Below are 72,089 nucleotides of genomic sequence, written 5' to 3'. Positions count from 1 at the left end.
CATTTCTTTTGATCCTTTTTTCTTTTTTCCTCTCTGCTTCATTTATTTCCACCATTTTATCTTCTATCTCACTTATCCTATCTTCTGCCTCCGTTATTCTACTCTTGGTTCCCTCCAAAGTGTTTTTGATCTCATTCATTGCATTATTCATTTTTAATTGACTCTTTTTTATTTCTTCTAGGTCTTTATTACAATTCTTGTATCTTTTCAATCTTTGTTTCCAAGCTATTTATCTGTAACTCCATTTTGTTTTCAAGATTTTGGATCATTTTTATTATCATTATTCTAAATTCTTTTTCAGGTAGATTCCCTATCTCCTCCTCTTTTGTTTGACTTGGTGGGCATTTTTCTTTTTCCTTTACCTGTTGGGTATTTCTTTGCCTTTTCATCTTGTTTAGATTGCTGTGTCTGGAGTGGACTTTCTGTATTCTGGAGGTCTGTGGTTCCTTTTTATTGTGGAGGATTTACCCAGTGGGTGGGGTTGGACGTTTGGCTTGTCAAGGTTTCCTGGTTAGGGAAGCTTGCGTCAGTGTACTGGTGCGTGGAACTTGATTTCTTCTCTTTGGAGAGCAATGGAGTGCCCAGTAATGAGTTTTGAGTTGGGTCTATGTGTTAGGTGTGACCTTGGGTAGCCTGTATGTTGACATTCAGGGCTATGTTCCTGTGTTGCTGGAGAATTTGCGTGGTATGTCTTGCTCTAAAACTTATTGGCTCTTGGGTGGTGGTTGGTTTCAGTGTAGGTATGGAGGCTTTTGGACGGTCACTTATCACTTAAAGTTCCATGTAGTCAGGAGTTTTCTGGTGTTCTCAGGTTTTGGGCTTAAGTTTCCTGCCTCTGGATTTCAGTTTTATTCTTCCTGTAGTCTCAGGACTTCTCCAACTATACAGCTCTGATAATTAAACTTCTAGGTTAATGGCGAAAAGATTCTCCCCCGTTAGGGACACCCAGAGAGGTTCACAGAGTTACATGAACAGGAGAAAAGGGAGGAGGGAGATAGAGATGAGTAGGAGGAGAAAAAGGGGGACTCAAGAGGAGAGAGACAGATCTACGCAGCTGTCTGTTCCCAGAGTGTTCTCGTATCTCAGACACCTACAAGGATTCACAGAATTGGATGGGGAAGAGAAGGGGAAAAGAGGAAATAGAGGTGTTCTGAGGTAGAAAACAGAGAGTCAAGATTGGGAGGGAATAATCTTCGGTTTTAAGATAGGGCTTCTCTTTTTTTTTTGTAAGGTTATAGTGTAGTGAAGATGAAAATGAAGAGTAGTAGAGGAGTACTAGAGGACTTTAAAAGAAATAAGAGAAAAAGAAAAATAGAAAATAGAAGAGAAAAAGGAAAGAAAAAAAAAAGAAGAAAAAGGAGAAGAAAAAAAAAGAAAAAGAAAAAAAAGAAAAAAAAATTTTTTTTTCCCCTAATTAAAAAAATCGTAAAAATCTATGAAAATGAAAGTTAAGGAGTAATGGGGGAGTAATAGGGAATTTTAAAGGAAAATAAAAGAGAAAAAATAAAAAAGAAAAATATAAAAAGAAAAAAAAATTTTTTTTTTTCCTTACTTAGAAAAAACAGAAAAATAAAAAAAAAAGTAAAAATATGTCTAGGAATTTCTCTGGAGCTGTTGCGGTCAGTGTGGGTTCGGCTCAGTTTCAGATAGCTCCTCGTTCCAGCTTGCACTTCTCGATATCTACAGGGCCCTTCCGGTGAAGTCGGTGTTTTCTTCAGGGATTTTAATCTGTTGCACCAGTCCCTTCTGAAGCGGTTCCCTTTGTTTATTTGGCTTCTGTTTGCCGGTCTCTTCAGAGGCTCATTTCCGCCCTGACACAGGCGGCCGGAGGCGGACTCTTATTCAGGTAGCTAGTTCCGTTGCGCTGCTGGGAGGGGCTGACGCTGCGGGGCGGGGCTGGCGCTGCGGGGCGGGGCTGGCCCTGCGGGGGCGGGCTGGCGCTGCCGGAAGGGGCTGACGCTGCTTTCTCCGTCTGCGCTGCTCAGGCTCCCGGCTGTTCTATATGGAGCGCGCCCCGCGCTGCGCGAGGTTCCAGCCCTCGGGTGTTACACAAAAGCGCGGAAGGAAAAGCTGCGCCTGCTCTCTGTGCCTTCCCCGTCAGAGCGGTCCAGGCAGCCAGGGGCTTGGTGGGCGCGCTATCCCCAGGTGTGGCGCACCCACTCCCTTCCGCGGACCCAGTCTCAGTTTCCGCTGGCGCCAGGCGGGTGCGCGCGCCTTCCGCCCTCCGCGTCCCCAGCCCCAGTCCCCGCCCCGCGCCGGTCGGGTGCCTGCGCCCTGTGTCTCGCCGCGACCTTCCCCTCCCCCCTGCCTCCTGCCTCCGGCGGGGCTGGGCCGGTCCGCAGCCTGCGAGCTCTTCTCGGGACTTTCCCCGTCCCTTTGTTCTGCGAACGGCCGGCAGTGTGTTCCGGCCGGTTAATTTTCTCTCTCTCCTTTGGTCTCCCACAGTTCAAGTTGGCACCTCACAGAAGCTCCCCCCGATTGTCCTCAGGGCACTCAGGCCCGGACCCTAGCCCAAGCAAGGCCGCCTAAGACTCCCTTCCCGGGACGGGTCTCCGTCCTTAGCTCTTTTGTCTCACTTTTTATCTTTTATATTTTGTCCTACCTCCTTTCGAAGACAATGGTCTGCTTTTCTGGGCGCCTGATGACCTCAGCTAGCGATCCGAAGTTGTTTTGTGAAGTTTGCTCTGCATTCGGTTATTCTTTTGATGAATTTGTAGGAGAGAAAGTGGTCTCCTGGTCCTACTCCTCCGCCATCTTGGCTCCTCCGCCCAACCAAGTGTTCTTGGGGAGATTCTATGTCAAACAACTCTGGATGTGTGAATACAATCTGTGTTTTCCAAGATAGCCATTAAAATTAATACAGTCATATTATGTTGCTGTCAAAATCTTGTCATCAGATTTATTACCCCAAACCAAGACTAATGATAGTTCTTCTGTGTATAAAACTGCTCTTATCAAAGTTCCCAATGACTTAACTAAATGTGGTCAGAGCTGATGAATGTGTATTGGTGACTCAGCCAGGTTTTGCATTTGAATTAGGAGCTGATCATTGTTCAGTCACTAAGTCATGTCTGACTCTTTTTGATCCCATGGATTGCAGCACACCAGGCTTCTCTGCCCTCCACCATCTCCCAGAGTTTGCTCAAATTTGTGTCCATTGAGTTAGTGATGCTATCCAACCATCTCATCCTCTGCTGCCCCTTTCTCCTTTTACCTTCAATCTTTCCCAGCATCGGAGGCTTTTCCAATAAGTCAGCACTTTGCATCAAGTGGCCAAAGTATTGAAGCTTCAGCTTCAGCATCAGTCCTTGCAATGAATTGTCAGAGTTGATTTCCTTTAGGAATGACTGGTTTGATCTCCAAGCAGTCCAAAGGACTCTTAAGAGTCTTCTCCAGCACACACAATTTGAAAGCTAATATATTCTTGAGTAAAAACTGTAGTGTGAATAGTAAGGGTTGTGAGTCCTATCTTCTGTTCATTAAGAATGTTTTTATCTATAAGTGTTAATCATTACCCATTTGCCATAGAGCTTAATGAGCTTTAGTTAGAAAAGAGCACTTAATTAATTCAAAATAAACTTTAAATATCCTCAGGGGATTAACAATCAAACATAGTCATATAATTAAGCTTACTATTAAGCAATATACATTATAAATTGACACTTATTTTATTTGAAAATTATTGCATTTACTTTTTTAAATGTACAGTTCAGTAGTTTTTAGTATAGTAACATAGTTGTGCAATTATCACTACTAATTCCAGAATATTTTCATCATCACCAAACCCTATACCCATTAGTAGCCAGTAGTTACTTATGCCTTCTCCGGATCCCTAGGAAATATTGATATAGTTTCTGCCTCTATTGATTTACCTATTTTCATTTCATAATAATTGATTCGTATGTGGCCTTTTGTATCTGACTTCTTTCATTTAGCATAATATTTTCAAGGTTCGTCCACATGATAGCATATTTTACTACTCCATTCTCCATTCAGCCTTGTTATAAACATCTTTATAGTGATACAATTCACACAGTTAAAGTATAACATTCAGTGACTTTTAGCATATTCACAGAGATGGATATCATCACCAAATAAATTTCAGAATATTTTCATTGTCCCATAGGAAACCTTGCTCCCCTTAGCCATAATCTCACAATCTCCCATCACCTCTACCACCAGCCACAGATGACCACTAATATACTTTTTGTCCCTTTAGAAAGCTTTCTATCTGAAAATTTCACATGAAGAAATCACATGGTAACTTGTGGTCTTTTGTGACTGGTTTCCTTCATTTAGCATAATGTTCTCAAGGTTCATCAATTTTATAGCAGTATCAGTGATCATTTTTTTTATTACCAAATAAAATTCCATTTTCTGGATACACCACATTCTGTTTATTAGTTCACCAGTTGATGGACATTTAAGTTGTTTTCACTTTTTGGCTATTGTGAATAATGCTGCTATGAACATTCATGTATACATTTTTATGGGGATGTATGTTTTCATCTCCCTTGGGTGTATATCTAGTAATGGATTTTCTGTATCATGTCGTAACTGTTTGATGTTGACTATGTTTAACTGTTTGATGAACTGACAAACTTTTACAAAATGCCTGAGCATTTTATTTTTCCATAAGAATGAATAAGTGTTCCAATTTTTCTCACATACTTTTCAATACTTGTTATTGTCTGTCTTTTTGGTTTTAGTCAACCTAGTGGTTGTGAATTAGTACCTTATTGTAGTTTTAATACACATTTCCCCAATGATATTGAGGGCTTCCCTGATGACTCAGCGGGTGAAGAATCTGTCTGCAAAACAGGAGAAGCAGCAGATGTGGATTTGATCCCTGGGTCGGGAAGATCCCTTGGAGGAGGAAATGGCAACCAACTTCAGGATTCTTGCCTGAAAAATCCCATGGTCAGAGGAGCCTGTGGGCTACAGTCCAAAGGTTCGTAAAGAGTCAGACGTTACTGAGCATGCACGTTGGCTTAATGTTATTGAGTATCATTTTATATGCTTATTAGTCATGCATACATCTTATTTGGAGAAATGTCTATCCAAACACTATGCTCCTTTTAAGTGTTTTTATTATTGAGTTTATGTGTTCTTTATATATTCTGAACATCAGATATATGGTTTTAAAATATTTTATCCCATTTTGTGGGTTGTCTTTTTATTTTCTGGATACTGTCTTTTGACACATTTGTGTTTTTGTTTCATTTTAATTTTGATGAAATTCATTTTATCCCTTTTATTTTGGTCAGTTGTTTGTGCTTTTGGTGTCATATTTGAGAAATCACTGCCTAATCCAAGGTTGTAAAGATTCACACCTATGTTTTCCTTTAAGAATTAAATAGTTTTAGCTCTTATATTTAGATCTTTAATTCTGTTTGTTTATTTATTTTTTTTAGTTTATTTTTATATAAAGTGTCAGGTAAAGGTAATCCAACTTCATTCTTTTGCATGTGGATATTCAGTTGTCTCAGTATTATTTTTTCACTATTATTTCTCCATTTAATTAACTAAGCATCTTGGTTGAAGTCAATTGACCATAAATATATGCCTCTATTTATCTGCACTCTCTGTTCTATTCCATTCACCTGTATGTCTGCCCTTTTACAAGTTGCACACTGTCTTGATTGCTGTAACTTTGTAGTAAGCTTTGAAAATGAGAAATGTGCATCCTACAACAAGTTCTTCTTTTACAATATTGTTTACACTATTCTCTGTCTTTTAAATTTTCATATGCATTTTAGGATCAGCTCAATTTCTGCAAAAATAAAAAGTCAGCTAGGATTTTGACAGGAATTACATTGAATCTGTAAATAAGTTTGGGAGGTATTGTTGTTGTTCAGTCACTAAGTGATGTCTGACTCTTTTATGACTCCATGGACTGTAGCCTACCAGGCTCCTCTGTCCACGGGATTTCCCAGGCAAGAATACTGAAGTGGGTGCTATTTCCTTCTCCAAGAGATCTCAGCCTAAGAATCAAACCAGCATCTCCTGCAATGCAGGCGGATTCTTTACAACTGAGCCACCAGGGAAACCACTGGAAAGTATTACCATCTCAAAAATATCAAATCTTCCAATCCATGAACAGGAGAGCCTTTCCATTTTTTTAAGGTCTTCTTTAACTTCTTTAAACAATGTTTTGTACTTTTCAGAGTACACATTTTGAACTAGGTTGGTCAAGTTTGTGCCTAAATATTTTATTGCTTTGGATAGTATTAAAAATAAAATTGTTTCTTAATTCAATTTTCAGATTTTTATTGCTAGTGTATAGAGTACAGTTGTTTTGCATATTGACATTGTATCCTGCAACCTTACTGAACTTGCTTATTAACTCCAATAGTTTTTAGTTCCTTTGTGGGGATTCCTTAGGTTTTTTTTATATAGAAGATTATGTCATCTGTAAACTTGGATGAATTTATTTCCTCTTTTCAATCTGGATATGTGTGTGTGTGTCTGTGTCAAGAATCTATAGTGTTAAATAGAAATGGCAGTAAGGAACATTCTTGTCATGTTCCTGATCTGAAAGAAAAGCTTTCAGTTTTTCACAATTAAATATAATCAATACTGGCTGTGGGTTTTCATATATGCTCTGCATCAGATTGAAGTCCTCTTTTATCTCTAGGTTGTTGTTTACAGGTGGTTATCATAACCACTGTGATTGACTTTTCATCACTCTGAATTAATTTTACATATTTGGAACAAATCCTACATGGACATGTTGTCTAATTCTTTCTTTGTAATACTAGTATTTTGTGGAGGATTTTTGTGTCTGCATTCATAAGAGATATTATTCTTCAGGATTTATTTCCTTGTGAGGTCTTTATCTGGTTAAAGTATCAGGGTAATATTGACCTCATAAAATAAACTGTACTTTCTCTCCCCCTATTTTTAAAAAAATCTTTTAAAGTACTATTAATTCTTCATTAAATATTTGGTAGAATTCACCAGTGAAGTCATCTGGTCCTTGTGGTAGGTTTTTGATTGGTAGTTCAATTTCTTGTTGTAGGTCTAGTCAGATTTTCCATTTTTTCCTTGAGTCAGCTTTTAATAGTTTGCATCTTTCTAGCAATTTGTCCATTTAATCTAGATTATCAAAGTTGTTTTCATATAATATTCATAATATTTCCTTATAATCTTTTTTTCTGTATGATTGATAGTAATGTTTCCTCTTTCATTCCTGACTTTAGCAATTTGAACTTTCTTTCTTCCCCTCTTTGTCAATCTTACTAAGGTTTGTAAACTTTGTTGACATTTGTGAAGAGCCAGCATTTGGTTTTGTTGATTTTCTCTATTGTTTTCAATTCTGTATTTTTCTCACACGGTGATACTTATTCTGTCCTTCTGCTTGCTTTGAGTTTAATTTGCTCTTCATTTTTTACTTTCTTAAATAGAAAGTTACTGGTTTGAAACTACCTATAGTTTTAATAAAGGTATTTGCTAATATAAATTTCCATTTAAGCACTGCTTTTATCCCATCTCATAAATTTGGTATGTTGTGTCTTCATTCTTATTCACCTCAAAATATTTTCTAATTTCCTTTGAGAGCTCGTCTTTGATCCATTGGTTATTTGGCAGTATGTTGTTAATTTCCAATTATTTGTGAATTTCCCAAATTTCCTTCTTTTATTGAATTCTAATTTTATTTCAGTTTGGTCAAAGTGCACACTTTGTATGATTTCAATCCTGTCAACAGTTTATTGACACTTATTTTTATCTTCAAACATACAATACATTATGAAGAATGGTCCATGTGCATTTGAGTAGGATGTGTGGCCTATATTGTGGAGCAGTGTTCTACAGATGTCTGTTAATTCTAGCTGGATAACAGTGCTATTTAAATCTTCTACTTCCTTGTTGATCTTCTGCCTGGTTGTTCTATCCATTATGAAATGTGGGGCATCGAAGTCTAAAACTTTTATTGTTTAATTGTCTATTTCTCCCTTCAAGTCTGACAGTTTTACTTCATATATATTAGGGCTCATTTGTTAGTTGTGTATATTTTTATAATTGTTATATCTTCTTCATGAATTTGCCCTTTCAGCATTATAAAATATCCTTCTTTGAGTCTAATAACAATTTTTGTCTTAAAGTCTGTTTTGTCTAATAATAGTATAGCATTCCAGCTTTCTTTCTTCTCTTCTTTTTTTTTTTTTTTGCTATTTATGTGGTATAACTTTTTCCATGCTTTTTCTTTCAGACTGATTCTCCTGAATGTAGTTGTTAATGATGTGTCTGTTATAACAAAAAATATTTTCTAATAATAAACTACATATGCATCACAAAAAGGATACATTTTTAGTATAAATTATGAACCATATCTTAATAATATATGTCATATGATTTTAGATTGTTTTAGCAAAGCCTATCACAAAGATGGTAAACTTCTGAGGCAACTAGAGTGCATCAGCTTATCCTGGATTCAGCTGTATGTAATCTCATGGCACAGACAATAGCCGTCAAAAAAGCCGTTTATGTGCCCCCAACAAAAGTAAAAGGAGGGTACCCATTTTAAGTAAAGCCTCCTGAGCATGTCCAAGACAAGCAAAAAGTAGGTTTTTAAAGTAGCAGAGGCTGTTTGCCAATGGAAATCCATCCCTAAATGAAAAACACAATAGTCATATGTTGAAGCTCTTAGACGTATCTGTGAGCACAGCTGTGTTTAGTTTGAAGAGTCACATTAAAATAGGAAGGCCGAACATCAACAATTACAGGAGGATTCTAATAGTCAAATATTCTGAGCAGCAGCAGTTCTTATGTTTGAGATTTCAAGTAATATTCTGGGAATTTTATTTTATAGACTTATGAAAAACACAAGGTTGGTCAAAAGGATAATCCTATATTATAAACATTTTTCAGTACTCATATTTGAGAATGTTATTTGGAACTGAGCTATTCATTTTATCACTGCAGGATACTTGAGCCATCTAGTATTTTATCTAATTTAGATCTTACATAAATGTGAACTAACAGTGATTGGTATATTTTGTTGTTTGAAAAGCCTCCAAAACAATGCAGTTAGATCAATATTTAATAGAAGTTTCCCTGGAAATCAGTCTAGTTTGCCAGTGGGAAAATGTTGAATAAATCATTTTACTTTGTTTCATTCTGAAATACACATGTGGGAATGCGTATACAATTATATGACTTATATGTAAAGTCTAAATATTTATGCAGTGTCTTGCAGTTAACTACAATGATTACAATTATAATGCTGCTGCTGCTTGATGCCCAAGTTATACAAAATAGATGACGGGGAGTCCTTCAGGGTATCTCCTATGTCTTTTTAAATGTCCAATTAATTTTTGAAAACAAACTAAAGATACACCCATCTGAATGCAGAGTCCCAAAGAATAGCAAGGAGAGATAAGAAAGCCTTCTTAAGTGAACAATGCAAAGAAATAGAAGAAAACAATAGAATGGGAAAGACTAGAGATCTCTTCAAATAATTAGAGATATCGAGGGACATTTCATGCAAAGATGGGAGCAATAAAGGACAGAAACAGTAAGGACCTAACAGAAGCAGAAGATATTAAGAAGAGGTGGCGAGAATACATAGAAGAACTGTACAAATATGGTCTTAATGATCCGGATAACCCCGATTGTGTAGTGACTGACCTAGAGCCAGACATCATGGAGTGTGAAGTCAAGTGGGCCTTAGGAAGCATTACACGAGCTACTGGAGGTGATGGAATTCCAGCTGAGCTATTTCAAATCCTAAAAGATGATGCTGTTAAAGTACTGCACTCAATATTCCAGCACATTCGGAAAATTCAACAGTGGCCACAGGATTGGTAAAGGTCAGTTTTCATTCCAATCCCAAAGAAGGGCAGTGCCAAAGAATGTTCAAACTACAGTACAGTTGTACTCATTTCACGTGCTAATAAGGTTATACTCAAAATTCTTCAATCTAGGTTTGAGCAAAGAACTTCCAGATGTACAAACTGGATTTATAAAAGGCAGGGGAATCAGATTAAATTGCCCATATCCATTGAATCATAGAAAAAGCAAGTATATTCCAGAAAAACATCTACTTCTGCTCCACTGGAAACACTAAAGCCTTTGACTGTGTGGATTACAACAAACTGGAAAATTCTTAAAGAGATGGGAATACCAGACCTCTTTACCTGCCTCCTGAGAAACCTTTATGCAGGTCAAGAAGCAACAGTTTGACCAGACATGGAACAATGGACTGGTTCCAAATTGGGAAAGGATTATGTCAAGGCTGTATATTGTCACGTACTTATTTAACTTATATGAAGACTATATCATGTGAAATTCCAGGTTGGATGCAACATAAGCTGTAGTCAAGATTGGAGAAGAAATATCAACAGCCTCAAATATGCAGATAACATTACCCTAATGGCAGGAAATGAAGAGGAATTAAAGATCCTCTTGATGAAGTTGAGAGAGGAAAGTGAAAAAGTTGGCTTAAAACTCAACACTCAAAAAACAAAGATCATGGCATCTGGTCCCATAGCTTCATGGCAAGTAGATGGGGAAACAATGGAAACAGGGACAGAGTTTATTTTCTTGGGCTCCAAAATCACTGCAGACAGTGATTGCAGCCATGAAATTTAAAAAAAGCACTTGCTCCTTGGAAGTAAAGCTATGACAAACCTAGACAGCATATTAAAAAGTGGAAACATCACTTTGCCAACAAAGATCTGAATACTTAAAGCTATGGTATTTCCAGTAGTCATGTATGGATATGGGAGTTGAACCATAAAGAAGGCTGAGTGCTAAAGAATTGATGCTTTCGAATTCTGGTGCTGGAGAAGACTCTTCAGAGTCCCTTGGACAAGAAGGAGATCAAGCCAGTCAATACTAAGGGAAATCAACCCTTAATATTCATTGGAAGGACTGATGCTGAAGCTGAAGCTCCCATACTTTGGCCACCTGATGCAAATTTCTGATTCATTTGAAAAGACCCTGATGCTGGGAAAGTTTGAAGGCAGGAGAAAAGGGCAACGGAGGATGAGATGGTTGGATGGCATCATTGACTCAATGGACATGAGTTTGAGCGAACTCTGGGAGAAAATTAAGAACAGGGAAGCCAAGCGTGCTGCAGTCCATGGGGTTGCAAGATATCCAGACTCACCTTATATTTTCCCGGCCTCAAGCATGGACTCTGACGGTTTTTAGTGAAGAGTGAAATGTAGAAAGCAGATAACAAACAGTGCTAGTTTTACCCATTGCCCCTCTCTGAGGGGCATTTTCACTCTCTGAAATGTTCAGTAAACTGAGCTAGAAGTACACCAATATACACATACATATTTCAGAATCATGAGTTAGTTATGATATTTTCAATTCAGTTTTAACAGTTTATGTTTATATTTTTTCTTCCCTGAATAATACTGTTTCTAGTGGCATTAACTAATTTGTTCATTTGCTTTATCCTATAACACAGGATTTTCAGGCATTAAAAATGGTTTTTAAAATTACAGTATCATTATTTCTATCAACAGTAACAGTACTAAGTGGAATTTTGAATATCTTTGCACTTCTTTTTTATCATTAGATAATTTTTAGTCCTTTTAATGTGTTTGTTTTTTACTGTGTGGAATAGCTACATGATTCAGAAGCTAAAATTATTTAAAGAGGGTATGCCCCATTTTTCACTTCAATCACCCATACTGTGAACTCCCTACTCTCACTTTTTAAAAATAAAATTGTAATATTAAATTAGCTTTAAATATATGGGAAAAAAATCCCCCAAATAGTAGAGTTCTTATGTATCTTAAAACTAATAATCCTTACTATTAATGTCTTACGTTAGTATGATACATTTATTCCAACTAATATGTTGTGCTCCGTTGCTTCAGTCATGTCCAAATTTGTGACCCTATGGAAGCCCGCCAAGCTTCTCTATCCATGGGATTCTCCAGGCAAGAATACTGGAGTGGGTTGCCACTTCCTTTTTCAGGGGATCTTCCTGATCCAGGGATGGAACCTAGGTCTCCTGCATTGTAGATGGATTCTTTACCTCTGAGCTGCTGGGGAAGCCCAACTAATATATTACTACTAACTAAAGTCCATAGTTGTTTTCAGATATCCTTAGGTATTTACTTAATTTCCTTTTTTTGTCCCAGGATCCTATCCAGGATGCTACATTATATTTAGTCGTTATGTATCCTTAGGCTCCTCTTGACTGAGACAGTTTTCCAGACTTTCCATGCTTTTGATGACCTTGACAATTTTGAGGAATACTGTTCAGATGTGTTACAGAGTGTTCTGCAATTTGGATTTGTCTCTAATTCATTTTGAGTTTGTTTTTTAATATGGTGTGAGGAAAATGTTCTAATTTTGTTCCTTTACATGTAGATGTCCAGTTTTTCCAACATCACTTATTGAAGAGACTGTCTCTTCCCCATTGTATATTCTTTCCCCTTTGTCATGGATTATTTGACCATGTAAGTATGTGTTCATTTTGGGGTTTTCTATTCTGTTCCATTGATATATGTGTCTGTTTTTGTGTCAGTATCATACTACTTTGACTACTGTAACTTTGTAGTGAAGTTTGAAATGAGGGAGCATGATACCTTCACTTTTATTTGCTCTCCAGATTGTTTTGGATATTTGAGGTCTTTTGAGTTTCCATACAATATTTTAATTCTAATTCTATGAAAAATACCATTTGCATTTTGTTAGGGGTTACATTGAATCTGTAGATTGTTTTATCCTGTATTGTCATTTCAGCAATATTAATTCTTCCAATCCATATGCCTTAGTATATCTTTTGATCTGTTTGAGTCGTCTTCAGTTTTCTTTCATTAGTGTCTTACTGTTTACTGAATATAAGTTTTTACCTTCTTAGGTAGGTTAATTTTAAGTATTTTGTTCTTTATGATGTGATTGCAAATGGGATTATTTACTTAATTTCTTTTTGATAGTTCACTGTTACTCTATAGAAATGCAATAAATTTCTTTGTATTAGTTCTGTGTCCTGCAGCTTTACTGAATTCACTGATGGTTTCTACTCATTTTTTAATGGTGTCTCTTGAATTTTCTATATATGTATCATGTCATCTGCAAACAGTCCCGATTTTACTTCTACCTTTCCTATTTGGATTCCTTTTATTTCTTTTTCTTGTCTGATTACTGTGCCTTGGACTTCCGATTTCATGTGAATAAAAGTAATGAGTTTGGGTATCCATGTCATATTCCTGATCTCAGAGGAAATGCTTTCAGCCTTTCACTATTGAGCATGATGTTAGTTGTGGGATTATCATATATTGGCCTTTACTATATTGAAATATGTTTCCTTTATACCCATTTTGTAGGGAGTTTATATGATAAATGAATGTTGAACTTTGTTAAAAGGTTTTCCTGCATCTGTTGAGATGATTATATAATTTTTATTCTTTAATTTGTTAATGTGGTGTTTCACATTGATTGATTTGTAAATATTAAACTGTACTTGCATCCTTGAGAGAAATTTCACTTGAACATAGTATACAAACTTTTCATATTTGTTGAATTTTTTTTTCTAATATTTTGTGGAGGACATTTGTGTCTCTCTTCCTCAGTGATACTGGTCTGTAATTTTACTTCTTTGTGATCTTTGCTGATCTTGGACTTTTTGTTTTCTGGGAGCTTTTTTTTAAACTAATGCAATTTAGTTACTGGTAATCAGTCTGTTCATAGCTTTTATTTCTTCCTCATTCAATCTTGAGAAATTGTACATTTCTAGGAATGTGTTCATTTCCTGTCAGTTACTCATTTTATTGGTATATTATTGTTCCTGCTGTGCTGTGCTTAGCTGCTCAGTCATATCTGACTCTTTGCAGCTCCAGGCTCCAGGCTCCTGGATCCTCCAGGCAAGAATTCTGGAGGGATTGCCATGCCTTTCTCCAGGGGATCTTCCCAGCCCTGGGATCGAACCCAGGCCTCCTACACTGCAGGCAGATTCTATACCATCTGAGCCACCAGGGAAGCCCATCATTGTTCATAGTAATCTCATGATCTTTTGTGTTTTTGTGGGATCAATTGTAACTTCTTCATTCTCTTTTATTTATTTGTGCCCTCACTTTCTTTTTCTTGACACAGTATGGCTAAAAGTGTATCTATTTTGTTTACCTTATCAGAAAACTATCTCAGTTTCACTGATATTCTTTATTGTCTCTGTTTCATTTATTTTTGTTCTCATTTTATGATTTCGTTGTTTCTACTAACATTGGGTTTTGCCTGTTCTGCTTTTCCTAGTTTCTGGTCGGTGAGTCGGAGTCATGGGCTCTCTGGTGGGTGGAGCCGTGTGCAGAGGCTCCTAGAGGCTCAGTGGGTTCTGAGGCAGCCAGCCTGCTAGTGGGCAGATGGATCCAGTCCTGGCACTAATAAGCTTTGGAAGTTTCCAAAATGGTATTTACCAACATTAGTGTCCTCTTGGCTGCATGAACTCCCCAAAATAGCTGCTGTCAGTGTCTTGTCCTCAGGGTGTGCTCCAGTTGCCTCCTGCCTCTCTGAGAGGCTCTCCAAGATCAGCAGGTAGGTCCTACCCAGGTTCCTTTCAAATTACTGCCTCTGCCCTGGCTCTCAGAGTGTGTGAGACTTTGTGTGGATCATTTATGAATGGAGTCTTATTTCCTATAGCCCTCTGACTCTCCTGAAAATAAGCCCCACTGGTCCTCAAAACCAGATTTTCCAGGGGCTTATCTTCCCAGTTCATGAACCTCCAGGCTGGGGAGCCCAATGTGGGCTCAGATCCCTTGAGAAGTTTACAGGAAGAACCTCTGAGATTGTATCAATAATTATCTTCCCATTTGTGGATAACTCACCCTAGGGGGATGGGTCTTGACAAACTTATATCATTGCCCCTCCTACCTATCTTGTACTTTCTCCTTTATACCTTTAGTTGTAGAAGATCTTTTCTGCTAGTCTTCAGGTCTTTCTTATCCATAGTTGCTTTACAAATAATTGTGACTTTGGTTTGCCCATGGGAGGAGGTGAGCTCAGGATTTTCCTACTTTGCCATCATGGTCACTCCTCTACATTACAATATTTTTTTTACATTGCAGTTTGTGCACATTACAGTGCATTTACATGTTTATTTAAAGTCCCGTAGGATGATATTTGGATTTACAATGGGATGAGTGGCTTTTTAATTAATTTTATTTTAACTCTCATTCAAAGGAGATTACATCTATATAGTGTCATCCTGACTAAAGCAGAGACTTTACTTTGCCAACAAAGGTCCGTCTAGTCTAAGCTATGGTTTTTCCAGTAGTCATGTAGAGATGTGAGAGTTGGACTCTAAAGAAAGCTGAGTGCTGAAGAATAGATGCTTTTGAACTGTGGTGTTGGAGAAGACTCACGAGAGTCCCTTGGACTGCAAGGAGATCCAACCAGTCCATCCTAAAGGAAATCAGTCCTGAATATTCATTGGGAGGACTGATGCTGAAGCTGAAACTCCAATACTTTGGCCACCTGATGCGAAGAGCTGACTCATTGGAAAAGACCCTGATGCTGGGAAAGATTGAGGGCAGGAGGAGAAGGGGACAACAGAGGATGAGATGTTTGGATGGCATCACCAACTCAATGGACATGAGTTTGAGTAAACTCTGGGTGTTGGTGATAGACAGGGAGGCCTGGAGTGCTGCAGTCCGTGGGGTTGCAGAGAGCCAGACACGACTGAGCAACTGAACTGATTGACTGACTAATATTTAGGATTCCTGAAGAGCAGCTATTCATTTATTCTAGAGATAGCATTTGAATTCAAATCTACCACTGGGTCACTACCAAAAAAAAAAAAAAAAACCTTGCAAAATATAACTATGGCTTACATATTGTCTTCTTTACAATGAGGAATAATGGGACAGCTGAAAATTGTCTCAGCCTCATGACAAAGTTGGGAGAATTACTTTATGGTTTATAATTATACTAGCTAGAAGAGACGTGAATTGTCCCTGAAATATTCTAGTTTCTGCAGAGCTTTTGCTTGCATTTTTAAACACATTTCCATTGTGGTTGAATAGTTAAGTGCACTTCATTTTGCATTTTGTTTCCTGTGATATTTCCATGACAATGGCAAAGTAAGATACAACCAGAATAGCACAGTGATGTCCTAAATATCAGTTGATTTTAAAAGAACAAGTGCCATATAATTAAAGAAGGCAATAACATTGGTGATTGATCCCCTTTCAACCCTTTTCATCCTGTTCCTTTATCACTTGACCTTTGGAAATGGCCAAAGGAGGGCGTAGACAGACAGAGGGCAGAAAGAGGAAAGTTCTGTGTCCCTCAGGCTGCCTCTTACCAATTAACAGTAGCTGTGCTCTCCATCTACGCCCATAGCTCCTGCTAGGCAGCCCCGCTGTTACACTGCAGCTCTCAGGTCCTGGCAACCCCTCGCCAGCTTCCCTTCAAGCCTTGACGCTATAGTAGCTTTCCATGTGCAAGTGTTTGTGTAGATATATGTCTATGCTTCTCCTGGGTACCTAAGAGTAGACATGCTGGGTCATATGGTAATTCTAATGTTTAACATTTTAAGGAACTTTGCTAAGAATATTCAATAATAAATTTGGTTGCAAGTCTATTGGTGACAATTACTATCACATCAGTAAGTCTGTAAGACAAAGTTTTATGAAGATCATAAGTATTTTGTCTGTAAAATTAATCAAGAGATATTATAATTTCGTGACCTCAGAGCAGTATTTCCGGAGTGATTTTCCTTCCTCTGTAAAATAAAGCACAGGAAAGGAGGAATGTGTAAAAGTGGAAAAGTGGGTGTGTTTTAAAAATATTGTAATAACCTCTCAGCTTCTCATGTAATTTAGAATGAAACCACACAGGATGAAGGATTTGGTATTTGTCACTCATCTCCCTCTGCCCACCTTTGCTCTATATACTTGATGAAAAGCACCACCACAAACAGAAGAGAAAAAGCAAGATAGGTGAAAACAACTTTTCTACTTGAGGTCAGAAATGAAGAAATGAATGTTTGGCCAGTAAAGAGTTACACGTTCAGGCAGTAAATGAGAAATGAATATTTCACTGGGCTATTGTTTAGAACAATGCATTTTCTATTTGATATTTCTCTTCTTAAACAATGAGCATTGCTTTTAAAGAGAAAAAAAGATATAATTTTGTTAAAAATTAGATTTTCTATTCCAAACATATTCAAAGAAGTTATAAAGAGAAAACTAGAAAAAATAATTTATGTATTTTGAACCAATTCAGTTTAGATTATGGTCTAGGCTGAATGACTATTGGAAATGTTTTGAGCTTGAGTTCCAGAGCATTATAGATCTTAGAAATCATTATTTCAGATTTTTAAATTTTACATTAGAGGAAAAAGTAGTTATTGTTCAAATATGACAGCATTAGGGGTGAAAGTTGGGTTTTGCATTAATAAAACCCAAATAAATAAAACCCAAATAATAAAACCCATCTTTTTTTATTATCATATTATAGCCATATGATACTATATTGTATGTTTATTTTTGTTTGTTTGGGTTTTTTTGCTCAGAATGAATATCCATCTCTCCACATGGTTGGGAGTACACAAAGATTTTTCAGTAAAGCCTGGGATTCTCAGGTGATGCAGTTGGTAAAGAATCTGCCTGCCAACACAAGAGACACAGGAGACAGTTTCGATCATTGGGTGGGGAAGATCCCTTAGAGGAGGAAGTGGCAACCTGCTCCAGTATTATTGCCTGGGAAATTCCACGGACAGAGGAGCCTGGCAGGATAAAGTCCCTGGGGTTGGAAAGAATCAGACATGACTGAGCATATGTGTGCACGTGTGCACACATGCACACACACACCTGTTTGGTGTTAGATAAAATACTATGTATACATAGTGAAGGCTTCCCTGATAGCTCAGTTGGTAAAAAATCCACCTGCAATGTAGGATACCCTGGTTCGATTCCTGGGTTGGGAAGATCCTTTGGAGAAGACATAGGCTACCCACTCCAGTATTCTGTCCTGCAGGATTCCGTGAATTGTATAGTCCATGGGGTCGCAAAGAGTTGGACACAACTGAGCGACTTTTACTTCACATACATAGTGGACTAACCTCTTAACAATGATAAAATAATATATGATGATTTTTAAATTGTATGTGAAAATTTTAGTTTATGCCTATGTAAAAAGTGTATGTTCAATGTAGTAGTATCTATATTTTAATCACCATAAGTTCTTTTAAACATTTAGTTAATTAATTTTTTAGTAAGTTATGCTACAAAGATATTATTATATTTATGTTTTAGGTAGAAACCAAATACTCAGAATGGTAATTGATTTTTTTGAAAGTCAGATGGTAGGTAGCTGTAATTTTAATCCCCTCTCCTAATTCTGTATCCAGATTTTTATATCACAGCTACAAAGATTTGAAGATATAAAGGAAATTAACTTTCTGGATTAATTACTCATAACAGGTTACTTTCAGTGAACTGTGACTATTTCATGAGAGTATTATTTAAGTCTTATTACACTGCTACAGGCTGCCTTGGAGGAACTTCGGTGAGACGTGATGTTTCTAAGAGATACCTGCTAGGAGCATGGAATGTATTTTAGACCTTCAGAACTGGGTTTCCCTGGTGGCTCAGATGGTAAGAATCCACCTGCAGTGTGGGAGACCTGGGTCCAATCCTGGGTTGGGAAGATCCCGTGGAGAAGGGCATGGCAACCTACTCCAGTGTTCATGCCTGGAAAATCCCTATGGACAGAGGAGCCTGGCGGGCCATACTCCACAGGGTCGCAAAGAGTCAGACACGACCGAGTGACCAAGCACTGCACAGCCAGGGGTTCCTAGGACTCACTTTCGTTTATTGCAGCCTTAGCTGAAAGGTACATAATTTGTCTTAAAAATGCTTTTAATCAAAACAGTCTTGTATTGTGTCACAGCTATATTTATTCAATGATATTTTCTAAAGAGGTACTGACATTTAATACTGACATTTTCATGTCAAATTCTCTCAGACCAGTAGGACTCATCCAAATTTTTTTTCTTTTTAACAAACAATATCAACAAAAGACCTTAGAAGTGATGACTTCTAAGGTCTATACTGCCGGTCTTACAAATTCAGTAAATTCTGGACTCTCTGTAGGTAATAATCAATATTATTTTTCTCTTACTATTTTATTTCTTAGTCTTTGTGTTAACTACTTTGTTCACCCTTGCAATATTCCTTCCTTTGTATTTTTTTAAATTCATATTGTCAACTTCTCTTGTGTGCCTACAGATTCTTGATTTTCTATTTATATTTAAGAATAATGCAGTTGAAAAGTTTATGGGGGCTTTGGTTTGCACAAATGGACATTGTTAATTGGAAGGACTAACTAAGGGAGAAGTAGACAAACTATCTCATTAGTTGGGGAAATTTTAAATGACCTGAGCTGGGGCACCAATGTCCACAGTAGTTGAGCTGCTTCATCAAATGGTATGGTTAGTTATTGCTGTGTATTCTTATCTTAGGAAGAAGATAAAATAAGCTCTATGCTGAAACCACATCTAGGAACAATTTATTTAATGCTTATTAACATTATTTTAGGCTCCCCTGGTGGCTCAGCGGTAAAGAATCCACCTACCAATGCAGGAGACATGAGTTCAATCCCTGGGTCAGGAAGATCCCCTGGAGAAGAAAATGGCAACCCACTCCAGTATTCTTGCCTGAGAAATCCCATGGACAGAGGAGTCTGGTAGGCTACTAGTCCACGGGGTCTCAAAGAGTTAGATACAACTTAGTGACTAAAGAAAAACAACATTATTTTGGGAATTGCTGGGTTCAAAGGATATAATTATAAAAGTTGAATTTGGTCTAAAATGAGCCAATATTATTTTCTTATTGTTAAATGGAAGCTTATTTTATTACTGAAACCAGCTTGTTCTCTGGTTTGTAATACTGTTTCCATCAGTGGCCCTCCTGCTCTCCATGTGTCCCATATTCAAACTCTTGGAGTTGTCCTTGTCCTCATCTTTCTTCTAGAATTGAATTTAGGGATTTATCTTGTATCTTTTCCTCCCTTCTATTTCTCCTGGAGCCACCTTTTGCCTGGATTTTTGTAAAGTTCTTTTAATAAATAAATCATACTCATCATGAATGTGTCCACACTTGAGGGAAGATAGTGTATACACTCTAGATCCAGGTAGAATTCAAAACCTGGTTTTGTCACTTATCATCTTCATGAAGTAAGAAACTTATCTTCTCTAAGCTGCTGTTTCCACTTTCATGAAGCTGAGATAATCATGATTTCTACCACAAAGGGTTTTGGAAAAGATTAAAATGAGATAAAAAATATAAAATACTTCACTCAGTGTCTGACATATAGCAAGCACTAAAAATGTTATGAATGGTAATTTTTATTTTATTATCTGTTAAAATTTAAATATTATATTTAATCCAACATTCTTGACACATAAACTAAAAATTATTGTTATATCTTTCAAGTATTTTGAATAGCAAACTGCTTCTAGATTTTTAATGACAAATCAATGGTTCTTAGCTTTTTTTTAAAACCACTTACAATCTATACCCTACTTGCAATGTAAAAAATCATAGATTCCTATAATGACTTGTTACACGTCAACCTTGTACTGAGAAATCCTAATTCTAATTTTTTGAACTGCCTGGATAATAGAACTAAGATGTGTTATCTGTTTTCCCATCTGGTCTCTACCTGCTTTTGATAACCTGTTATTTATTTTTTATTTTCCCTTAAACAAATATTTATTCAGAATCTGTTAGGTGTTAAGTACTGTTTCAATCTCAGAAACAGGAGATTTCGACAGTAAAAACAACAACAGCAATGCCCTGTTCCCACAGAGCTCACATTTTAGAGGTAGGAGAGGGAGAATTAAACAACAGCAGGGGCACCAGCAAAGCTTTGGTGGTGGTCTGTGCAAAGAATATAATTAGAGAAAGGGGCCATGGACATGAACTTTGACAAACTCTAGGAGACAGTGAAGGGCAGGGAGGCCTGATGTGCTACAGCCCATGGGGTCAAAAAGAGTCCGACAAACTCAGCAACTAAACAACAGCAACAACAAGAGAAAGGAGAATGAAGACCAAAGAGGGTGGGTGCTATTTCATACAGGGTGGTCAGAGTTCTCTGATACCCTGTTATTTCTGTATAAGAATGATTTATTCATTCCAGCAAAATTCATCTGTTTATTCTATGCAAATATACTGTATGCTGTATATTCCTATCCTTTTTTTTTTCTGATAAAATGATCTAAATTAATGCTGAGTTCACAATTCCATTTTCAATTATTACTTTAAGTCTGAAATTTTGTGGTCCTTAGTTTCTGCATAATAGTTTTTTTTCACATCTATGACTTGCTACGTGGTATTTTTGTTCATCTTCTTTTTTACAAACATGACAAGACTCTCAACAAAGTCAGGCACCAGATGTAGTTTGCCATTATCAGTAAGTATAAAATAAATATGGTTTTTGTTGTTGTTCAGTTGCTAAGCCATGTCCAACACTTTGAAACCCCATGGACTGCAGCACGCCAGGCTTTTCTGTCCTTCATTATCTCCTGGAGTTTGCTCAGATTCATGTCCATAGAGTCAAAGAAAGAAAGTGAAGTCACTCAGTCATGTCTGACTCTTTGTGACCCCATGGACTGTAGCCTGCCAGTCTCCTCCATCCATGGGATTTTCCAGGCAAGAATACTGGAGTGGACTTCCATTTCCTTCTCCAGGGGATCTTCCCAACCCAGGGATTGAACCCGGGTCTCCCGCATTGTAGGCAGACACTTTACTGTCTGAGCCACCAGGGAAGTCCTTCCATTGAATCAGTGATGCCTCATATCCTGACTGTCTCATCCTCTGTCCCCCGCTTCTCCTCCTGCCCTCGATCTTTCCCAGCATCAGGATCTTTTCCCATGAGTCGGCTCTTCACATCAGGTGGCCAAAGTGTGGGAGCTTCACCTTCAGCATCGGTCCTTCCAATGAGTATTCAGGGTTGATTTCCTTTAGGATTGACTGGTTTGATCTCCTTGATGTCCAAGGGACTCTCAAGAGTCTTCTCCAGTACCACAATTCGAAAGCATCAATTCTTGGGTATTTAGCCTTCTTTATGGTCCAACTCTCACATCCATACATGATTACTGGAAAAAACATACAGACCTTTGTTGGCAAAGCAATGTCCTCCTTTTTAATATCTTGTCTAGTTTGTCATAGCTTTCTTTCCACGGAGAAAGTGTCTTTTAATTTCATGGTGGCGGTCACTGTCTGCAGTGCTTTTGGAGCTCAAGAAAATAGCATCTGTCATGGCTTTCACTTTTTCCCCATCTATTTGTCATTTGTCTATTTAGACTTCCCTTGTGGCTCAGCTTGTAAAGAATCTGCCTGCAGTGAGGGAGACCTGGGTTTGATTCCTGGGTTGGAAAGATCCCCTGGAGAAGGGAAAGGCTACCCACTCCAATATTCTGGCCTAGAGAATTCCATGGACTGTATAGTCCATAGGGTCACAAAGAGTTGGACATGACTGAGTGACTTTCACTTCACTTCATTTGTCATGAAGTGATGTGACTAGATACCATGATATTTATTTCTTGAATGTTGAGTTTTGAGCCAACTTTTTTATTCTCTTTCACTTTCATCAAAAGGCTGTTAGTTCCTCTTCACTTTCTGCCATTAGTGTGGTATCATCTGCATATCTGAAGTTGTTGATATTTCTCCTGGCAATCTTGATTCCAGCTTGTAATTCATACAGCCTGACATTTTCCATGATGTACTCTGCATAGAAGTTAAATAAACGGGGTGACAGTATACAGCCTTGTCATATTCCTTTCCCAATTTTGAACCCATCCATTGTCCCATGTCTGGTTCTAACTGTTGCTTCTTGACCTGCATACAGGTTTTGCATCAGACAGGAAAGGTGGTCTGGTAGTCCCATCTCTTGAAGAATTTTTCATAGTTTGTTGTGATCCACAAAATCAAAGGTTTTAGTGTATTCAATAAAGCAGATGTTTTTCTGGAATTCCCTTGCTTTCTCCATGATTCAGTGAATGTTGGTGATTTGATCTCTGGTTCCTCTGCCTCTTCAAAACCTAGTTTGTACATCTGGAAGTTCTTAGTTCACATACTGCTAAAGCCTAGATTGAAGGGTTTTAAGCATAATCTTACGAGCGTGTGAAATGATTCCAATTATACAGTAGTCTGAACATCCTTTGGCATTGATCTTTTTTGGCATTGGAATGAAAACATACTTTTTCCAGTTCTGTGGCCACTGCTGAGTTTTTCAAATTTGCTGGCATATTGAGTGCAGCACTTTAACAGCACCATCTTTTGGGATTTTAAATAGCTCAGCTGGAATTCTGTCACCTCCACTACTTTTTTTTTTTTTTTGTTGTCTAGTAAGCTTTATCCTAAAGCCCACTTCACACTCCAGGATGTCTGGCTCTGGATGAGTGACCACACTATTGTGGTTATCCAGGTTATTAAGAGCTTTCTTGTATGGGCTTCCCATACAAAAAGTTGAGTGGTAAAGAATCCACCTGCGCTGCAGGAGATGCAGCAGGAGATTTTGGTTTGGTTCCTGGGTCAGGAAGATCTCCTGGTAGAGGAATGCCAACCATTCCCAGTCTTCTTGCCTTGGAAACCCCATGGAGAGAGGAGCCTGTTGTGCTACAGTCCATGGGGTCACAAAGAGTTGGACAGGACTGAGCAAATAACCATACACACGAGACCTTTCTTGTGTAGTTTTTCTATGTATTCTTGCCGCCTCTGCTTAATCTCTTGTTTCTATTAGGTCCTTATCATTTCTGTCCTTTATCATGCCCATCCTTGCATAAAATATTCCCTGATATCTCCAATTTTCTTCAAGAGTCTAGTCTTTCCTATTCTATTGTTTTCCTCTATTTCTTTGCATTGTTCATTTAAGAAGGCCTTCTTATCTCGCCTTACTATTCTCTGGAACTGTACATTCAGTTGGGTTTATCTTTCCCTTTCTCCCTTACCTTTTGCTTCTCATTAAGAAAATTGGAACCTCCTCAGACAACCACTTTGCCGTCTTGCATTTCTTTTTCTTTGGAATGATTTTGGTTATTGCCTCCTGTGCGGTGTTTCAAACTTCCACCCGTAGTTCTTCAGACACTCTCTACCAGATCTAATCCCTTGAATCTATTCATCACCTCCACTGAGGGATTTGATTTAAGTCATACATGAACAGTCTAGTAGTTTTCCCTATTTTCTTCAACTGAAGCCTGAATTTTGCAATAAGGAGCTGATGATCTGAGCTACAGCCAGCTTCATGTCTTGTTTTTATTGACTACCTAGAACTTCTCCATCTTTGGTTGTAAAGAATATAATCAACCCGATTTCTGTATTGACCATCTGGTGATGTACATGTGTAGAGATGTCTCTTGTGTTGCTGTAAAAGGATGTTTGTTATGAACAGTGCATTCTCTTGGCAAAACTCTGTTAGCCTTTGTCCTGCCTCATTTTGTACTCCAAGGCCAAACTTGCCTGTTACTCCCGGTATTTCTTGACTTCCTACTTTGGATTCCAGTTCCCTATGATGAAATGGACATCTTTGTGAGTGTGTGTGTGTTAGTTCTAGAAGGTCTTGTAGATTTTTATAGAACCAGTCAACTTCAGCTTTTTTGTCATCAGTGGTTGGGACATAGACTTGGATTACTGTGATGTGGAATGGTTTGCTTTGGAAATGAACTGAGATCATTCTGTTGCTTTTGAGGTTATACCCAAGTGCTGCATTTCAGACTCTTGTCGACTCTGAGGGCTACTTCATTTCTTCTAATGGATTCCTGCCCACAGCAGTAGATATAATGGTCATCTGAATTAAATTCTCTCATAACAAATAAAGAGAGGAAGTCTATTTGTAACAAAGTGTTAAAAAGTACACCCTGGAACGTCTGTGTCAGATGGCTTAGGCTTCAACTGCCAGTGCAGGAGGTGCAGATTAGACTCCTTTGAGGGATCTGAGACCCCACATGCCTTGTGGCTAAAACACTAAAACATAAAACATAAGCAATATTGTAACAAATTCAATAAAGACTATTTTTTTGTTTATTTCTTTTTTCTTCCTTTTTTAGTTTTTTGTTGTAGTGGTTTCTGCCATACACTGACATGAATCAGCCATGGATTTACATGTGTTCCCCATCCTGATCCCCCCTCCCTCCTTCCTCTCCATCCCATCCCTCTGGGTCTTCCCATGCACCAGCCCTGAGCACTTGTCTCATGCATCCAACCTGGGCTGCTGATCTGTTTCACCCTTGATAGTATACTTGTTTCAATGCTGTTCTCTCTGAACATCCCACCCTTGCCTTCTCCCACAGAGTCTAAGTCTGTTCTGTACATCTGTGTCTCTTTTTCTGTTTTGCATATAGGGTTATCATTACCATCTTTTTAAATTCCATATATATGTGTTAGTATACTGTATTGGTGTTTATCTTTCTGGCTTACTTCACTCTGTATAATGGGCTCCAGTTTCATCCATCTCATTAGAACTGATTCAAATGAATTCTTTTTAATGGCTGAGTAGTATTCCATGGTGTATATGTACCACAGCTTCCTTATCCATTCGTCTGCTGATGGGCATCTAGGTTGCTTCCATGTCCTGGCTATTATAAACAGTGCTGCGATGAACATTGGGGTGCACGTGTCTCTTTCAGATCTGGTTTCCTCGGTGTGTATGCCCAGGAGTGGGATTGCTGGGTCATATGGCAGTTCTATTTCCAGTTTTTTAAGAACTCTCCACACTGTTCTCCATAGTGGCTGTACTAGTTTGCATTCCCACCAACAGTGTAAGAGGGTTCCCTTTTCTCCACACCCTCTCCAGCATTTATTGCTTGTAGACTTTTGGATAGCAGCCATCCTGACTGGCGTGTAATGGTACCTCATGGTGGTTTTGATTTGCATTTCTCTGATAATGAGTGATGTTGAGCATCTTTTCATGTGTTTGTTAGCTATCTGTATGTCTTTTTTTGAGAAATGTCTGTTTAGATCTTTGGGCCATTTTTTGATTGGGTCATTTCAAATTCAATAAAGACTTTAAAAAGTTGTTCACATTAAAAAAGATAAACAAAAATACACCCCTTAGATGCAGCCAATCTAGTTGCCAAAATCTAGAATGAAGAATAACACAAAATGCAGAAACAGTGTTATATATACTGACGTTCATGATGGATTCATTTACAATTGCAAAAATTTCAAAATCACCTAAATGACTAGCAATAATTAGGTCATTAAAAGCATCACAGCACATTCGTTTGGTGAAGAAATATAAATACATATGTAGTTAAAAATTAGGTTGTAACCTGTCTGAAAGATATAGGGAAATCCTTCTCGTGTTTTTCCTGTTGAGCACTTACTCTCTGCCGTAGTTAAGAGGTTGCACATCCATTAATTCCATTCTCGCTATATCACTTGATGAAGTTGGCATTATTACTACTATTACCATTAATACTACTCTTTTGATATTTACCTACTCAGAGCACTTCACCACTACATTTGTAAATACTCTGAGAAAGCTTTCTGGTAGTATTGATAATAATCACCGAATCTATCAAACAAAATATGGAAAAGTAGAGCTCTATCACTATTTGACATTTTGATAATTTTTGGAGGAACTGGTCTTCATGGGTTTAGGCTGTTATAGTCATAGACAGAAGTAAGGTTGAGCTCCCATTTCATTGCCAAGGTAGGTGACCTGGAGTCATTATCTTGTTATGGGTTCTAGGTTCTCTAAGGGTGGTCATCCATTTGCGGATCAGATGATTTTCATGATGTTTAAAAACTAAAACACAGCGTGCATACTGATCAATCAGAGCAATGCCACAGCCAATCAGAATGTATACCTGCACAAGTAAGCAATAAGGTGCACAATGGGTGACTGTCTGCCCTGGTGATCTGAACCTAGAGAGTTACTTGTGCTGTCCGGTGCTGTTTCAGTCACACTTCACCAACAAACCCTGAACTATTAGACTCATAGGAATCAACCTGTGCTTTCATGGATGGCTGAACAAAGTTTTAATGAGAGGCCCCTCTAACACATTGAAAGCAGCTTCCTCATGAAATGGCAATAAGCAAGATAAGTAGAGTTTCCAACAAGTTATACTGGGAAATCTGTACAGAGTTCTTAATGAAGTGGCAAGGATAATTACAAATTTCTAATTAACTACATAATTGCTATGAATTAGTAAATCTCCCAGCTTGGATTGCTTTTCCTCAGTTTTGTGGTTGGAAAAATACATTTTCTTCAATTTTCGTCTTCTTATTCTTTCAGTGTAATTAAGTATTTTTTTGAACCACTGACCTTTTCTAAGAGATATTTAATTATTGTTAATCTATAGCTCTTAGTTTTAATCATCCAAAAATTTAATGGCTTTAACAGCAGTGAGCACCTTAGCTTAGAACTGGGTCTATGTATATTATAGAACATTGAGCCACACGAACTTGGGACTAATATAGCCTATTTCTTAAATAGACAAGTAGCCATCCCAAACATTGATTACTAGGAAAAGGAAAACATTAGTAATATTTTATGATACATTCTGGGCCTTGTTTTGTGTTAGTGCATTTCTTTTCATTATCAAAGAATTGCTTTTAATGAGACATTGAATTTCACCTTTAATTCAGGCCAGTGAAGGGGAAAACATTAAGAATCTACTTCAAAACAATTCTTTCCACTTACTGAACTTACTCATAAAAGTTTGACACAAATACCTATTGACCTTTCCTGCTGATTTTAGAAATAAAGTATCAGAGTAGAAATGAGATTTTAATTCAATGTATTGATAGAGAAGACAAAGAAATTGTGTCATAATTACTATATGGCGTATAACTTATTACACAACTGTCCTTTCTTCATCTTGTAGGTGGGATAAAATATTCTATTGACTTCCACTTTCTCCCACTGGTTACTCTTAATAATTATTGCAGTCATCTGCTCATCTATTCTTTTGTTATTTTATTCACTGAAAAATTATTTTTATTATTTTAAAATTTTATTATTTTTAAGTAATTTAAAATAAATAAAATATGCTTATGTTGTTATCTTTATTATTTATTTATTTTATTTAATAATCCCACTATCACCTGGAACATTGCTTGTCCAAAGGGGAAGGTGATAGTTCTTGGCCCACTGTGAATGCTGTCAATGAAAATCTACCCCATAACAATCAAAATAAGAGTGGCCCCTCTCAGACTCACTGTCTGTATTGTAGTAGGGAGGGTATAAGAGGGAACAAGTTGAAGGGACAAAGATAAATTGCATCTGAGGAGTCTGATCAGTTAAATAAAAATTAAGAAACTGAATTAAATAAGCTTAAGAATCATTAGTTTGTTGGTTTATATTTTAGCTGCTGTGTTCTTAGACAACATAGAGGAAATCAAAGGGTTGGTAGAGCAATATCAACATTCATCTCTGCTCTCAGTGTGAACTTAGAAAAGTCATTGGGTTCTTTAGACCTCAGTTTCATCAGTGATTAATTCTACCCATCTGATATGTGATTAATAAGTAATGCATATATATGGTTGTTGTTCAGTCACTAAATCATGTCCGACTGTTTGCAGTCCCATGGGCTGCAGAACACCAGGCTCCCCTGTCCTTCACTGTTTCCTGGAATGTGCTCAGATTCATGTCCATTGAGTCGGTGATGCAATCTAATCGTCTCATCCCCTACCACCCCCTTCTCCATTTGCCTTCAATCTTTCCCAGCATCAGGGTCTTTTCCAATGATTTGGCTCTTTGCATCAGGTGGCCAAAATATTGGAGTTTCAGCATCCATCCTTTCAATGAATATTCAGGACTGATTTTCTTTAGGATTGACTGGTTTGATCTCCTTGCAGTCCAATGGATTCTCAGGAGCCTTCTCAAGCACCATAATTCTAAAACATCAATTCTAAATACATATGTATTTAGTAGAGTGCTTAGCACTTGTAAGGTACTAAGTAGATATTATCAGACAGTCTAATCCAAGTTCTGAAATGAACTAACTCCTTCTTTCCAAAAGCCACACTCTACACAACTTCAGTTTTCAAAAAATTCCCAATGAAGCAGAGGAACAAAATATGATGGATTTTGGCTGAACCCTTTCCAGAATGCCTCTAAGCAGTGCCCACTACCTCTCAGCTTGCTGCCATGCGGCCTTAGCTACCACCCACTGGACCAAGCTGTCAGTCTTATGACACTGAATTAGTATGCTGCCTGGGCCTTTACATTAAGCTCAGGGTTGATGATTTCTCAAATGTAAAGCTCCGTGATTTTCTCTGAGGGAGATGCTTAGCATATTTGCAGCAGCACTGTGGGATGTTCTTCCCAAGGTCCAGTTGCCTCCACAGTCTGCAGTGGCCTCATTACCCAGGTCATGACCACCTCCTCCACAAGTCAGTCTCAGCCTCAGCTGAGACAGAGCTCTGGTGTGCCAAGCTGTATTTAAGAAGCTCATGCTGAAGTCCTTGGGATTTAACGTTGTGTGCTAAGTCACTTCAGTCATGTCCAACTCTTTGCAACCCTAAGCTTATCCTTTCCTTGTTCCCCAAGTAGCCAGTGCAGTGGTTAGTTAGGTGTTTAGTTAACCTCCCTTTGAAGACTGGATGGAAAAAATCCTCATTCTCAGAACTTGTTCCTTTGGACAATCTGAAATCATCACATAGTGTCCTGTGCCCTGCTAAGCGCTCTTTTGTCACTGTTTAGTGTCTAAGTCGTGTGAACTTAGGACCCCTGCACTGTAGTCTGCCAGGCTCCTCTGTCCATGGGATTTCCCAGGCAAGAATAGTGGAGCATGTTTGCCATTTTCTTCTCCAGCGGATCTTCTCAGCCATGGATCAAGCCTGCATCTCCTGCATTGGCAGGTGGATTCTTTACCACTAAGCCCTTTGAAGATTTTTTTATTTAAGCCTTACAATCATACTATGAAGAAGATATAATTTCCATTTTAAGGATGAAGAAACTGAGCTTAAAATTGCTAAGTGAAATGTTAATACTAAGTAAGGTACTCACATTTTCACCTCTGGGGATCAACCTTAAACTTCAGTCTATCTGAATCTGTGCTCTTATCTACTATTAAATGTGACTTGGAAAAAGTGAAGGTAGAGAGACTTCCCTGGTGGTGCAGTGGCTACAATTCCATGAGCCCAATGCAGGCGGCCTGGGTTGGATCCCTGGTTGCGGAACTAGATCCCACATGCCACAGCTGAGAGTTCACATGCAGCGGCTAAAGACCCCAGATCTGGTGTAGCCAATAAATAATTTTTTTTATTTTAAAGTGAAGGTAGAGTTTCAGGGTGAATGTGTCCTCATGCATGCTCAGATTCCTGGAATCTGAGAATACATTACTTTATCTGGCAAAGGAGCATTAAAGTAGCAGATGGAATTAAGGTTGCTTAGTCAGTTGCTCTTGAGATGGGGATATTGGCTGTTATCTTGGATTATTGCAGTGGGTCCAGTGTAATCATAGAGTCCTTTAGAATGGAAGAGAAAGACAGAACCAGAGAGGTGGAAGTGTGACTAGGCCTGGGCCATATATTGTTGGTTTTATAGGTAGAAAAAGAGACCCAAGCCTGCATATAGTCTCTAGAAGCTGGAAAAAGTTTAGGGGTTGGATTCTGCCCTGGGCCTGCAGAAGGTATACAGACCCACTCACATTTTGGTTTAGCCTGTTGACATCCATTTCCGATTGCTGACCCCCTGAACTGTAAGATAATAAATATGGGTTGTTTTGCACCAGTAAACCTGTGGTAATTTGTTACAGCAGCAACAGGAGACTAATGCTAATACTAATGGGCATCTTAGGAGCCTTAGAATATATACTTTATAGTGTGGGTGGTCAGAGCTGCACCGTCCCGTCTACATTTACACAAAGGCATTCATCATTGCATTACATAATATCGAGGAGGAAGAAATTCTCCTCTACCCTTCTTGGTTCCTCTGGCTGGCCCAAGAATTAATGTGAGACAAATTAACTGGAGAAAATGAAACCAAAGTCTAATAACATATACATGAGAGAGACCCAGAAAAGCTGAGTAACTCTCTCAAATGGCTGAAACCCCCACTTTAAATGTCATCTTCAGCTAAAGACAAAAAAGGGTGTTGGGGGTAGTGGTTTGGGCCTCTAGAGGGGAAGAAGGCAACTCATATAGAGATAGAAAAGGAAAAAAGTGTGATAAACAAATGTTTGCTAGGTCAGGCAGAGACAGTGGGACACAGAGAGGAATTTTAACAAGCAAGCTTTGCTAGTTTTCTTCTGGTCTACTCACTTAGTTCATACTATAATCATGGTGATATCTCCATTCCTGGAACATGAAGGTCCTCTATCTACATTCATATAGGGAGTTAGGGGGAAGGTCAGCGTTGTCATCCTGAGTCTTTTGGGCATTTATTTTCAGCTCAAAATAATCAGCATGGCCAAAAGACATTTTGCCGTGGCAAATTTTGTTCCCCAGCAGCTCAAGGATTGTCTTACTTCAGTAGCCAGCTCACATCCCTGTGCCCTGGGCATCCCTAGTACGAGAATCAGCTCTGCCATGGGCTTAGTATAGAAGTGTCTTTTGATGGAAAGAAATTGTGTCTTCATGCATGAAAAATGACTAAAAGCAAATCCGTTAGTCATTTTTGTCTGCACTCCTCCCTAAAACTGTTGTCAAATTAGAAAGTGTCAGTTCAGTTCAGTTCCACCGCTCAGTTGTGTCCTGCTCTTTGTGACCCCATGAATCGCAGCATGCCAGTCCTTGCTGTCCATCACCAACTCCCGGAGTTTACTCCAACTCCTGTCCGTTGAGCTTCCCCATCTATTTGCCATGAAGCAATGGGACCAGATGCCATGATCTTAGTTTTCTGAATGTTGAGTTTTAAGCCAACATTTTCACTCTCCTCTTTCACTTTCATCAAGAGGCTCTTTAGTTCTTCTTCACTTTCTGCCAGTGTCACTGACACTGACAGTGTCAGCAGATCATGATTTAATTAATGGGAAGTTAGGAGAACATATGTTTTGCTTGTGTTTTAAACGATTACACAACTGCAGTCACAGTCTGAGTGTTGAAGGTGGGACAGAGTCTTTCACTCTGTTACACAAAAGAAGGCCAGGTGGAGTACATTTATGTAAGGCTGGTGTATAGAAAAAGTGTGTATGTGGAGGCAGGGACAGAAATTTGATTTGGCTTTTGATAGGGTCACGATTTAAAAAGCAAAATTTAAATACAAATGAATTACCAATAGCAAAATACATGCCAGAAACGATCTATTATTGTTCATTTCTTTGCGACCCCATGGACTGCAGCGTGCAAGCCCTCCCTGTCCTTCACTATCTCCCAGAGTTTGCTCAAACTCATGTCCATTGAGTCAGTGATGCCGTCCAACCATCTCATTCCCTATCACCCCCTTTTGCCTTCAATCTTTCCCGGCCTCAAGGTCTTTTCCAATGAGTCGGCTCCTCACAACAGGTGGCCAAAATATTGGAGCTTCAGCTTCAGCAACAGTCCTTCCAGTGAATATTCAGGACTGATTTCGTTTAGGTTTGACTGGTTTTCTGCCATTAACTATTTTCCCACTAGATGGCAGTATAGTGTAAGCAAAAAGAAAAACGGGTTCCCTACCCTTGGCTCCTCTTACTTAGGGAAGATGCTTAACTGCTGTTTCAGAAGAGGAAAATCAGCCTGATCAAGGCAATCAGCGTCAGAGGGGTAGATAGGGCTAATCTATACTCATTCCAGGGCAGTGGAGGTCTAAAAAGAGCATGGACCCTAAGGGTCTCAGCACCTATAATTCTTAGCTGTAGGATCCTGGAAGGTTATTTAACATCTGTCATGGCCTCAGTTTCCATATTTGCATAATGAGCATGAATATAGATAAAATGATGTAATAGAGTTAAAAAATCTTAGGACATAATAGGCATTCAATTACTAACAGTTCTTTTCCCTGCTTAGGGGAAAAAATAGCATTTAAATCTTGGATCTTAAACTCATATAATCTCCAGGTACGGTTGTGATAAAATGAAAATGAAAGTGAAGTCGCTCAGTCGTGTCCGACTCTTTGCGACCCCATGGACTGTAGCCTACCAGGTTCCTCTATCCATGGGATTTTCCAGGCAAGAATACTGGAGTGGGTTGCCATTTCCTTCTCCAGGAGATCTTCCCGACCCAGGGATTGAACCTGGGTCTCTCCCGCATTGTAGGCAGACGCTTTACCCTCTGAGCCACCAGGGAAGCTCGATAAAATGAAGGGTCTGTTTTACTTGTTTCTTTGTTTAGTTGGGTTGGGGTTTTTTGTTTGTTTTTATGCTGTTTTAGAGTATAGTGCTTTACAATGCTGTGTTGGTTTCTACTGCACAGGAAAATGAATCAGCCATACACATACATGTATCCTCTCCCTTTTGGACTTCTTTTCCTTGGGAAGCAAGAAGAAATGATTTGGTCTTTACCTTGCTTCAGTTTGACTAGAACTTTCCAAAAAGCCTTGCCATAACCTTCGTTTGATGCCCTGCAGCGCTGTAGCTCTCTCTCATCTTTCCGTTGCAGCGGAGGTTCATCTCCTGTGGGAAGGATTGTCAACTTTCCCTGAGGTCTGCAAGGCTGACTAACATTTCCTTCTTCCCCTGCCTGTAGCAGAGTGGCCTTTAGTGTGTGGTTGCATAAGAAGAGTGTCCATGTAGCAGAATTGGAGAGTGCAGTGAGTTGAATGGTGACTCCCAAAAGGTATGTCTACCTGAAACTTGACAACGTGACTTTCTTTAGAAATAGGATGCTTTGCAGATGTAACTAAGTTCCGGATCCTGAGATGGATTATTCTGGATTGTCCAGGTGGGCCCTAAATCTAATACGTGCCTTTAAAAAGTCAGAGAAATGTGAGAGAGGGAGAGGAGAAGGCCATGTGAGATTGTTACCAAACCAAATGTGGGTCCATTTGGGTTTCAGGAAAGCATTTTTAAAGGCCAGGGGAGGGAAGAAAGGGAAAGCCATAGGGTACGTGGTCAGCTCATGCAGAATTCTCTGATGGGTTGATGATGAAGTATCAGGGCAGTGTCATATGGGGTAACATCAATCCTTAGGCTCTAGTAGTTCTGGGGGGTACTTCTTCATGATTATCAAATAGTTAATTTCTCCCATTTGGTGGGGGTCTTAGCATCTGTAAAACAATTCCAGAAATATGTATCAGATACCATTACCTCTATAATTCAGGGAAGAACTAAAGATTCTGTGACTCCCAAATGGCTGATTGAATGCTTAAATTGTTGCTAGTTCTGCTGGCCCAGCTACCATTTTTGATACTTTATGTTCACATCCTTTTGATCATTAATTCTCAATGCAGGCCTTGGTGACTTAGGGGAGCCCTGGAAGACTCCAGCATTTCTACAAACAAGAGGCAGGCAGAGGACACGGGGGGAGAGAAGACCCTGTCCTGGGAAGGCCTCCTAGAGTCCTGCTGTATTAGAAGATGGAGGCAGAGATTGGAATGATGCAGCCACAAACCAAGTGGTCTTTTCAAGGCAGCGTTGAGCAGTGGCATGAAGCAAGCTCCTAATTCCCTGCCAAGGAATTGAACCTAGGTAGCCTGGGTGAGGGCTTCCTGAGTGGCTCAGTGGTAGAGAATCTTCCAGCCAATGCAGGAGTCACAGGAGACTCGACTTCAATGCCTGGATGGGGGAGATCCTCTGGAGGAGGAAATGGCAACCTGCTCCAGCATTCTTGCCTGGGAACTACCATGGACAGAGGACCCTGGTGAATACAGTCTGTGGGGTCTCAAAGAGTCAGCCACAACTGAACACAGCACAGCCATGCAGCTTGTACGAAGCCACGAATCCTAGCCACCAGACCAGCCAAAGCTAGAGGACAGAAGTTGTTTTTCCCTGGATCTTTGTCCCCAGTGAAAAATGCATTTATCATGGAGGCAAAGCTATAAATACAGGTACAGAGTTTATCGTTAGAGATGTGTCTGCATGCTTAGTTGCTCTGTAGTGTCCTACTCTTTGTGACCCCATGGACTGTAGCCTTGCAGGCTCCTCTATCTAAGGGATTCTCTAGGCAGGAATACTAGACTGGGTAGCCATTTCCTCCTTCAGGGGATCTTACCAATACAGGGATCAAACCTGCCTCTCCTGCACTGGTAGGCAGATTCCTTACTACTGAGCCACCTGGGAAGTATGCAGCATGCATGCACAGAAAGTTTATCATTAGAGGCATAGCACAACAAGCGTCAGAGCACGCAGAGAAACAATGTGTTTACTTAAGACAGAAGCAAGGCAGAAATACATACCAGAGAGAAAGGGTGTTGACATCCTCCTCTAGTGAGGAGGAGCACAGTAAAAAGGTGGCTATGTCATTTAAATAGGTCAGTTTTTCTGGGTCTTTGTTTACCTTTAGCCAATTATCTGGTTTCTTTTTCCACACCTGACCTACCCTGGGTGCTCATACACTCCTCGAGTCAAGGTGGATCTCAAAGTGAAGGCTTCCGGCAGGAGCAAGACTCATTATGGCCTGGCATTATTATTCCCTGCCTTTTGACCCTCGGGGAGCTTTTCTGCACATGTTTAGTATCTCCCATGTCCCCAAAAAGGGGAGAAGGGAGATTCCTTAATCCTTTACTCAAATAGGGTTTTGCCTCTCTTTGTCTTTGCCATGACCATTACCTTGGCTACTGCCATGACCCTTACCTTAAGGTGTTTACAAGAGACCAACATTAGCTCTTTACCCTGTTTCTGCTGTTACTTCCATTTTGGAGGGCAAACAGAAGGCTGATTGTAAATGCCTTAACTGGAGCCCACCTATCTCTTGTCTCAGGAAATGCAAACAGCAGACTGGTTGTAGGTATCCAGTCTGAAGGCCACTTCTTCCCATGAAATGCAAATAGGAGGCCAGTTGTGAATGTCTAGCCTGAAGCCCATCTATCTCCTGCCTCACATGGAATACCTCGTTCAGAGGCTGGACCAAAGGAAAGGAACCATCCCTGTAGTCTTCAGAGGAAGCATGGTTCTGCTGACACGTTGATTTCAGACTCCTGGTCTCCACAATTGCAAGAAGATTAATTTCTGTTGTTGGAAGCTACCAACTTTGTGGTAATTCATTATGGCAGCCCTAGGAGGTGAACACAGATTTACATCAAGAAAATTCCTGTCTCCAAATACATTTCTGCTGTTAGAAAGTCCACCATTAGCAAATTTATTCCTTTGGTTTAGATTGCAGCCTCTTATAAAACAAAATTTATAAGGTCCCTTAGGAAAAGTAACATATTTCAGAGGATGAATTTTTCACATTATGTCCTCTAGGGATGGATAGCTTGGCTCTGCAGAAAAGCCCTGAGTACTTAGAAGGAAGTGATTCTAAAGAGGTGAAGGGAATTGGCTCAAAGAGACCAGCTTGACTTGTAAAGCTACTGGTCTGGCATTTGGCCTGGTGATTCCTCATTATTTCAATGATTCTCAATGAGAGAAGCCAAGATTTGGAGAAATCTCAAGGAATACTGCCATATAAGAACATCCCGCTCTGTACTAATTTCAGTATGCCCTTTGCCTCAATATAAGGCATCCCTGAGGCTTCCCTTGTGGTTCGGCTGGTAAAGAATCCGTGACTTTCACTTCACGTCACTTCACTTTAAGGCATCCCTGAAGTCAATAGGACATGTTCTTAGAATTGGTACCTGCCCCTCCCAGGCCATGAGGCAGGTGCCCAGAATTCATTATCAGATGGCCTGGAAACCCTTTTCCAAGACCCATACAGCCTTTTCCTCTGGGTCTGTTCTCCTTACGGTAGATTACATCACTAGCATGCACAGTCCTCGGCCCAGGGCAGTGAACATGAGAGGCCCTTCTTGGCGCAGACTGGAGCCAGAAGTGGAGAGAAGAGGCTCACTGGGGCCCAAGACCTGCCTCTTTTGGCATCATCACATTATCAAAAGAATCTGATCATCCTAAACTCAAACAAAGCATTTTTGGTCATTATAAATATGTGCTTGTCAAGGTAGAAGGACTGAACATGTTTTGTTAAACAGCTGGTTATCTTGGTCTACGAATAAAATATTTAGACACGTGCACTGTGGGTCTGCACTGATGCCCTTTCCCTGGGCCCAGCAGAAGCCAGCGATGGCCCGGACTGAGATATGCAGGCTTTACTAGCACTCCAGGAAGGTGGAGTAGGAAGCCAACAGCAGTCCATAAAAGGCAGAGCATAAAGACAGAATCACTGTGCTTGAAGTGCCACAAGGAAAAAAAATGGAAAGGCACTGGTAGTAAAACCTAAGAATTGCACCAGCCGTGTAAATGATTCCATGGTAGAAAGCAGATCCTCACCCATTACTCAGCTATTGGACTTTATAAAAAGATGCTTAAGGGTTTTAAACTTCATTTTCTTAAAATATAAAATTGGGATGATTAGATCTATGCCAAAAAGTTACCATGAGAATTCAAATGGAGTAAATTAAGTCATTAAGTGAGGACATATACTGAGTGCCATGTAAATTGTAACTATCCTCATGATAGTGGTTTCTCTTATGATATCTCTGTGGCTTTGTAGGGGCACAGAGATGGAAAGGACACCTTCCTCCAAACATCAGATGTCTCAGAATTCACTTTATATAGACATATACATATGTATGGTGAAAGTAAGTTGTGTAAGACAATATTTTAAAAGGGATTGCTTATCTGGTCTGCTCATTGTAAGCCTCAGAGTCATAAATGTAAGTCTGACATGTGATTTTCAGTTTGAGATAGCTCAGATCAGATCCGTTTCTGACATTAGACAGGGAGCATTATTATTATTAACTTTCAATAAAAGGGTACTTTATGAGAAAATAGATGGAGCATTTTGAAGTGAAAGCTATATGCAGTTTATTAAAAAGTAACTTGAGAATAATTACATATAGTAAACTAAAAGTTATAAGCGGCGCACTCTTACATTTCCTTCTGTCTTTAGTAGTATCTGGTGAATCCTTGGCCAGCAGGGAATGTTGGGGGCATGGCCTCTGGTTTGGTTTATTTTAGAATTCCTTCCTTCCTTCTCTGAGCAGAACTTGTTAATTTCCATTGTGGGTTTCATCCTATCTTGTCTCAGGGGCTGGGATGATAGCTTTCTGTATTAACAATGTTTGTTGTAATTTCTGAAATTTTTCCTCTCTCTAGCTAGAACCAGTAAGATATTTTAAACAGCAGAGTCTTTACCAGGTATTTCTAAGGATTTCTAAGACTAGAGCCTGCAGAAAGCCAGCCTGCCTGCCGTAGGTTTATTCAATGGCCAGGAATGAATGGCCTCTTCTACTGCTTCCTTGGGTCAGTCCGTATTCTTGTTCTTTTGGCCTCATGTATTCACTCTGTGTTCTGCCCAGTTGACTCCATGATGTTCTTAAAGCTGTGGCAGTGGGTAGGCTTTTAAGATCCATGACACTTTTTTTTCCTCTTTGATATGCAAGAGGAACTTTCCAATTAGATCATCACTAAATATTGATTCTCCACTAAGTAGAAACATAAATACCACTTTATTTCCTGTGTAACACCATTAAATGCCCTCCTTGGCAATAGTAGTCCAAATTTTATGATGTTTATTATTTATTACCTGGTGGTCATTTGATTGCTGAAGTTCCCAGGATAGCGCAGAGTGAGGAAAAAAAAAAAAAAGCCAATGGTCAATGTTCTATCACTAGGCATGAATACTTATCACTTAATTGTGATCAATGATTTCAATTTTAATTTTTAGGCATGGTCCAGTCGTATCTTTCTTGGGAGCTTGTCAGTAGCTTGATTAAAGATATTGATAAATGTGGAAAGCTAGAAAAGGTAGCTAATACACAAAAGTCGAATCAGAAGACAAAAGTATCTTGATGTTGGAATGATGAGTGGAAACCAACCATGTCAAATGCAGGATGGATGCATGTAAATTCCTGCACTGAGGTTAGAAAACCTTCCATTCAGCTTCAGGATGGGAAGATGTGTCTTCACAGCTGGGCATTTACCAGAGTCTGTCTCTACATCAGCTTTAGAAGTGGGTGGGTTTCCCTGGTGGCTCAGATGGAAAAGAGTCCACCTGCAGCGCAGGACACTCCAGTTTGATCCCTGGGTCGGGAAGATCCCCTAGAGAAGGGAATTGCTACCCATTCTTGCCTGAAGGATTCCACGGGCAGAGGAGCCTGGCAGGCTACAGTCCATGGAGTCACAGAGTCAGACATGACTGAGTGTCTAACATACATACACGTATCCTTCAAAGCACTTCATACTCTGGTCCTTACCTGCTGGTCAGCCTCAGATCTAATGACATTTTCTCCCAGCCCCACTCCCTTCACACAGGTGAGGAGGTCGATTTTAGCTCAATATAAGGAAGAATTTTCTAACAACAAAGCTGTCCCAAAATAGCATGAACTTTCTCTAGAAGCAGCCAAGTCCCCGAAGCAATAACAAGTGTTCCAGCTGAGGCTTAATAAACTTTTGTATGGTAATTGGAAAGGGGATTGAAACAGTGTAACTAAGAAAATAGACTTCAGAATAAAAAGGTTCAAAGATGCATGATTTGGGGCAGAGTGGTGGTTTCCAGAGCTTGTTGGCCTCTTTTCAACACAGGTCTGCGGCTTAGTAGCTGTGTGACCTTGGCAGGTCATTCAAACTCTCCTGGTCTGAGTTATCTATAAAATGTAGACAACAAGAGTGCCTCCCTCACAAGGGTTGTGCTCAGCATTGTGTGAGGGCTAAGAAATCAACATGCATAAAGCTCTTAGAACATTATCTGGCATATCATAAGCACTTAATAAATGTTAATTACTTTTATTTAACCACTTAAACCGATGTTTTCTCATTGATAAAATAAAGGTAATATTTATCTCACATATTTCTTTTGAAAAAGAAATGATGTATGATCAACATAATTCTTAACATACAAAACATCTATGATTATTAGTTTGATGAAATTTTTACTGCATATAATATCATGTCTTACAAACCTGAATTCTGTGATTAAATGACTCCAAGGGCCAGATATCAGAGGAATTTTCCCAGCATATTCTGTGGAGGCAGATGCCTATAACTTGTGTATAGAAACAAAATGTTCCATCCTTCCATCCAATTTAATTCATGAATGATGAAAGAAGGAGAGAGGGTGAGACAGAGAATATAAATGAATGAGGAAGAGGAAGAAAGAAAGAAAGAAAATGAAAACTCAGAGATTATAATCCTTACTCCCAATAATCCATGAAACAACACATGGAAAATTTGGTACCAAAACAGATCTTAAAAGAACAAAAAAAACTCCACTGGTATCATAATCTTTCTGATAAGAAAGATATTTGTTATTTCTCATTATTATCATATTTTTATTGGGGTTGCAAAATGTACATTTTTCAGGTTGAAGGATGGAAACTGATGTTGAAATTCCAACAGAATTTTTAACTATATTCTAAAAGCTATAAATTCCTTCTCAGTATAATCACCTATACTGAACTGTCATTATTAAGACACATGTGAATTGTGCTTCTCTGTGAATATTTTTAGTGTACAGGTTTTGACACTGGATTTAAAGATGTTTCTGTCTTAACTTCTCTCTTCTATTCCGATATTAAAACGTTAGAATAAAAACACCTATTTTCATGGTTTGCAAACTCCTAAGAATTAAAATTGAGCTCTTCCTCCAACTGCTTTCATTTTAATTTTCTAATTGAACAGTATTCCTTTATATAATAATCACTAACTTGTCTGCATGCAGCGGGCTCTATGGAATATACAAAGGGAGCTTAAGAGCTCATCCCCCATTTCTAGTTTAATATACTCCAGCTAGGGTGGTACAAGGAGGAGGAAATGAGAAGTGTGTCTACACAATAGTTAAGTGATAACACAAGCAGTTGGCTGTTTACAAGGTGGACACTGTCAGTACTTCGGGGTTCAGATATATTGCTGGGCAGATGTGGGAGAAGTTATCACTTTTAAGAGGTCCTGCTGCCGGGCAAGAGAAAATGCTGGCTCCTGATATCTGTGCTCTGTGACAGTGGGCAAAATAACCTCCCAAAGATTCTGCTGCTTCATCTATGGAATGAGCATAATGCTGCCTCCCTCTCTTTAGAAAGAATTAAAAACAATAATATATACTATATATATATATATATATGCATATATATATAGTATTATATATTATAGTATATAGTACATATATACCATAGTATATTAGAGTGTATGTATATATATATATATATATAAAACATATAATATGATATATATATAGTATTCCATTATATGTAATAGAATACTGCTCAGCCATAGAAAAGAATGAAATAATACCATTTGCAGCAACATGGATGGACCAGGAGATTATCATACTAGGTAAAGTAAGCCAGAAAGAGAAAGACATATACCATATGCTATCACACAGATGAACTTATTTACAAAGCAGAAACAGACTCGCATACATAGCAAACAAACTTATGGTTACCAAAGGGAAAAGCGGGTGTTGTTTGTTGTTGTTTTTAGTCACTAAGTCATGTCCGACTCTGCAACCCCATGGACTGTAGCCTTTCAGGTTCCTTCGTCCATGGGATTTCCCAGGTAAGAATAGTGGACTGGGTTGCCATTTCCTTCTCCAGGGGATCTTCCTGACCTAGGAATTGAACCTGCATCTTCTGCATTGACTGGCAGATTCTTTACCACTGAGCCACCAGGGAACCCTGGGAAGGGGATGGGGGAGGGATAATTAGGAGTATGGGATTAGTAGTTACAAAACTACTGTATATAAAATAAACAACAAGGTCCTACTGGAGAGCACAAGGAACTATAGTCAATATCCTGTAATAAAACATAATGGAAAAGAATATGTAAAACACACACACACATGTATATACATATATACATGTATGTGCGGATTCTTGAATCACTTTGCTGTTCACCTAAAACTAATACAACATTGTAAATTAAATATACCACAATAAAAAAAGAACTAAAAGACAATATATGCATAATGCCTATCACATGTGAAGAGCCAGCAGTCAGGCGTTTGACATGCAGTGTAGCTAGGGCTCAAAAGGATTGGTTAAATTCAGAGACACAAAGTTTTAGGGGAAAAGAAGTAAACAGCAGGAATAGAAGTTTCATGTTGATAGTGATGGACTGGGAAAATTTGGACTAAACATGAGCATCCTGGAAAGGAGGGTTTGAGTCCCAAACTAGTTGTATTTGTTAAAAAAAAAAAAAAAAAAACCTGGAGTGGATTTTTTTAGACAAAATTTGGTGCAAAATGAATGTTTATTTTGAGTGGGGAAATAAATCACAACATATTACAAATTTTTAAAGCTGACAGATCTCAAAAACATTACAAGATTTAGGAAATAGCATAATGTGATTGTGAACCAAAAAGGATATATAGTGCTAAATTGGATTGAAGTGTATTCTCTAACTAAAATCCTGTTATACAGATCCAAAACTTTTCCACTTCTCTGTCACCTCTGGACACAATGGGGATGCCAGCAAGGCAAAGCCAAAGCAGAACAGCATGGCAGTCTTCATGGTTTTGGATTATACTATTTTACTTTTGCCAATTTTATAATAGCCTATGATTGTGTGAACATGATGCTGAATTCCCTGCCAGGGACTAGTCCTGAATGTTAAGCCTCGTTAACGTTGTGACAATTTCACCTCAGCATGAGGACAATGGGAAAAATCACTGGTGTGAATCATCAGAATTATTGCTTTAGGAAGATGAATCTGGTGGTGTCATTGCTAGAAAAGCAACTGGATATGGAGAGAGCAACAGTCAGATATCAAAAAATGAGAGAGATCAGAGAGACTTCAACACTCTGACAAGATGTAGACAATGACAGGAAAGGAGGAGCCCAAAGTGACAGGAAGTTTGAGCTCATGTGACCGAGAGAATGCACGCTAGAGCGTTTAGTAGGCAAACAGCCATTTGCCTATGAGAAAGTCTGTCCACTTTATATTGGTCACGGACCTTGGGAGGTGAGAACATCCACTGGTTGAAGAAAAAATGCCCCTTTTCTGGCCTGAATGACCACATCAAACATGGAACTATCATGACTAGTCCAGTACTTAACGGTAGTTAGAAATCAGGAAAATATGGAGTTCTCCTATAGCAGTATTATTGCCAGATTCTAGGAGTACCCAGTGTAACCTAGACCTGGTTTTTAGGAGATCACAGAGGAAAATATACTTGTAGCAAATAGAAGGCACATTATTCTTGGTTATTGTGGGTATCCTCTGCCAGTCACGGAAGGAGAACTATAGAAACTGGGATCCACCATGAGGAGAATCAGTTTTGCTCAGGTTATAAATCTTCTCCTTAAGTCTGAGCGTAACTCCCAGTCCTAACCATGATGGCGGCTGGAAGCTGACAGACAGCAAGAGGCAGAGTGCTTGTCCCTAGTACCTATGCTGAGCCGGCCCATGTCAGAGTCTGAGAACTAGCTCCACCTGGCTTCCAAGTGAGATGAAGAGTGAGCATCCACATTAAGAGGGGCCAGCTCGCCAAACCCAGGTAAATTGAGTACTCCAGCCGTGGAAAGGAGAAGCAAGCAGGGGACCACATCCATATTCTGTCTTAAGTAGGCAGCTGGACTCAATCTGCCGTCTTCCTGGATAATGGCTAACTTAGAGAATGGTGCCAACTCCTTGGCAGCATGTTTATTTTTTCATCGAATCATCACCTTCACTAACAGGCAAGCATTGTTATTATACTTCACAGATGACCAGTAGGCTCCAGGTTCGGATACTTTACCCAAGACTGTAGCTCTAAAGGCAGCACCAAGATGATAATAATACGTAACACAGTATTGTAAGTAGTTTTGCTATGTTAGCTCATTTAGTCATCACCACAAGGTTCTAAGATGATGCAATAACTATCCCTGTTTCATAGGTGAGGCTGCTGAGGCACAGCGATGTCAGGTGGCTTGTCTGAGGTCACAGCTGGGATTTGACTAAAGGCCTTCGGTTCCAGGACATTATAGGCACCATGTACTCTTCTGCCTCTTCAAGGTTTTAGAATATGCCTGCAATGAAGGAGACCTGGGTTCAATTCCTGGGTCAGGAAGACCCCCTGGAGAAGGGCACAGCAACCCACTCAGTATTCGTGCCTGGGAAATCCCATGGGAGAGAGGAGCCTGGTGGGTGGGCTATAGTCCATGGGGTCACAAAGAGTTGGACATGACTGAGTGACTAACACTTTTACTTTCTGGTTCTTCAACCATCCTTCTTCTGCTCATTCCATCACAGAAAGAGAGGGAAAATCTGTTGGAAGGATGAATAGGAGAGGTAGGAAGAGGAGAAAGCATTGGGAGGGAAGGTGATTAGTCAACTTTTGGAAATGCAAAATGGAGACTTGTGAATGCCCCCAAGGAAAGGGGGACTTTTGGGACTTGTCCTCGAAATGCAGATTTGAGAGGCAGCAGCGGGAGATAATAGAGCCATGAGATAGAATCTCCTCCTGTATAATTATGTAATTAAAATAATGATACCTTAGAGTCATTTAGTACTTGATAATTTTCAACACACTTTTATATATACTATTATGTTTAATCACCTATGATATTTTTAAGTTTAAGTGATACGGAACCTGCTGCCTATTACAAATATAATAGGAATGCATTTCTATTGCAGAGATAAAAGAACAATATGACAGAGAAAGGCAAGGGAAACCATATTTATTAAACCCGTGTTGTTGTGCCCAGAAATGGGCAAGATGTTTATGCCATTATCTTACTTAATCCAGCAGGGAGTTTATGGGAGCAAATCACATCCTCCTTTTACAGATAAGGAAACAAAGGCTTGGAAAGTTTAGGTCACTTGTCCAAGATCACACATCTTGCATGTATTGGGCCAACCTGCCGATGACACTGTCTAAATATATATTCCCAGGTTTGGTGCTTCATAGAGTTCCTTTATTCATTTCTGTTTGTTCTGGATACATATCATTCACACATACAAAATGAATAGGGTGGAGATCAGAAAATCTGTGTCAACACATCTCCCACCGTGATCACTAAAATCCTGCTTCAAGCCTAGTTCAACTGCTTGCAGTTGTCTTCCACAGGGACAGTCTCGGCTCTGGAATCAAGCTGTATCCCCATTATTGCTGCTATTTCCCATGTAATAAGAATTGCTGAATTCATCCTGTCTGCCTCTTCCATTCCTCCTGTATTCTTAGCTACCCGTCTCCTGGGACGTCTGTTGACTTTTAGAATTAATCAGTTTCGACCCTGAGACCTGCTGTGTCTCCTGTGACCTCAATCCCCAGCTGACCAAGCCTGAGAGTTGACCACTTTTGCTAAGAGATTTAGGGGTCAGGGAGGCCATTCAAACAGTGTGACATCATAGTAGATCCAGATAGAGAAAGCTCACCATGCCAAGTAGCATAAATGTGTCTGTTGGATCCAGTCTTCCCTGGGCCAGACCCTTTTCTGGACAGTCTCGAGGCTCCATGTTCAAAGCTACCTTACAAGGCAATGGGTCTTGTGTAGGGGCAGTATTATACAGTGGTTAAGATGAACAGTTTTTTGTTTTTGGAATTTTTAAATTAATTTTTATTTTATTTTCGTGTAGTTGCTTTAGAGTGCTGTGTTAGTTTCTACTGTATAGCAAAACGAATCAGCCAAATATACACGTATCCCCTCGCTTTGGGACTTCATTCCTGTTCAGGTCACCACAGTGCATTAGGTAGGGTTCCCTGTGTTATACAATACGTTCTCATCAGTTATCTCTTCCATACATCATATCAATAGTGCAAGCCGACAGCTTTGAGATAAATCTTGTGTTCAGATCCTGCCCCCATTCTTAACTTATCAATCTGAAAGATATTTGAGACTTAGACCCCGCATTTATAAAATTTATAAAATTGTCTGCCTCAGGGTTGTTACGTGGATTAATGAATGTGAAATATTTGTTACCTGTAGAGAACTCAATGAGGCTGCTGCTGCTACTATTACTTTTAACACTGGGAGTTACAGGCATGAAATTTTTGAAGATTTATGGCCCGTTCATAATGTTACTGTAGCTGCCTAGGGAGCTAAGTGTGATATAGGCCAGTGGTTCCCAAACTTGGCTGCATATTAGAATCACTTGGGGAATTTTTTTTTCTTTCAACATTCAGAAGCCCATCCCATTCTAGTTTAATCAGAATATCTGGATAAGGAAACCAGGCATTCATAGTTTTCAAAGATGCCGGGTGTTTCCAACCTGCAGCAAAGTTTGGGAACCACTGTAACAGACAGTTTCCTTCAGTTCTGCCAGCACCAATTTCAAGGATCAGTAGGATCAGTGCCTCTTCATGCTCACTTCCACAGCCTAGCAAGAAAGGTCAGTGACCCTGGCTCCCTCACTCTTGTCTGTCTTCCTCCCCCAGGTACATATGCTCCACCAATGGAATTGTTGCTGAGCTTTCTTCCATAAAATGTTGAAGCTGGAAGAATGTGAACTGTTAGACAAAGGAGCAGGTGGGGAGGTAAAGGCGATAGGTTCAGCAAAATAGCAGAAGAGGAATTTAGGCCTTTGGGACTCCAAGCTGATAAGAGCAGTTATTGAAATCCCAGTCAGTCTCTCTCAGTGCCTCCAGGATCTTTTCACTCTGACTTTTGCTCCTGCTAATGGGCTAAAATGGAAAAATGCTGAGCTTTCAAAGAAAGTATAAATGTCTCTTGTGTGTGTTAAGTCGCTCAATCATGTCCAACGCTGTGACTCCATGGACTGTAGCCCAAGCAGGCTTCTCTGTCTATGGGATTCTCCAGGCAAGAATACTGAAGTGGGTTGCCATTTCCTTCTCCAGGAGATCTTCCCATAGGATTTGAACCCAGGTCTCCTGCATTGGCAGGCAGATTCTTTACTATCTGAGCCACCAGGGAAACCCATAAATGCTCCTTCTCAGAGGAATTAATGAATAGAGAGATTAAAGGTTCCAGAGTATTCCTGTGGAAACTGTTGAAGAAAAAGCCAGATGCTAGTTAGAAGTGTAGCCACAGATTTTAGTAATAACTATTGCAATGGGAAGAGATTCCAGTGTGAGCCAGACTCAACTTCTCACCTGTGACTGAGTCTTTGAAAGGGAGAAAGAAGGATTAGGAGGGGGTGAGCAGTGCTCAGTAGAGACAGGAAGTGGAAAATGACAACAGGCTGGAAGGTAGCTGGTCCATGTGAAACCATCTGGGTTTGCAACCTGGAGCTTATTACAGGTGGGCTCTTGCCCTCCCAACAGAGCCCGGGAGGCAGGGGCCCTATCTTCAGATGTTGTCTGGAACAAACAATAAATTCTTTTAGCAGCCTTGAGTTTTCTCAGGCAGGCACTTTAAGAGGGGCTAGGGTCCACCCGGGCTTCCCTGGTGGCTCAGGTGGTGAAGAATGTGTCTGCAATGCGGGAGACCTGGGTTTGATCCCTGCATCGGGAAGATCTCCTAGAGATGGGAATGGTTACCCCCTCCGGTATTCTTGCCTGGATAATCCCATGGAAAAAGGAGCCTGGCAGGCTATAGTCGATGGGGTCACAAATAGTCAGACACGACTAAGCACACAGTATGCACACAGGGTCCTCCTGGGGGTGTAGCCTTGAGCTGTTAGAAACTACGTTGATATTTTAAGTGTTTATAGGCCAAGGTTCAGGCCTCGTGGAAACGAGGACTTGGGTGACCTGGCTAGAGTTTGGTTAAGGAGGATCTTTATCAAGACAGAGGATTGGTGAATGTCATTTACAATCTTTCCTTCCCCGTGGTGCCTTTCTGCCATGCTGCACAATGAAGTTCCAACATCTATGTAGCATGTGCTCCGCAGTCCACAGCAAAGCAAGTAGCACAGACCTGACCCCTCATGAAAGAGGTCCCTGTGCTTGATCTCAGGGCTTTCTCTTGTTTAACACTGACTCAGCTGCCTTGTTCTTCTCCAGTGTCTTCTCTTCTTTTTACCAGTCATGTGGCTCTACTTGGCTTCTGAATATGCCCAAAAGAGAGTGGCAGGTCGTCAGAGAAGCTCTTACGATAGTGATGATCCTGGCTTTTGAGGCCTCAGCCCATTTGTCAAGATCCTGAAGGTGAAAGAGGAGAATGAAAAAAGTTGGCTTAAAACTCAACATTCAGAAAACTAAGATCATAGCATCTGGTCCCATCACTTCATGGCAAATAGATGAGGAAAAAATGAAAACAATGACAGACTATTTTCTTGGGCTCCAAAATCACTGTGGATGGTGACTGCAACCATGAAATTAAAATATGCTTGCTCCTTGGAAGAAAAGCTATGACCAACTTAGACAGCATATTAGAAAGCAGAGACATCACTTTGCCAACAAAGGTCCATATAGTAACTATGGTTTATCCAGTAGTCATGTACGAATATGAGAATTAGACCATAAAGAAGGCTGAGCACCGAAGAATTGATGCTTTCAAACTGTGGTGCTAGAGAAGACTCTTGAGAATTCCTCTTGAGAGACAGCAAGGAGATCAAACCAGTCAATCCTGAAGGAAATCAACCCTGAATATTCATTGGAAGGACTGATACTGAAGCTCTAATACCTTGGCTGCCTGATGCGAAGAGCTGACTCATTGGAAAAGACCCTGATGCTGGGAAAGATTGAGGGCAGGAGGAGAAGGGGGTGACAGAGGATGAGATGGTTGGGTGGTATCATCGTCTCTTTGACATGAGTTTGAGCAAAGTCCAGGAGATAGTGAAGGACAGGGAAGCCTAGCATGCTATAGTCCATGGGGTTGCAAAGAGTCAGACATGACAAGCAGCCCTAAGGCCATTGATGGTATAGTGTTGCCATGGCAACATGACTATCCTGATCCTTCCTGGACTCAAATTCCCTGGCAGTATGTTTTTTAGGATTGTACAGATAAGAAAGAACGCAAGCCAGTTTCTTCCATAAACCACTACTGTGTAGCCAGATGGAGAAAACTATCACTTAGCCAGTTTTTAAACATGCTCTGCTAATTGCTGGTCAGTGCAAGTGCCGTTCTGAAACTGTGGCATCATGGAGGAGAATGTCTGTGTTTGTACCAAACTGTGGGTGGAACCACGGCTCTGCTGCTTACTAGCTGGGTGACTTTGGTCAGTGTTTCTTTGTACATAAGCTTCCAGTATGTAACATGGAATAACAATTGTGATTATTATGCCATGAATATGTATAAAGTACTTAAAATAGCTCCTGACATATAATAAGCACTTCTTAAATATTTGTCATTGTTATCCCCAAGTTTTCAACACCCTTCTGCTTGTCTTTCGCTTTGGTAAAAGTTTACACTGTGGATTATGAATTTTTCTTGAAATTTCTTCATTGTGACTCAGACACACTTGTGTCTTTTGGTTTCTCTCCTCACCATGTTCTTACTTTTCCCTACTATCCATCCAAATTCAGCCATCCTAGCATTTTGTTTCCTGGCCATCTTTCTGTTCAACTCTATATGTTCCCTTCAGACAGTTTCAGTTGCTCCCTGTAGTTTCTCTCATGATAAGGTACATGATTCACAGCCTCTGTCCCTGCCTTCAGATGGAGCTTGAGATCTGGCCTTTTAGGTGAAACTTGTGTCTTTATTTATCCAGTGGTTGATTAGCTTTGGCATCAGAAAGCCTTTTTTTGGTGGGGCTTTTCTAGATAAATGGTATAATTAGCAATTCACTTAATTTCTCTACTTCTTCATTTTTCTCCCAATAAACTGGGAGATAATAATAATAGCTTATAGTGCAAGAGTAATTATAAGCATTAAATGGATATTTTATAGCAAATGCTTGGCAGAGTGCCTGCTGTTTAGAATGTGTTCTAGCTATTCTGATTGACTCCTCAAATTTCACGTGTCTAAAACCCAGATTATTGCCCACTTCTCACAAAACCAGCTCTTCTCCTAAATTTGTTAAGACTGCTAATATTACTGTCATATTCTGAGTCAACATGTTTTTATGGGATGAACCATCCTTGACTCTTTCCTCTCTTTCATCTGATTGGTTAGCATATTCTGTTATTCAGCTCTTGCTGATATCTTCCAACCCATTTTTTTTTTTTAAATTGTCAGTTTCTCTCTTAATTCCATTTCTTTCACATGCATGAGTTAGTCCATTATAAAATTAACATATACTCCTTGAACATCCAAAGATATATCGACATATCAAGAAAACTCCTCCTCCTACCTGCTTTTCCCCCACTATTTTATTGTCACTGTCCTATATGTTATTTGCTCTAATTCAGTACTCTCAATAATCTCTTTGATTTTAGAGGCCCAATACACATAGTCACATCAGCAATTGCTCCTGGCACAATCAGGGTGACAGATGTTAAAGACCTGATCAGGATGGATGTGTGCATGTGTGTGTATTTACAATTTTAACATTGAATGTTCTTATTATTTACATTATGTCACAAACCCAACTGTTTCCTTTACTTTTAAAATGAATTAATTTATTTGGCTGCACTGGCTCTTAGTTACAGCATGCAAGATCTTCAGTCTTCACTAAAGTATGCAGGATCTTTGAGTTATGGCATCCGTACTCTTAGTTTTGGCCTGTGGGATCTAGTTTTCTGACCAGGTATTGAATCTGGGCAGAGTCTTAGCCATTGAACCACCAGAGAAGTCCTGCCTCCTTTACTTTTTATTCTATCTGTTTGATGCCTGAAAAGTTTTGGACTTGTAACCTCTGTTAACCCAGTTAATTCCAACCCTTTGATGACATAACAAGCAAAATTGCCTCAAAATGCCTTTGGCAGCTAGCGGGGTCTTGTACCACCACCAAATCTCAGCTTCCCATATAGCTTCCTCCTCTCACAGAGGATACAGCAACATCTCATGGGTCCAAGTTCTCCAAATCCTAGCTCTCTTATTTCCCCAGACACCACAGAAAAACAGCAGGCTCCACAAATTGAGACTCAATCTGACTAGGTAATCTGAACATTCATCCACTGCGATGCTTAATTTATGGGTCAACTTGACCATACCATGAGGTACCAGATTAGACATTATTTCTGAGTGTGTCTGTGAGATTGCTTCTGGATGAGGTTAGCATTTGAATCAGTGACTCAAGAAAGCAGATGTCCCTCCGCATTATGGAGGTGTCTTGTCGCCCAATCTATCAAGGGCCTGAATAGAACAAAAGGTAGAGAAAAGAGGAATCGATTCATTTTGCTTCCTGCCTGACTGCTTGAGCTGGGACATCAGTCTCCTGCCCTTGGACTGGGATGACACCACTGCCTTGCCTGGGTCTTTGGCTTGCAGACAGCAGACTATGAGACTTCTCAGCCTCCATCATCACGTGAGCCAGTTCCTCATAATAAATCTCATGTATCTCTATCTCTCTGTTTGTCTATTTATACACCCTATTGATTCTGTTCCTCTGGAGAACCCTGACTAATACATCCACCAATGGGCACATTTTTTATACTTTTCCTTAAGAAGTGAGAGTTTTAAAGGAGGGTGGTCTGACAATGGTTGCTTGGAAACACAGCAAGTTCAGCAGTGCCTTGACCCCAATACAATTCTCTGTGGCATGAAGGGAGTACCCAGACCCCCATGGCTTCTTTCCCTTGCTTATCTTTGGTCTATTTAAGCTGCTCAATGGCTCCTGTTCCTTAATTCATATAATGTGAAGTTGTGAACTTGGGACAAAACCCTAACACATTAGAGGTGGGAAGGCAGAAGCGATCTATTTAATAGCTCACCACAGACACCTTTTAGTCTATCATGGAACTTTCTTTATAACCCTGTGACCAACTTTTCTCTCCAGATTTTTCTTCCATTAGTCCTTCTGATTGACCTTCTATGCACACAGAGATACTTACCATTTTAAGTCATCACCTTATGTTTTTTGCTTCTACTCTTTGTAAGTTCTCATCTCACTCCTGTCTCCTCCTGCAGAAATCCGGCCCACCTCCCACCATCTGATTTAAAGGCTACCTGCTCTCAGAAAGCTTTCTTTAGAGACTAGTTCAGGTAAGCTGTCTTCTTCCAAACCTTCTTTTTCAGACCATCCTTGTGGGATAGAACCCACTGTGCCTTGGACTGAAAATATTTGGTCACACTTAAAAAAAAAAAAAATCTCCTTATCCTTCAAAGATAGGATTGCTATTATTCATTATTCCACATCCCATAGTCAGCACACACTGCTTTGCTTGAAGTAGTCAATACATGTGTGGTTAAAATAGGACTTCTGCCTCATAGCATATATGAAGAAAAAGGTGGCCCTTTGAAAGCCTTCAAGCCTTTGGAGGCTTTCAAAACTAACACGGAGGTTTTCTTGAATTTTGAAGGCTGCACAAACCAATGACTTACTGATGCAAACTACAACTAACAGCCTTTCCCTGCAATTCTGACTCACTGGAGATGCATCTTCCAGGTCTCAATGCCTGGCAAGTACTCTGAAATTAGTTTTTATTTGTTGTCTTTCTTAGCCACATCTCGTGAATAGCCCTGACATTTTTATTTGATTGTGTTTGGCCCTTAAATTACTCTCCAGCAATTTGGCTGGATGTGGGACCTCATTTCCTAGCCAGCCTGCTTATCAGTAAGCCAGCTGTTTTCTGTATGTAGACCACCACACCTATTTTTACTGTGTTCCTGTCTTTTCTATTCAAATAGATTTCAAATATGAGTGAGTGAATGGTTGAGAAGAAATCTGCATGATGAAATATCTTTCATCTTGTTTAAATAAGGCTTTATCAACAGGGTGTAAAACTTCTGGGTGTAATGTCAAAACAATAGAAGTGTTTGACATAAGCCATAGATCCTCCAAGTATTGGATGTTTTTCTCCCACAAGATATTCAGGATACTTTGAAATAAATTTTTAAAATTTGTGATCTTTGAACTGATTTATTGTTGCTTAAAATAGGGATGAATGGAAAGCAGAGCTATCTGTACCCATCTTCTGACCAACAACTAGTTGTTTTTTTTTAATTTATTTTTAATTGGAGGCAAATTACTTTACAGTATTGTGATAGTTTCTGCCATACATCAACATGAAACAGCCATAGGTATACATATGTCCCCTCCCTTTTCAACTTCTTTCCCACCTCCTACCCCTTCCCATCACTCTAGGTTGTCACAGGGTTTGAGTTCCCTGCGTCAAACAGCAAATTCCCACTGGCTATTTTTACATATGGTACCTGTACCCATGTTCTGATTGACAGCTAGTTTTTGACCAAAACCAAAAAGTACATAAAGTAACTAAAAATCACAGAGGAACAACTTCCACTCCTAATCAAGAGAAGCAGGGGTTCAGTTTACTCTCTGTATGGACTGAATGTTTGTGGTTTTCACTAAAACCACATTTAAAAATTAAAATGTTTAATTTAATTTAAAATTAAAACCATTTAAAAATTAAAATGTTTAAGCCCCAACCCTCAATGTGATGGTATTAAGAGGTGGAGCCTTTTTAAATGAGGTCATAGGAGACAGCATGATGGGATTAATGTCTGTTGGAGGGCAGAGATATTGAATAATATTCACCAAACTGAAAAGGAACTTTAAGACTGAAACATCAAGCAAGCAAGTGGGGTCTGAGAAGCATCCCAGCATAAGTGATGTTTGAGTTGCTTTTGAATGTTTGGCTACAGCATTCTAGGCAGAAGGGGTAGCTAATGCAAATCCTGGATGCATCAAACCAAATGGGGCTTGGGGGTAACATTAAGTAGTCTGTAGCCTAATCCGGACTTTTAATGTGAGGGAATGGATGAGGATTGAGACAGAGATGGAAATGGCTCAATTGTGGCAGAGTTTATTGTGGAGCATTATTCTGGAACTGTTGCTTTCTGGAATAGTAACTGGATCTTACACACCACACTTGATCTTAGCCAAAAGACTGAGAAGTGATGGATCTTATAGACCAGAGTAATCACTCCCTTCTCAAGCCTTTCTCTGTCACTTATTCAGTGACTTATTCAGCTTGTCTTGTACTCATCAAAAATGTCATGCCTTTCATTTTTCCTCAATATGGCTCAGACTATGGTTCATTTGTATCTTCGGTAGATGTTAGCATTGTTCTTGGTATATAATGGCCCTAAATATATAGTTGTTGGATTACAACATTTAAGAAGGTATGTATTAAATACAATGTGATCCATCTGTGATAGGCTGCTTCTTAGGATGTCAGCTGAAAAGATAAACACAGTGTCATTGTAGATGTATTCATTTCTTCCACATGAATTTTGGCATATCTCATTTTAGAATATTTCTCTTTTTTGGGGTTGCTGAGATCAAATGAGAAGTACAAATGAAATGCTACACTATTTTCTTAATTTATTTCTGCACTCAAAACTTCCCCTAAGCTTGAAATGGAAATGCTTTCATCAGAATATGCCTGCATATTCAAGAATAACATCACCATAAAATGAATATTAAAAATAGCTTTTTATTCGCTTGTCAGTCCAGACTGCCAAGGTATTGTGGCATTTTTAGCAAAGTCTAGATCCTCATTTTCAAATGAGAGTTTGATTTGTCCTCTCAATTCTGGGCTATGTATCAGCCAGACACCTCATTAAAGCCTAGCTTTATTAAAATAGAGGAAATAACAACTCCTAGCATTGCTTCTGTAATGTACACTATCTATAACAAGCCCCCAAAATAAAACTTGAATGGCTGTAGAGTAAGGAAATAACTAATTAGCAAGATGTATTATAATGAAATATAGGACATTTGAATGTACAACCTGAATAATATAAAGCCGAATGTTTGTATACAGTCACAAGGGAACTCTAGGAAAATATCATCCTAGTTCCAAATAATGTAGCACATTATTTTTATTATTATTGATACTATACCTTGTGAAAGAGCAGGCAATCAAAGCTATCACTTTTGCTTTTGATTTAATTATCTCCTTTTATGCTATGGTAAATGAAACTATTGGTTATTTTACTCTGCAAATATTTTCTCTACAACCCCTCCTGTACTATCCAGGCTATTGCATATAAAAGGTGCTCAACAATTGTTGGTTGGACAGAACTGAACTCCTACAATACCCATTTTTTTCTATATATTTAAAAAATGTTATTAACGTATAGTTGATTTACAATGTTGTAACAATTTCTTCTGTAAAGCACAATGATTCAGTTATATATATATATATATATATATATAGACACTTTTTTCACATTCTTTTCCATTATGATTTATCAAAGAATATTGAATATATTATTTGTGCTGTACAGTACGGCCTTGTTTTTTTATCATCCTCTGTATAATAGTTTGCATCTGCTAGTCCCAAACTCCCAATCCTTCCCTCCCTCTACCAGCTTTTTCTGAGATGAAAGACAAAAAAACTAAGTCAGAATAAATCCTTTTTAATTAAAAAAAAAAAAATTTACCTCCCTGCTTCACAATTTAACCTTTTCAAAGCTCCTTTGCATCCGCATTGTCCTTGCTGAGTGCCACATCATCTTCACATGGATTCCTAAGATGAACTAAGTGAGCCTGTGCTCACTACGAATCTCTTCCTTCCCAATTTTCTCTACATAAGTCACCCAACTAGGCATTCATTGCAGTTATAAATTTGTGGTCACCAACCAGACTGTCACTTCTCCTGAGTTTCTCTATTCAACTCTATCCTATTTTCTTTAATCTTCCAACACTTACCTCTGTGGGACTTACAGCAGAAAATCTAGTCTTATATTTCTTTGAGTAAACAAAGGCTAACAGAGGCAAGTTATTTCAGCTTCTTCTTTTGGAAACCTCAAATCTCCCTGCCCATAAACCCATCTGTTCTGCCTTGCCTCTTGTCAAAATGAAAGTAAAATGCCTCTCCCAGTGCAAGGCCAGTCTTCCCTCTGGTACTCTAATGACTTCTCAGAACTCTCATTCCTTTTGTTCCTTTTTTCTGTTGCAAAAATCTTCTTTTTTTTAAATTTATTTATTTTGTAATTGGAGGATAATTTCTTTATAATGTTGGGGTTCTGCTATATGACAATGTGAATCAGCTATCAGTTCAGTTCAGTTCAGTCGCTCAATCATGTCCAACTCTTTCTGACCCCATGAATCACAGCACGCCAGGCCTCCCTGTCCATCACCAACTCCCAGAGTTTACTCAAACTCATCCCCATTGAGTTGGTGATGCCATCCAGCCATCTCATCCTCTGTCATCCCCTTCTCCTCCTGCCCCCAATCCCTCCCAGCATCAGGGTCTTTTCCAATGAGTCAACGCTTTGCATGAGGTGGCCAAAGCATTGGAGTTTCAGCTTCAGCATCAGTCCTTCCAATGAACACCCAGGACTGATCTCCTTTAGGATGGACTGGTTGGATCTCCTTGCAGTCCAAGGGACTCTCAAGAGTCTTCTTCAACACCACAGTTCAAAAGCATCAGTTTTTTGGCGCTCAACTTTCTTCACAGTCCAACTCTCACATCCATACATAACCACTGGAAAAACAATAGCCTTGACTAGATGGACCTTTGTTGGCAAAGTAATGTCTCTGCTTTTTAATAGGCTATCTAGGTTGGTCATAACTTTCCTTCCAAGGAGTAAGTGTCTTTTAACTTCATGGCTGCAATCACCATCTGCAGTGATTTTGGAGCCCAGTCAGCTATAAGTATACATATATCTCCTCCATCTTTCAACTATCATTGTTTTGACTATCTTTTCCTTTGGCACCTTTAACCTCTCTTTCTCTATCAACTTGTGTGTAATAGCTTTGCACTATGCGCCAGACTTGTTTAAAACAAACATGCTTCCCCAACTTTCACTCCTAGCTACTACCTTCTCTGTGTGCCTCTTCGCAACCAAATCTTCTTGAAAGAGCTCTAGACTGACTATTTTCAATTATTTAACCCTTATTATGCCTCAACCCATGGCTTACACTGTCCTATGCAGCAATGGCACTTTACAACATCACCAGTAATATCCTTGTTGCATAATTTTATCAGACTCTTCAGTTCCTTCCAGCTTTAACCCTCATATATAATATCACCCTTTGATACTGTGCAGAAAAGACTTAACAAAGCAGTTCTGATGACTTATCCTTAGGAAGGCCTGTTTGCAAGGCTGGCCCTTGGAAAGAATCTGGGAACTTATCCCTCAGGGGTGGTATCACCTCCCACATCCAAACCTTTTACAACAGGGGGCTCAGTGTTTCGGCTTGCACTGTGTCAGCCAAAACAAAGCTGGTTCAGTAAACAGTTCAACTTCAGAGGCAGTGATCCTTCAGCAAACAAGAGATTTTGTGAATGCTTAAATGAGCAAAATATTGGATAATCCTCATTTTCCTCAGTGTCTTTAATTTCTTGGCTCCTTAAGTAGGATTTAAATAAGCCCAGTGCTTCCTTGAGAAAGCAGGCTTCTACAGGCTCTGGATTTTCACATATGTTGTAGGTGTTGTTCAGTCTCTCAGTCGTGTCTGACTCTTTGTGACCCCATGGACTGCAGCACACCAGACCTCTCTGTCCCTCACTATCTCCTGAAGTTTGCTCAAACTCATGTCCATTGAGTTGATGATGCCATCCAACCATTTCATCCTCTGGCTCCCTCTTCTTCTGCCCTCGATCTTTCCCAGCATCATGATCTTTTCTAATGAGTCTGTTCTTCACATCAGGTGGCCAAAGTATTAGAGCTTCAACATCAGTCCTTCCAGTGAATATTCAGGATTGACTTCCTTTAGGATTGACTGGTTTGATCTCCTTGCAGTCCAAGGGACTCTCAAGAGTCTTCTCCAGCACCATAGTTTGAAAGCATCAATTTTTCCATGCTCACATATGATTGCAATATTAAAGAAGACTGGTTGGTACCGCAGTCCAAAGACAAACATTTTACAAACAAACTAATGGTTGCATTGGGTCACTGAGGCTGGTTGAGAGAGAAAAACATTCATGATTGTAAGCTCAAGAGGCAGAGATAGTGGTTACTGGGAACATGTAGACTGGCATAACCTGCAAAATATCCATGGATTCATTGGGTACATTTGGGGAGTGGACAGTCTGTGTGCACTAGACTATTTCTTGACATGTAATCTATCCTCAAACCTTTGATGCTGACACATTTCATGTTGCATGCCAGCTTCATCTTCCTTTGCTCCATCATCTCTACCTGTTCCACATGTCCTTCAGGCGCTCTTCTGTGACACAGAACCTTAACTATGCTCTAGTAATACTGCCTTCTTCATCTCCTAGCTAATGCAACCCTTTTAATCCAATTTTTTAAAACTTTTGTACAATTTTAAAGGTTAGTTTTCATTTGCAGTTATTACAAATATCAGCTATATTTATACAAGATGTTGTTCAATACATCCTTGAACCTGTCTTACACCCAACAGTTTGTACCTCCCACCCCTCCCCCACAATGGTAACCATAGTTACCATAGAACATAGAACCATAGAATAAACCATAGTTTGTACTCTATATCTGTGAGTCTGCTTCTTTTGTGTTATGTTTATGTCAATTGTTTGTTTTATTATTTTTAGATTCTGCACATAAGTGATATCATATGGTATTTATCTTGCTCTATCTGACTTATTTCACTTTAGCTTAATGCCCGCCAAGTCCATCCACATTGCTGCAAATGGCAAAATTTCATTCTTTTCATGGCCGAGTAGTATTTCATTGTGTGTGTGTGTGTGTGTGTACACATATATATACACACACCACATCTTTATCTATTCACCTATTGATGGACACTTAAGTTGTTTTTGTGTCTTTGCAATTGTAAATGATGCTGTGGTGAACATTAGTGTGCATATATCTTATCAAATTCGTGCTTTGTCTTTTTTTCTGATATATACCCAGGTGTGGAATTGCTGGGTCATATGGCAGTTCTAATTTTAGTTTTTTGAGGAACTCTGTGCTGTTTTCCACAGTGGTTTTATCAGTTTCTATTCTCCCAAGATTGTAGGTGGGTTCCTTTTTCTCCACATTCTTGCCAACATTTGTTCTTTTTGGTAACAGTCATTTTCATTGTGGTTTTGACTTAGATTTCTGTGATGATTAGTGATACTGAGTACCTTTTTATGCATCTGCATGTTCTCTTTGGAAAATTGTCTATTCAGTTCCTTTGCCCATTTTCGAATTGAGGTTTTTTGATGTTGCATTTTATTAACTATTTATATATGTTGGATATTAATTCATTATCTATTACAACCTTTGCAATATTTTCTCCCATTCAGTAGGTTGTCTTTTCATTTTTTTTTTGATGGTTTCCTTTGTGATGAAAACATTTTTAAGTTTAATTAGTCCCCATTTGTTTATTTTTGCTGTTATTTTCTTTGCTTTAGGAGATCAAAAATATACTGCTGATATATGTCAAAGAGTGTTCTACCAATGTTTTCTTAATCCCTGTTTTTGAGCTTCAATCTCTTGTATGGTTGAGTCATTTTTGTACTCCAATAGATGATTTATAATTTCACCTTATTTATATTTTAATGGGTAACATATTACAAGGGAGAACAGCACAACCCAAAGCAGCTTAAACAAACAGATAAAATAGGAAGTACTTTTTGGCTTAGGAAGTTAGAAAAGATACCAGGACTTGAGGAAGAGCTACAAGAACCAAGAATAATCCTGGGATTCAAATCCCATTTCTGCTTTTTATTTCTAATTCTCACTTTGAAATGATCCCTCTAAATGGTGGGAAGACACCTTCCAACAGTTCCAGATTCATACTTTAGTTATAAACTCTTGTGCAAAGGAGTTCTGTTTTCTCAGCATCTGCACATCAAAAAAAATAATAAATTCAAAATCTAAAAGTCAACAAACAAAAAGGAATGTCTGCCTCTTTGCCTAAATATTTGTTCAGTTAGAAAGCATATAATCAGACAGACTTGGAACATGTGCCTATTTCGGAAAGTAGATTAAGTAAGTGTGGTTCTCTGAATAGAGTGGGAGAAACCAACTGGATTGACTTGCTGTCTGAACTTGTGACAGTAAAGAGCTCATGGACTGACTCAGCCAATACATAGGTGCTCTGCCTGCTAGCGGCTTACTTTCCCTTTCCACTCAATAGATTTATTGCATCATGAATATAAAGACATAACAGAAACAAATTATATGAAAAACTTTTTAGAATGCTCTACATAATTAGGTGGTTGACATCTTCTGAATTTTTTGTGTTGACGTTTACCTTTGAATTTTTTTTTTTTTTCTCTTTACCATAGCAAAGTCTGGTTTAGATGGCTTCTGGGGTTACTTCATATCTGAGAAATTTGTCAAAATAGGACAATTTCTGCTCTACTGTTGTAACAAAATTGTATCACAGATTCATTAAGCCCCAAGTAGTCCTGGAGGAGTCTCACTCTCTGCATGTCCCAGGAGAGGGCTGCAGATCCCATCACCTGCCTGGGCTAGATATTCTGCTCCTAGTGGCTGCTTTGTCTGTTACTCTGTCTTCAATATGAGAGGTGCTCTGCACGCTGGAGGCTATAGCATCCCCAAAGTAGGCGAGGGAGAGCAGTCATTATTCCACAAAACAAGTGCACCAACATACCTACAGGTACAAGCTGATGCAAACTGAAAATTCAGAGTCACATCACTCAAATGTCAAATCAACCACGGGGATTGAAAGAATATATTTCAGAACATGTTCCTCCTGCTCCTGTTCCTCACTTGTTTTGACACAGTGATACCTTGCTTTGGACTCAATCCATTTATCTACCCCTGTATCTGAATTTCATTTTTCCTCCAAGGTTGCAAGCAGGAGGTATAAACATGTTTCATTTGGTAACACAGCTCTTTCAAAGATACTGAGATATAAAAGGTGGTGAAGAACTTTGGTTCTTCATCCAAATAATTTTTGGGGATTACAATATTTCTAACACTGGGATGTAGGCAGGTCCTATGAAAAAACTGCAGAAATTCTCAAAATTCTTTAGGAGTCACACGATAGGCATATGTACTGCCTTCTCTCTAGGATTTTATTTCCACAAGAGAGGAACTGGTGGACTTTTTAAATACATATATATATTTGACTGCGCCTGGTCTTAGTCGTAGCATGTGGGATCTTTCGTTGCAGCATGCAGGATCTACTTCCCTGACCATGGATTTAACCCAAGGCTCCTACCTTGGGAGCTCAGAATCTTAGCCATTGGACCACCAAGGAAGTCCTTGGAACTGATAGACTCTTTGGCCACCAAACAAAAATGCTTACCCTAATTGGTGGAATTTTGTCCCAATATAATTTAGAGACTGCCTTTCTTTCAAGCTCTAATCCATGACCTAACAATCTAAGACTAAGAAAAAAGCTTTGGTATTATACAATACATGAGCCACATTTATTTCTGCAACTTCTTTCCTGCAAAAGTAGCTGGGCTTATGGCAGGAGCATTAGGCTAATTGTCCAGTGATCATTCTTTCCCTAATCAGAAATTCAGACCTATTTTCAAAGGGAATAGACCTGAGGATTTATGCATACAATTCACTCCTCCTTTCACTCACTGAATGAATGTCACTTAAACATGTCAAGTACAGTTCTTGTTCAGTCATTAAGTTATGTCTGACTCATTGCGACCCTATGGACTGTAGACCACTAGGCTCCTTTGTCCATGGGATTTCCCAGGCAAGAATACTAGAGTGGGTTGCCATTTCCTTTTCTAGGGACTCTTCCTGCCCCAGGGATCAAACCCATGTCCCTTGCATTGCCAGGCGATTTCTTCACCTCTGAGCCACCTGAGAAGCTCACCAGGTACAGTTACACTCTGGAAATTGAAAGGTAAATAAACCAGTATCCTTAGATCTGGAGTATCTTACAATTGAGTGGAAGAGATAGATATGTAAATTGTCATTGTAATTTGATATGCTAAGTTCTTTCAGAGATATATAAATAGAATGTTGTTGAAACACAGAAAGAAAGATGAGTTGAATACCCTGGAGTCACATCTAGAGTGACTTAGAATACTCCGATTAGATGTTGCCTAGAAGATTTCAAGAGGAGGAAATGAAGGACTATTTAAAACTATTGGCTCAAAGCTAAATCTTCAAATAAAGGTAATATTTTCTACAGTTGAGTCCAACTATTCTATATCCTGTTTATAATGACTAGGATGACTATCTATTTATCTATTCATCCATCCACATGGATACAAGGTGAGAAACTTGAGACAAAGAAGGCTCTTTTCAAAATTACCCAAGGACAGCACATGTCTTGGGGTGTCTTCCCCCAGATGCAGAATTGGAGACAACTGTTTGAAAACAAGCCATTTACTTCAGAGGTTATCCCAGAAAGCAGTAATGGAACATGGGAGAACTAAGACAGGGCAGGAGGGAGGCCAATAATAGACACACATCAAGCCAGGTATCACTGTGGTCAACTGAGACCCAGTCCCTCTGAGAATCTCTAAGAAAATCACTCTAGAGTTATCCCCCAAGGTAAAAAGGAAAAGAGGCTGTTTATTCTTCATCTTCCATCTTTCATTGTCTGAGACTCAATCTCAGAAACATAAACTATTTTGAGCCAAGAGAAAACTCTTATAGGGGAGAATCCCAGGTGCCTGCACTGGGACACCTTAGACATGGACTTGAATGTGATACCAAGGTGTTATAGGTGAAAACCAATAGCATGTTCTATATGGTGTTAACTGAGATTGTCCCAGGTGAACTGGACTGAACATATGGTCTCCCTACTATTGACCTCATATATTAGGAATACATTTGTCTTTCTCTCCTTGAGTTGAATATGAATCTGAAAAATTCAAAACAGTTAAATTTGCAGTCTCTTAATATCTTGCTCATACAATCCACAACTATGTAGAAGCTCAGTGGTTTGTGTTGCTATCTTCCTGTATCCAATTATATTCGCTCCATCTGTACTTTCTTGTGAAAATTCTCTAATTATCAAGCACACATTTAATTAAGCACCTTTTTAGTCACTTAGCATGAAGTTGTGAAAGTTGAAAGAGTGAGAATCAGTCATATGAGACGAATAGCAAGAAGCATGAAATAGACCCACCTGTTCAAAATTGGTGAAATGAAGTGAATGTGAGGAGTATTAAATATTCTGAGGAGCAACTGTCACTTTATTGTTTTGCAAAATGGCTTTTGAATTGTCATTAATGTTCTTAGTAATTAATGAACACCAGATGGAATATGCAAGACAAGTTCCATATCCATCAGAGGGTGTTTCCTCAGAGTTAAATGAGTCAGAGCTTGGAAAGTTTCTCTTCCCTTAGTCTTGAATCAGAAAAAAAGGCCCATATACCATGTCATAACTTTGGAGGAAACCTAAAAAGCATGCCCTGGCCTCTCTGATATCCAGATATGAGACACAGTACTTTATTTCTACCCATCCATTTTCAGTACAAAATTCTGCTATCTGACTCCAAATGTTTTCAAGCAGTTTTCCTTCTTTCCCACTAGGTAGAAAGAACAGTTTTGAGAAACTATAAGTGGATGAAAAGAGGAAGACAGCAAGCCATATAGTTCCAGTGTCTGAATCATGAAAAGGAATGAGTCAGTTGTTACTCCATGACTTGGGAGGGCAGATGTACATCCACAGCTAAAGCATATTAGTATTAGTACTTCTAAATAGTAATAGAAACACAAGATCTGAGGTTCTCTAAGGTCTTGAAGGATAGGGTTTCAGGGGCGGAATCAGGAGAACTTCAAAATGTATGGAAATGATTGAAGATGAGGTATTATGGGATTAGGTAGTAAATCAAGATGCAGTGACTGTGTGCCACAATAAAAGAATGAGATGATCTGTTCTTTAGACCTTTCTGTATTTTCCCTTGTGACTGAAACTTTAAGAAGTTTCAGAGAACTGAATAAATTCTTTAGTTCTAAAAATGAAAATTATTAGAAAAATTTCTACTGAATCTAGGTGGAAAAGAATCAGAGATGATGCAAGGGAGGATGAGCTGTAATGTTGGGACGTTCTCCTAAGAAGTAAGTAAAACCCATGTATGTGGAGAGCTTTGTTGATTATACTCCAGATCTTGAGCTTGTTTCTTCTCCAAACCAGTTAGAAAATTGGAAACAGGGATTTTGCAAGTTAAAAATGAACAAATTTCTACCATTTGAGACTGATGACATATTGACCTATTTGCTTATTTGATCTTACCATGCTCACTCTCAGCCTGAGGCTTTCCTGGTCATGTAGTCCCCATTAATTGAATTATTATTACCCACTACCTTTGCCCTTTCATTTCTCATTGTGATGGAGCTACTACCTTAAAGGCCCCACAAAAGTCTAACCTTCTCTAGGAAGATTTTCTTTATCCTCAAGTCCACTCTGATCTCTCCCTCTTTTGAAATATTTTGACATTCATGATCTGTTCCACTCATTTCCTCATTGAAGTATAAATGTAGTCTTTTCTATAATGCTTGCTATTACTTTACATGCATAACCTTGTATCTCCAGCTAAACTATAGATTCATGAAGTCATGACTGTGACTTATACTTCTTCTGTGTACCCATATCACTGAACATAGAACAACATGGATTCGTGGACTATTTGAGCTGAAATAGTTAAAATGCTGTATTTAAGGATAAGGCAACTAAGAACCATAAAAGAAAAAAACACCTTTCCAGTGTCTTTTAAAGAGTTAGAGTGTCGAAACTTGACTATAAAATTCTGACCCAAGTCTAATGCTTTTTATATTATACCAGATGGCCTCTGATATGTATTAAGAGAAATTTAATTACTTTAAAGTCCTGGGGATTCTTAGGGGCATTCTCCAAATGGAACTCACCACTTCTTTCGTGAGGGGGCACATTTTTCAAAGTTGTCAAACTGAAGAGTTTTCCTTGAAAGAGCATTTACCCATTTTCCCCAATTAATTAATTAGGCTGAATCAAGTCTTAGCTGCAGCACACAGGATTTTTGTTGCAGCACATGGACTCTAGTTGTGGTGCACAAGCTTCAGTAGTCAGGGTGCTCATTCTTAGTTGCTCTATGTACGTGGGCTTTTAGTTCCCCAACCAGGGATTAAACTTGCATCCCCTGCTTAGCATGGCTGATTCTTAACCACTGGACCACTGGGGAAGTCCATCCCCAATTTAACTCATTTTGGTTGGAGCAGAGAGTTTTGGCTTTTCTCATCCTTTCCTCTGCTCTTTGATTCTATCTGATAATCAACAAGAAGGAGGGTTTTTATCATTTAAAATAAATCATCTATGTAACAATGAGAGCCTCTTTCTATCTTCTCTAGCAGTTAGAGAGTCTGTGAATTTTGTGTCAAGTGACACATGGAAAAGGTCTAGTTACAACTTAAGACTTCATCAAAACCCTGCCTGTCCCTTCCAGCCATAGATTGATCAGCATTTTCCCGTCAGCATATGAAACTTCTTCTAAATAAAAAGGTACAAACACACAGTAAGAGAAGAAAGGAAAAGGGCAGATGAAAAGCGAAAGTGACAGAAATCATCAGACAGGTGTCTTTGGCAGAGCTTATACTGCCTGACCCCCATTCCAAACCTTACCGGCAGGCAAGTATGTGACAGCTGCCAGCCTGCAGACACAGGCGCCAGCTGCTGAAAATGTACAATACTTGGATTTCCTAAAAGCTGACAGCAAAGATTAGACTGATGGAGTCTTCTAGCGACAGTGCACGTTGAACATAAGGACAAAAGTTGGTTGAAAGTAATAACAATGGGAATTTACAGAGTGCTCTGTGAAATCAGGGACCTCCCGGTGGCTCAGTGGTAAAGATTCCACCTACCAGGGCAGGAGCTGCAGGAGATGCAGGTTCGATCCCTGGGTCAGGAAGATTCCCTGGAAATGGCAACTCACTCCAGTATTCTTATTTGGAAAATCCCATGGACAGAGGATCCTGGCGGGCTACAGTTCATGGGGTCACAAAGAGTCAGACTTGACTGAATGACTGAGCACACACACAGATGCAGACTGTGAAATTAACTACCAGAATACATTTCCCTTGAATCTGAAGCAAATTAAGCCTTAATCTTAGGGGAAAAGGTTGGCTGACTAATTAGTCCTGGGCTTGGAAACTTGAAGTTCTGCTTATCACCTTTTTGATTTTTAAATTTATTTTGGACTAGTATTATTATTTTTTTTTTCTCTCTCTCTCTCTCTGCTGAGAGAGAGCTGCCTCAGCAGCTATTTCAGCTATCAGAGCTGCCTTAAAATCCTCTCTCAAATTTCTTTCTTTTTTCAAATATAGTCACAAATTTGGATTTCTGAAATGTGTCCATTTATAAAAACTAATTCATAGAAGAGAAAAAGCATTAGGTATCTTTTATGTTCTAAATGTCTCAGAAAAATAATTGAGGCTGTACCTGACAAATAAAGCAAGTTAGAAAACAATTTATGCTTATGTCTTTTAGAAAAGCACTCCTTCACAAGACCTAAGATTTTCTTCCTATTGTGCTGAATCACAGTGGGTCCTGGAAACAAAGAGAATAAAGGCATTTCCTACTTGGTGCTGTTTAATTATAAAGTAATTTGTAACTGAAATATATTTGTGTGTGGTATACACATTTTAGCATTGACTTGTAGAACAATTCACTACAAGTTAAAGCTGAAATTTTCCCAAGCTTTGAATGCTATTATACATTTGTAGCCAAATGTGATGACACTGTTGCAATTCAGGGCCAGGACTAAGGTGGAATGAGTGAAGCTCCCAGGGAGAAAGTTTAAGAGACACTCTCAGGGCGGAGTCCTACATGAGACCGTCTTAAATTTTGCACCCTAGGAGTTTCACTGCTCTCACCTGGCTGAAATTGTGGTCTTCACTCTTTGTCAATAAATGATCTGCCATATTATCTGGAACTGGATATTGCAGCGTTGTCTACCCTGATAGTCTCTCTTTTTACCATCTCTATGTTCTAGTAGAGATTGTAGACCTCTAAGTATCTCATTAAATGTGTCCAAGGCATATAATAGAATATTGCACTAGAAACTAAAATGCCAACTTGTTGGTGACTGAAAGAAATGGAGGACCCCAGGGTCAAATTCCAGAAAGTAATTGGGATAGGGGAAGAGTTTTGGAATTATGAGGAATATTATAAGGTTCCCGTCTGGGATTATTGACCAACATTTATTTCAAATGTCACTGGAGGAAACTGTGTGTGGTAACATGTTTTAGCATCAGGGGATTGGAAGAGAACAGAGAATTGCCTGTTTATGGATCTGGCAGCCATCCCCTCAGAGACTAACATATAAAAACTGTTACCATGATGCAGCTATCTGTGAGCCTTTACCTTGTTCCAGATATTTTGCCAGATATCCATTATATCTCTAACTCTCACAGGAACCTATTTTTCAGATGATATTGCAACGTATCAGAGTCATTGTTTGCACCCATAGAGTTAACAAGTGTCAGAACCTACATTCTAAGCCAGCTTCATCAACCTCCAAAGCCTTCAGTATAAATCACTGCTTGTGTTATGTGATTGATTGTAAAATATAAGCAAACACACACTACTGTAATTAAAGAAGCCAGAATGATATTATAACCCATCAGAATATATTGTGAATAGCCTTCGGACTTATTGGCAATATATAAGCATCTCATCCTAAAGTGTTGCCAAAACTTTCACCTCTGTTCACCGATGTTGAATAGAAACAGGAAGACAGTTTTGGGCCAAATAGGAAAGAATAGCTTTATTGCTTTGCTAGTCAAGGGGGGCCACAGCGGGCTAATGACCTCACAACTGTGTGTCTCACCCTGGAGGGAGTAGTGAGGAATCTTGTAGTGTTCAGGATATCACCCCTGTTCAGCTATTTACCTTATTTCTCATTTCACATTCACAAAATTTGGTTGATGCTTTGTATTTTTCAGAACTCTTCTGGTTACAGGTGCCAGAAATCCAACTCAAAATGGCTTAAGCCAAAAAGTGGTTTAAAAACAGATCCATATAACCACAAACTCAGGGGGTTAGTTAGTTGTAGGCACAAGTGAATTCAGGGGCTCATATTATATCATTGAAATAACTCAATTCTCTCCAACTCTGAAGTCTACAGAGTGTCATTCTGGCTCAGTTGTCCAGCAATCTCATATATTAGTGAAACAGTCGCCATCAGCCCCTGGCTTTTATCTGTATTTCATAAGCCCCAGGAGAAACCAAATTCATCTTTCAGAGCTACTTCATTCTGTCCTAGGATTGAGTCCACTTTGAGTCTTATGACCAACTTTCAGCAGGAAACAGTGACAAAATTTTAGTGTCTGATTAGTCAAACTTGTGTTCTATTGCCTATTTAGTGTTGTGGCAGGAAACTCTATACTTGAAACATATGGGCTTAGTTTGTGGGTGGGGTAGTTTCCCAGGGAAAATAAGGAATTTCAGAGAACAGTTTTGCTGGATAAAATACAGGATTCTCATTCAAATATGGATTTCAGACAAATAATGAATATTTTTTAGTATAAATGTCCCAAATGCTGCATCAATTTTAGTATAAATATGTCCCATGCAATATTTGAGACATACTTACACTAAGAAATTATTCATGTGTAATTGAAATTCAAATTCAAGTGGATGTTTTCTACTTATATTTGCTAAGCCTGGCAACTCTACATAAGTAGAAACAGCAGAGGTTTGCTTAAAGATCTTATTAGTTACATTTTTCACATAAAAATTTTTAGCCCAGAGAAATTTCAGAACAAGCCCCAAATCAGACACATATTGCAAATCTCGACAGGATATTAACTCATGGCTACTGGTTTATAAAGCTACCATTTAATCTACTCCCAAGCTTCCTCATCTCAAACCCCTTAAAATAAGAGGACCCATGCATTGCCTAGCACTGAAGAACTAATCCTGACATTCAGCTTAGTAGTGCTCACCTGAGATCCAGTGAGATTAGCTCCTGACTCATCAATGCTAACTTCAGGAGATCATCAAGCATTTGCAGCTTCATTTTATTCTAAGAATGCAAATTAGCCAATACTGTGTAAAATGTACCCTTTCCCACCAGTTCCCTTGAAGGGAAAGATGATCTGGAAAGGATCACAGAGATTACATAGAAATTGACTTCCATCACACCCAGCTTACTGATCAGTTCAGTTCAGTCACTCAGTTGTGTCTGACTCTTTGTGACCCCATGGACTGCAGCATGCCAGGCCTCCCAGTCCATCACCAACTCCCAGACCTTACTCAAACTAATGTCCATTGTGTTGGTGGTGCAATCCAAACATCTCATCCTCTCATCCCCTTCTCTTCTTACCTTCAATCTTTCCCAGCATCAGGGTCTTTTCAAATGAGTCAGCTGTTCACATCAGGTGGCCAAAGTATTGGAGTTTCAGCTTCAACATCAGTCCTTCCAATGAACATTCAATCCAATGAACTCTCAAGAATCTTCTCCAACACCACAGTTCAAAAGCATCAATTCTTCGGCACTCAGCTTTCTTCACAGTCCAACTCTCACATCCATACGTGACTACTGGAAAAACCATAACCTTAACTAGACAGACCTTTGTTGGCAAAGTAATGTCTCTGCTTTTTAATATGCTGTCTAGGTTGGTCATAACTTTTCTTCCAAGGAGTAAGCATCTTTTAATTTCATGGCTGCAGTCACCATCTGCAGTGATTTTGGAGCCCCCAAAAATAAATTCTGCCACTGGTTCCACTGTTTTCCCATATATTTGCCATGAAGTGTTGGTACCGGATGCTGTGATCTTTGCTTTCTGAATGGTGAGCTTTAAGCCAAGTTTTTCACTCTCCTCTTTCACTTTCATTGAGAGGCTCTTTAGTTCTTCACTTTCTGCCATAAGGGTGGTGTCATCTGCATATCTGAGGTTATTGATATTTCTCCCGCAATCTTAATTCCAGCTTGTGCTTCTTCCAGTTTGGCATTTCTCATGATGTACTCTGCATGTAAGTTAAATAAGCAGGGTGACAATATACAGCCTTGATGTACGCCTTTTCCTATTTGGAAGCAGTCTGTTGTTCCATGTCCAGTTCTAACTGTTGCTTCCTGACCTGCATACAGGTTTCTCAAGAGGCAGGTCAGGTGGTCTGGTATTCCCATCTCTTGAAGAATTTTCCACAGTTTATTGTGATCCACACAGTCAAAGGCTTTGGCATAGTCAATAAAGCAAAAATACATGTTTTTCTGGAACTCTCTTGCTTTTTCGATGATCCAGCAGATGTTGGCAATTTGATCTCTGGTTCCTCTCCCTTTTCTAAAACCAGCTTGAACATCTGGAATTTCATGATTCATGTAATATTGAAGCCTGTCTTGGAGAATTTTGAGCATTACTTTACTAATGTGTGAAATGAGTGCAATTGTGCAGTAGTTTGAGCATTCTTTGGCATTGCCTTCCTTTGGGATTGGAATGAAAACTGACCTTTTCCAGTCCTGTGGCCACTGCTAAATTTTCCAAATTTGCTGGCATATTAAGTGCAGCACTTTCACAGCGTCATCTTTTAGGATTTGAAATAGCTCAACTGGAGTTCCATCACCTGCACTAGCTTTGTTCATAGTGATGCTTCCTAAGGCCCACTTGACTTCACATTCCAGGATGTCTGTCTCTAGGTGAGTGATCACACCATCATGGTTATCTGGATCATGAAGATCTCTTTTGTACAGTTCTTCTGTGTGTTCTTGCCTCCTCTTCTTAATATCTTCTGCTTCTGTTAGGTCCATACCATTTCTGTCCTTTATTGAGCCCATCTTTGCATGACATGTTCCCTTGGTATCTCTAATTTACTGATAAAAACCATAAAAGAGGGATTTGGTAGTACTGGAGCCAGAGGGTTCCTCATGACAAGAAGAGCTGACAACTTGGGCTTTGCAAAGGAGCAGAAAGTTAAAATCTATCAGAGAGCTTTAAGAAAACAAAACTCATTTCATTGGCTTTAAGTGCATAAGCACCTAATTTTAGACTTAGACTCTTCATGCCAGTGTTGCCTGCTTTGTTGTTATTTCAGGAAGAAAAATACAACTAGTTCCACTTCATTTCCTAATATAGTAGATCCATTTTTTTTTATCACCCCACACAAATTAGTATATTAAAGCTAAATAAATCTTCTATTTTAATTGCCAGTCTTCTCACTGTGCTTACAAATGTCCCTCTAAAATGTACAGCAGGAAAGAGCCAAGAGAGTGCCTGCTTAAATGGATTTATTAGCTCATTCAGGTAAAGATTAGCCCCTGTCTCTTATGGACACTCCAACTGGATGAAACCAAAACGAGAGGTCAGTTCAGACAGAATAGTAAGACACAGTAATGAAATCAATAATTGGATTCAGTTTAGCTGAATAATAGTTGGAGTCAGTTAATAATGACTGAACATGTCATCCTGATCAGTCCGTCCAGGCTTCTAGAACTGGGCTAGGCTGGGGACCTGGGGCCCTTTACCAGAGTGTCTGCACTTGCACCTGGACAGATGTCTCCTCCAGCAACAGAATAGAAAGAAACTATAAGGGACTAAAAGTAACTGGACAGGTAACTATACCCTTGGATGGCAGAGGCAATTATGAACAATAAGATACTCAAAAGTTGCAAACTGACTGCCACTCCTGAAGTGCTGGGAGCAAAGGTAGGGTTCTCTGCACACAGCACAACCAGGGCCGTGGGCAAACAAAGTCAACCCTCCAGCCCGACCCACCTACTCTCGCCTCATTTAAAGACCCGGGCACCAGTTCCTTGTGCCCTGCCAGTGCAGGAGATACAAGAGATTTGGCTTTGATCCCTGGGTTGCGAAGATCCCCTCGAGTAGGAAATGGCATCCCACTTCAGTATTCTTGTCTGGAGAATCCCAGGGACAGAGGAACCTGACCAGTTGCAGTCCATGGGCTTGCAAAGAGTAGGACACACACATGTCTGTTGCAGAACAAGACCGGATAAAGCCTTGCCTGAACTCCTTGTCTGGTCTCTTATCAATTTTTATTGACTAAAGAATCCGAGAACTCTAGTCCGCCACGGGTGATCCAGCACCACCAAGCTGACAGAAACAGGAAGAAAATAATCATAACCCTGAAATCACTACCACTTTCAAATATGTAGACTCGAAGTACTTATATTAGCTTATTTAAAGTTTGCAACAATTTCATGAGGTATGTTTTATTTTCACATTTTACAGATCAGGAGCCTGGGGTTCTAGGATTTGTAATGGAACTTGCTCAGTGGCAGAGTTGGGATTTTAAAACAAATCTGTTCAATTTCAAAATCCATACCATTTACTACTGTACCTTACTGCATCTCTAGGTTGCAAAATGAGCATGAAAGCAAGGTCAGAAAGCTTTAAAAAATCTTTTTAAACAATTTTTGATTGCATCTTTATTCACACATTGGCTACTTATCAAAATAATGTAAGTAGAAGACCTGTAAGATTCTTTTCAGAATAATCACCTTGGGTCTCACATGCTCTCAGAGAATCTGTCATAACTGGGGGACACAGGGCTCCCTGCACACTGATGCCCAGGGTTCTCATCTCAGGGCCTGACC

Source organism: Cervus canadensis, chromosome 15 (genome assembly GCF_019320065.1).
Source record: "Cervus canadensis isolate Bull #8, Minnesota chromosome 15, ASM1932006v1, whole genome shotgun sequence".
NCBI classification, from domain to species: domain Eukaryota; kingdom Metazoa; phylum Chordata; class Mammalia; order Artiodactyla; family Cervidae; genus Cervus; species Cervus canadensis.
Note: the sequence above shows the minus strand (reverse complement) of the source record.